The sequence below is a fragment of the Phalacrocorax carbo genome, chromosome 2, assembly GCF_963921805.1.
Source record: "Phalacrocorax carbo chromosome 2, bPhaCar2.1, whole genome shotgun sequence".
Classification (NCBI taxonomy): Eukaryota; Metazoa; Chordata; class Aves; order Suliformes; family Phalacrocoracidae; genus Phalacrocorax; species Phalacrocorax carbo.
The window spans coordinates 52,202,943-52,275,031 of NC_087514.1; the positions used below are offsets into that span (position 1 = coordinate 52,202,943).

The 72,089-nt window shown below is 43.3% G+C and overlaps 1 long non-coding RNA gene across 1 annotated transcript; it reads right to left on the bottom strand.

The window, feature by feature from the left end:
- Nucleotides 1-42,064: 42,064 nt before the first annotated feature.
- LOC135311929 (uncharacterized) lies at nt 42,065-46,611 on the bottom strand. The gene is made up of 2 exons (XR_010371478.1): nt 46,563-46,611; nt 42,065-45,065 (listed from the first exon to the last, which is right to left on the bottom strand). It is a non-coding gene; the product is annotated as an uncharacterized LOC135311929 (long non-coding RNA).
- Nucleotides 46,612-72,089: the final 25,478 nt, after the last annotated feature.

Below are 72,089 nucleotides of genomic sequence, written 5' to 3' on the forward strand. Positions count from 1 at the left end.
GCCACGCTTGTCCAAGCAGCACTGGAAGGGTTAACCTGAGATGTCAAAGGAGCTATATTTTTAAGAAAAAGGAATTAATTTTTATACTAGTCTTGGGGGACTTTTTTTGTGCTGCTAATGGAGTATCAGCATTGCCTTTTGGTATGCTTTATTCACAAGCTGGTCTGGAGACAATTTTTTTCTTCAAAGTATTTTTTTGTAAATGAATTGTTTGTAGTTCAGATGAAGTTGTTCCTCCTCCAGGCTATACATCAGTGCCTCACTATGCACCAGTTACTCCCTTAATTTACAAGCTGTGGTAGTCATTGTGTGTTACTATGTTTTTAATTTATTTATCTGGGAAAGATCCACTCAGAGTCAGTGTCTTTCCTCCCTCGCTTCTCACTAAGATCCTGCTTTTTGTACAGATTACAACAGGAGTATAAAGCAGTCAAAGTGAGATGCCCATTTTTTCAAAGCACTTGTCTTCCACTGTAAATTTGCCTAGAAAAGGGACCGAAGGAGTCACGTGAAACGCCGTGCCACTGAGCACACTTTTGCAGTTAGCACTTTTGCAGGAGCATTCTGCATTTAGCTTCATGTTGGCTGATCTGAGTTAACCCTGTGGGTTCTACATAGTTTGATAGTCTCCATCTAACTGGTTTTGAATGTGTCTTCCCTCCATTGACACTGATCATATAGAAGTATTTTAACATCATATTTAATACCGCTTTTCACAGCCGTGTTATAAAATGGGCATAGTTTCTTATGAAGACCTACTACTGTCTGTTCTAAGACCAAAACCAGGTTTCAAACAGCTTTGTGAAATCTGCTGTGCTAGTTGTTAGTGCTAACCCAAACTCTGACTTCTTCTAAACCTTCCAGTGCTGATTAATTCTGGCAGATTTTTTTTCAAAGAAAGCAGCATTTCTGTGTGGAGGGGGTGACCCATGCCGGGACTCCTCATTCTCATTCCAGGAACAAAATATGCCCTTTGATGTGCACTTACTCAGCAGCGCACAAGGTAAAGCTGACCGACCTCTTGTTTTGTGCATAGGTAATTTATGCACTGCCTCTGGGAGCACGCAAATGACAGGACTTACATGTGCGAACCCTATTTGTGCATGAAATCAAGTGCAAATTTAGAGCAGATGGGGTTTTGACTCATAAGTGATAGAATTTATGGCCAAGATTAAAAAAAAAAAAGCCTGACATTAGTTTCCCAAATATATTCTTAGGTACCCAAGGACCTGATTTACAAAAGTGAGGACCAACCTACAGCTCCCCTGAAATTAAACAGGATATACATGGGGTGTGTGTATATATATATATATATATGTATATGCTGGATATATACAGGCCATATATGCAGTGCTTAATAATTTGTGAGAAGCAGGCTGGTTGTTTGGATGCCAGTTATGTGCCTAACTCAGTGGCTTACTTTAAAAAAGATGACTAAGCTGCCTCTTAATACAAGCCATTTGGTTTGATTATCTTATCAGTGAGCTGATGCTGCTTATATGAGAGGAGGGATCAACTGTGGAGAGAGGTGGGCATGGACACTTACCCAAAGGGAACGGTGGGGAGCCCTGAGTGGCAAAGCATGGAGACAGCTGGATGAAGGGACTGCCACAAGCATCATTCTCCACCTAAAATGGCTGTTGTACACATCGAGTCAGGCTTTGAGGTTCAGGGCTGCCCATTTCCACTGTAATTTTAGCCTGTACAGAGGCACAGATCCTCTCTTCTTTTGAGACTTGTCTCTGCTGGACTCCTCTTGGCTGAGTGCTCATTGGCATCAGTGCAATCATCTTCCCAGCCACAAAATTCTGGACTATTTATACGTGTGTGTGTATTTATAACTGAACCCTCCCTACTTCCAAAATCAGAGAAGATCTGATCAGTCTTAGAAGTTATGACTGCCCCCAGTCTACATCAGTTCTTGTGTTGTACTCCCTTGTCAAGCCCTTGGCCAACCCTTGGCATGTGCCACTGCCGATGGTGGAGTGCAATCACTAACACAGCATAGCAGTATTGGTAAGAGACATTAACTGTCCTTAACTGGTGCAGCTCCCCAGCAAAGGCTCTTCAGGGCTGCATGTTGGTTATTTTTTTTTTAAATTTCCTTTTACTTCTGTCGTGACTACCTCTGTAAGCTTTGAACACAAGTATTGCTATATTATAAGCAACGTAAGTTGTACTCCCAAAGCCAGTGTTTAGAGAGCATAGGAGTTTTAACTTCTCTACTCTTCCGCTTTATCTTCTGGTTCCTTCCTCTCTCTCTCTCTCCCATCTGTTCATAACTGGGTAAGGTGCTCTGGTCTGCCTTTCCTTGGTCGGCTCTTGCATTGTTAACTGTCCTCTAGGACCTGCTCACAAGCAGCGATGCAGCTGGCTGGGAGGGCTTTGTGAATCCCATTCCTCCTAAGACAACTTCATGGCATACTGGGATGTCTGTCCACTGAGGAAACCATGTCATGGTTATTGATGATTCTTTATTATAAAAACTCCATCGTAAGGGCAGAAGAAAGATCTACTGGAACAAGGCAGTCCCGCTTGTGTTGCTGACTCAAGAACATTTGGTATGCATAAACTTAAATTGGTACATAATAAAGTCTTCATAACCGAACGCTGTGTCAACAAATATGTTTGGTATCCCTAAAGGCCAGTTTTTTCTTTGAGCTCCAATCCATCAGTCTTTTTGTTTGACTGTGGCCTCTCTCTATCAGCAAGTAAGAAGATTTAATGTTATTTTGAAACTAAACCTCACATCTTAAAAACAAGCAGGCTTCTTTTTTCAGAACATGACTCCCTGTTGGGGTAAGCACTCATGGATGTGAGTAAAGGGTTCAGAGCGTTATAGATACTGTACAAATGCTAAGGGAAAAGCAGGGTAGTACCTTTTCTTTTTAGTCCATGTTTTTGTAAGTTCAGCTACCTAAGGCTGTTGGAAAATCCCAGCCTGAAGGATTCACAGACATGAAACTCAATACCTAACTAGCCAAAGTGCGATCATGTTATCTCTGCTGCTCCCTCCCTTTGCGTGAAACACCAATTTGTTATATCTTGCGTTAAATTACAGCAAGAGCTTTGGGCCAAGGCTGTGTCCTACTATGCACTGCTCTAGAATTTTTTTTTTGCTTTAACAAAAGCACTACAGGCACTTGTAGCACTGCTAAGAGTATTTTGGAAAGAGACCAGTCTCCAGAAAGGATGCCCTTGCCATAACTGACATGTGGTTCGCACCTTTCTCCTGAGCGCTTGGTTGACTCAGGGTTATAAATGATACAATTCATGGATGTGGCTGCTAAAGATGCTTTGCATTCTCCTCTGTAGCTGCCAGCAGTTCCCCACTATAGGGAGAGCACATTCATGGTGAGGTGGGACGCTGCACTCACCATAAGCCTGTCAGTGTTTAAGAGACATTTGGACGTTGCCCTTAATAACATGCTTTAACTTGGTCAGCCCTGAATTGGTCAGGCAGTTGGACTAGATGATAGTTGTAGGTCCCTTCCAACTGAAATAGTCTGTTCTACTCTATACATGTGCAGGGAAAGCACAGCCTGCCTGCCTGGTGGGTGGCCTTGGCAGGAATACCTTAGTGTGACCAGCCCCTGGTGGGAGTGGGAAGGGAAAGGCGGTGATGGGATCCCCTCCTCCTTTGCTGGCTAAATAGGAGGATACCCTCCTTGCTGGGACATTTGGTGGAGTAGACCTGGGGCTTCAGCGAGGGCAAACCATGAGGCCTCCTGCTGTGTCTCGTCTCCTGCAGCATGGCCACTGCTCACAACTCCCTACATCTGTCCCTGGTTGTGGGGAGCCAGAGGGTCTTTGGTGCCGGTGTGATTGACACCCAGCGCAGTGCTGTCAGGGCAGAAACAGATAAGGGTGAAATTCCATGTGGTCAAGCTCCAGGTACTGCTCTGGGACCACAGTACTCTCTGTGGCTTGGGTACTGCCATCTGCATAAACCATTCAGGCTCTTCTTTTCCAAACTATGAAAAAAAATTGCTACCTGAATCCCAAGACCTGTCACTTGGCGATGGCTGCTCTGGAAACCATCTGGGGAGAGGAGTCTAGTGTTATGCAGTGCAGTGAGGGCAGAGGAACTGGGGCTGACACCTGCCACTGTAGGCTAGCGAGGATTGAGTCTGAAGGGAAAAAATTAGGCCAAAATTGCTGACCACAACCTGATTTCAGTTGGTGTGCTATGTTGTCTCAAGGCTTCTACAAACAGAGGGAAAAAGAGATGAAATGGCTTCTTGTCCCCCTCCTCTTTCTTCCAGATAACCACCCCCAACAGCGCTCAGAGATTCACAAATCATAAGCCAAAATCAGTGGTGTAAAAACATCCTGAAACTTAAACAAAAGGTCTAGCTTTTCTTTGCCATCTGGCATGTGAGCAACTTTATAGTTAATGTTTTGTTGCTGCTTTTCACAATTGCAAATGACAGAGTTATTTTTTGGTTTCTTCATAAATCTGAGGTCCTCAGGTAGCCAAATCAAGTGACTCCAAGAGCTGAAGCTTTAAGGAAAGCACCAAAAATTAAGGAAGCTTGTGATAAAATTGTGAGACCTGGAAGTCTCACAGAGTCTCAGCCAAGGAGAGAGTTTGACTTAAAAACTGAATAAATGACAAAGGCCTACATTACCTAAGGCATATGAAGAAGTGCAATAAAATTGTGAGCCATTTCTGTTCTTTTGTTAGTGACAGAGTCCCATAGCAATTTCCGGGACTGTAAAAACATCCTAATAAATTTCCAGTGTTTCCTCAAGTTGAATGAATTGCAGAAATGGTGCTGGTCTTGAATAGGTTTAACATTCACATCAACTGCTCAATAGAAAAGTCAGCTGAATCATGGTACAGCTAGAAACGGGTTGTAAATCACAGTTACAGGCCATACAGTATGGAGGGCTATTTAACAATATCACCAGCACTAGGTTTCCTTCAAGGTGGAAGCAAAGCCTTCGTCCACAATCGAAAATGAATTGGTAAACCAAAGGAAAGACTGCACCCTCTCACTAGACTCGTAGTTTGAGTGAGAGTTTAGGAAAGCTTTGGTGGGACAAGGAATAACTGTAGGGATCCAGCAAGTGTTTCTGTTGCCCCCTGACAAATCCAGAAGCAAAACTGCAGTGTGCAATGCCATGCGCAGGAAGCACAACTGCCCAGGGATCTGCTCTTCTTCAGGACTGGGGGTTCACCTCAACCTCCCATTGTCCAGTTCCTTGCTGGAAGGAACTGAGCTTGAAAATACTACCTTGCTGCCTTAAATGCTTGAATATACTTGCCTTAACTGTTGTGATATAATCCAGGGCTCCGTGGGACTACAGCAAGGAGAAACAAACTGGAGCAAGAATTTATTTAACTGTAATCAGTAAGATTATACTGGTATCACTGGGCTTCTCAAGAGGTCTCATTTAGATTGCAATATTTGACACCAACCTTGTAGATGCCTCAGCAGAGTTGTCCTTTTTGTACAGATGGTAACAAGAAGATAAATGCTTTTTGGCAAGAATGTCACATCTTTTCAGTGTTTCCTTTCAAATGCTGTAATGACACAGGGTGGACCTTGGGAGAAGTGGTAGGTTGAGCCTTTTGCTGTTTCAGCTAAAACGGGACAATTGTGGGACATGAGATTCCTGAGGGCGATGGGAATTGGTGGAGGAAGTCCTTCGCCGGGTAAGAGGCAGCCCTTTCCTCCGAGGCCAAAGTGGGAGCATGAGCTACAAGGCAGGAAGCAACACCAGTGGTCGCCTGCTTTCCTGAGAGACCTGTCAGGCCCAGGTCAAGGCAGGGGGACCCAGAGGAGGAAACGCGGATGGATGGCTGCAGGGGGGATCCAGCAGGAAAAGGCGGGAGGAGGGGATCACAGGTAGGAATCGCAGCTCATACAGACGGCGCGGACCCAGAGGATGGATGCACAGGCAAGGAGCAGAGGGCTTTGGCATGGCTGAGGCTTTGCAGCAAAAGGAATGTAACTTGTGGTGGGACCTCCTGCCTGACAGAGGGGGAAGGCTGCGAGAGCAGCAGTGAGCATGAAGCTTGCTAAAACTGCACTCATCCGGAAGGGCTTTCAAAGAACCAGGAAAAAAAAGCAGGTGGCCAAGGTATTTCATGGGGCGAACATGTGCCAATGCAGCCTCCCCTCTTAATTTGCCCATCTCCTGTGCACTCCCCACTAGGTGCCAGTATAGGAGCACATCACTCCACGTACGCACTGAGGAGGGAGAAAGCAGGCAGCCCATTTAAGACTTTGCAAATATATCTGTGTATATATATATGTACAGTGTTCTCAGTTTACACTTAATTCTGAATAGACAATATGTGATAGTCATGGGGTCACCAGTAGTGTCTCAGGGCATACCCCTAGGCAATATCGCTATTAAATTGTTAGGTGCAGCAGGACTCAGGGCACCAGGCTGCCGTAGCCTTCGGGTGGTCCCCACTGTCCCTGGGCACTGTGAGCCCCAAACGGCCTGGCATGGGCAGAGCCTGCCTGCTCCTGTCCAGCTGGAAAGCAACCGCATTGCCTGCTGGTACTTGCTGCTGAAGAATATTTAATTGACCAATCATGGATTTCATCAGAAAACAACAAACAGCTTTGGGATCTTTTTCTAAAATCCACCTGGCAACAGGGAATGGGTAAAATCCTACTAAGTATAAGTAATTTATAAATTTCTTCTGCATGTCACTGTAAGTGCATTTGAAGTATAAAGCAGGATGACGCTCAGGATGGAGGATGCCTGTGGGTACCTGACCAAGCCTCAGAACTGAGCTGCAGGGGCACAAAACACCCAAATTTCAGGTACTTTTCAAGTCTTTCTGGAAGAAAACTGCCACTGCATATCCTGCACAACACGTCTGCATGTACTCTGCACTGCAGATTTAGATATAAAATAAAGGGAATGAACAGGGAATAAAATAATAAGCAGGACAATACTCTGTCACAGGCCACCATGGGAACAAACAGTTTGACGAAGTTCTGATGGCTGTCAAGTCTTAAATCTTTCTGAAAAGAGGTTAAGTCTCTTGCCTTGGTTTCTCTGTTACCTGTGCCAAAATAAACAGAATGTGCTCAACTGAAGAAAACAAATACTTGAAAATAACGAAAAATCAATAGTACCCTTGTTATTCAGTAGCAGGTATACAGATCTAATCTGACAGACTGTATTGAAAGTGTAAACTGAATGCTCGCACACATGTATTAGTAATGTCAAGATGAAATGTTAGCTTAAATCTTATCAATTCAATTTATAGGACAGGGAGGAATTATTGAAGTATATTTTACCTGCAAACCCCCAACTTTGGAAAGGGTACTGAGTGTATACACTCTCAATACAGTGTGTATTTGTGTGTATTTTAAAACATTTGGATTTCAGGTAACCTTCTTCATTACCATGAAGGCTTTAGTATTGCTTCAACCTGTCAGCCTTTCTAATCAGAAAGAAGTACTAACAACAAACCTATCTGCATGGAGAAACTCACAGGAGTCTTTCATTCTTTGCCTGATATCATTATTCCCATGGGCAGAGGACAAAGAAATATACAGCTAAGGAGCAATTTCACATAAAAAATACATCCCTTTGTCCAAAAGCCCTGCAATGTGTCATGCTGTTATGGAGCACATACAGGAACTGCCTCTGCCCTTTTGTACAGAGTTGGCCTTTAGGCTCCATGCAGTCTGCAGCCACTGGCCCTGCTCATCTGAGGGAACTATGAACTTAAAGAGATTCCCAGCTTTCGTTTTCCAAATGTGTGTATTTCTAGCCATTTTTCCACAGCAAATGGAAATATATTAGGGAAGGTAATTTTTTTCTTTTGCTAGAATTAAAAAAAAAAAAAAAAGACAAAAATGCAGTCCTCCGTGGCTGTACCATGGGCAAGGAAGGACATAGTGATAGAGGGATGGAGAGAATTCTTGGTCCGGTAGGTCTGATCTGCCCTCTAGCAGCCCAGGAGACCTCCAGCAGTGGTCAGTACAAGCAGCTTTGGGGGAAAGTACAAGATGAACACATTTTTGCTGCTCCACCATTTAAACTGAGGAAATGGCTTGCAGGACTGCAAATATTAGAGGAGGAATCTGTCCTATTATTTTTGGAGCAGCATCCTCTCTGAATTTTGTAAGTCATCAGAACAGAATGAATCCTATGATGAGTATTTTCAGCAATAAAAAAAAATAAGTCACCAGGAGATTTTGGGGGAGTCACAAGAAAGGACAGGACCTTATTTTTGAGAGGGTAGACTGTGTCCTGCACTCTCTTCTGGTAGCTGGTCATGGCAGAGGCTGGTTGTCACCTGGAAAGAAGTTGTGCAGTATGGTGTGCCAATGGAAAGAAAGTTAGAGAGACTTGAATGTGTCATCTTCATTTCCAAGATGCTCCTCCAGGATGTCCAAAATTACTTAATGGAGCAGATGTCTTTGCTGTGAGACATAGAGCTCATGAGGGTCTGGCTGCAGCTCAGGGTGGTGTTGGTGAGGGGGCGGAGCTCTCCCAGGGACTCTGCTGTGTAGAGAACATGGGAATGGCTGCACCATCCCTTGGCATTGTGCAGGACAGCTCTTCTCCTGTGCCTCTTGGGGAATGGCAGCTTGGGCCTGTTGATGCTCCGGTCATCCTAAAGCCAGCACTGGCAAAACTTCAGAGAGCCCTGGCTTACCTGGGAAGGTGCAGATGACAGGCATGCACTTTGCTTAACTGCAAGTACTTAATTTGGGTGGCTCATTTAGGAGGATTGTTGTCCCTGATTAAGGAGGGCTTTTCTCCAAAGGTTACCTATATCATCATGCTGGGGATTTAAGTTATATGGACGCTCCCTCTCTTGAGTACTCGGGGAGCGTAAGCAGTGTCACCATCACAGTTGTTTCTTTGTCTAGATATCCACCAAAGTTGAGGCTCACAGGGTGTGCTTCCCACTTAATAAACAGTGCAGGAAAGTTTCTGAACTTTTTGTAACCAGGCTTACCTGATTTGGAGCCCTTTGTCTTTGTTTCAGTGAGGCTTAGCAAACTACTATTCTTACTTATAGCAATTATTTACCAATGGAGAACTGTTTTGAGTGCCAGGGAGTCATCCTGTTTGCAAGGAGGATGACCAGGTTATTGGAGGCTATTGGCTTTCCAGCCTCAGTGGAAACAAAATGTGCTGTGGGTACAGCTTAGCTTAAGGTACCTATAACAAGCTGTTGATGCATGGAAGCACCTGAGAGAGATGTGAATACTAACACTACCATACCCATTGCTGTTTATAACAAGCAGCACTGCCTTTGCCACTTTTTCCATCTCCTTTGGTGTTTCTTGCCTTCCTTGGGAATGTGCTCTGCTCTTTGTGGCTGACTTGATTCTGTGCTCCTGTGGTGGGCCAGGCACAGGCTCTCCCTCTAATCCACTCTTGGGAAATGGCATTACTCTTTGTGTGTGTGTGTGAGTGTATGCGTGTGAACACCCTACCCTGGAATTTTCATAGAATAGAAAACTGGCTAAATCAATTACAGCAACACAAACTGCAATTGGTTTTGCATGAATCTATTTGCAAGATAAGAATTATCTTCACTCCTCCCCCGTGAACAATAACTGACAACATTACACCCCTTCTCAAATGCTTTTTGATAGGTTAATAGGCCCATTTTGAGAGCATATAATTGCAGCAGTTTTGGTTCAAGAGCTGATGTGATGGATTACGTCCCTCTTGATGCTTGGGGTTGGGATACAATACAGAGAGACTGCCTGGACCCTCTGGTGCCAGAGGGCTTAACATGGTATTGACAGGGCTGTGCATATTAAATCCAGATCAACCTTCTGAATGAATGCAGGCATATCTGAACTTACAAGGCTGGAAATCTCCTTCTACAGTCTTAAAGGAGTTATTTTTAGTAAAGGTGGTTGAAAAAAATAAAGAAAAACGCTCATACCCCTAACTTACTGCTGAGATATGAGCTGAAGGAAACTATCCTGTCAGATGTTTCATATATGTTACAAGAACAGAAAAACAGGAAAGTTCAGCAGGGCATTATTTTATTTTCCTTTTAAAAAAAATTCTTTTAAATTTATGGGATCTGACAAAGCAGTCTAGAGTGTGCCAAGTCCAAAAGAGTCTAGAGGTATCCCTCAACATCGGGTGATAACTGCTGATTAGTTTGGCAGAAATGGTTTCCCGATGCTCTGCAAATGAAAATTAACAAACTCTGTGACTGCCTTGAAAAAAAAATAATGCAGCAGCATTTCTCTCCTCAGAGGTCCACGCCGGGCAGTGCCGCTCTCCCAGGCTCAGCCTGGGTAACTCTGCACATGCTGACTCTTCCCTTTGGAATGAGCCAGGGTCTTCCCAGAGCCAGGTACGAAGCCATGTAAGGTGGGGTGGGCTCTGCTTTCTCCTTCTTGCATGGCTGCCAATTTCCAGACAAATTAACTTTTTTTTCTTTCCATTAGCTGTAAACTGCCATTTTAAAATGCACTGTAAAGTTAAAAGCAATTGAAAGCACATGAATGAGAGAGTACCTAAGACAGTCTTTCATCTTGCAAGCCCGCAAGGCACTGAGCACGTTTGTCATTTAGAGACCTGATACCACAACCTACTGCTCCTGGTACAAAGCTCCCCAAATCTGTCGGCAAATTTTTCATTCCTGCCTGACCCCTTCCTACATGGCCCTTCACAAACACACCAGAAAGCTTCATACAAGTCCAACTTATGTTAACGGAATTGTTTTGAAGGTTTTCCAATAGGTGTTGAGTGATATTTTCCCATTTAATTATTCACCGGGCAATTTCATTTGTTTGCCTTTTTGTAATGAAGAGATTCCTACTGGAACTGAGTTAATTTTCTAATTATAGCCTTCCCCATTGAAAAAAAAGTCTTGATTCAGAAAGCCTGAAGTATTTTGCAGACATGTGTCCATTTCAATTACCTTTCTGCCAAGAGTACAGCTCATGTCTTCCTTAGGTACCTCTCCTAGGAGGTGACAGAAACAGGTTCAAGACCTCAAGAAACCTGGTGCAGGTAAGGTTTTTGGAATATGGTTCCCTCTCACATCCCAGTCCGGTTCCCTTGACTCTTGGCAGTTTCGGGTAGGTGACTGTCTCTTGGCACATCTTCAAGGCCCTCCTTTTATTCCATGACAGAAGCCCATATTTCAGAACTTCAGAATTATTCATAAAACTAAATCAATGTTTTTCAGTTATGCCTAATATATATCATTAATAAGTATCGAGATAGAAAATGTGCTGGGGCCTTGCAGTGTGCTGGCCCAAACCATGATGCTATTCATGACTTTTTTTTTTTTGTATCAAATATACAAACGTGTTTTAGGAGAAAAGAAAGGTCCATTTCAAGAAGAGGAAAACACTGAGACCAGTTATTTCTGGGCTACAAAACCAAAATTGTCAACAATTCCCCAGAAAATTTATTTTCAGAAGCTGTGAATCAGTTTTCCAGTAGAGACAGATAAAATAGTACAAGACAATCCCCTCCCCCCAGGAATTTCCTTTAATGTGGGTTGTTTGAATCCCAGTTTGCATAGTGGGACTTTCCAGCTTACAAAATCCTGGAGAGTACATACCAGAGGGACCCATGCCACTTCTTGCTCTCTAGTATTCATGTGAATAGTCAAAACCAGGATATTCTGAAACTTATTATGAAAAGTTTTGTTTCAGTTCTGTACAGTCCTTTCCATCCAGACCTTCTGGTGTTAACACAGGTGTTACACTTCTCTGTAACCAGTTCTGCTGCTGCTTGTGATCTCCAAAGTCACACTTGAAGAAATTAATCATACCGCAGGTGCCAGCTGTGTCAACTAGGATGGCACAAAGGTTTGTTTGACTATTTGTACTGACATTAAAGGATGCAAGTCTTCTTTAAAGGACATGGGAAATGTTCCTCTGCAATGGGGAGTCCTTGATCTTGCTTGGATGCAATAAGCTAGTCTTACCTGCTGTTTGGTTTGAAGAAATAAAACAGTCTTTTATACCTACAGCCAATAATAGGCAATAATGGCTTCTACTGTGGCTTAATGGTTCGGATCTGCAAGATATATATGCTTGTGTCTGATGTACTAAAACAACACTCTGCTTAATAACTATGTCCCTGAATGACTCTGCACCTTGTGGGGTGGGACATATGAAGCTATTCTCATGGGTGAAGCACTGTATGGCATACATCTAATTAAAAATAAACTTTCCATGTCAAAGTGGGAGCAGTCAAGAGAATCTGCTACTAATTGTTACTTTGCCATACTCTGTGCTATTCCCCCCTCCAGGATCATGCAGTAGCTCTACTGTGTGCTGCTGGAAACTAAGGTTGTCACCCAAAAGCTTGGCTGATGGTACATTGCTTCTTTTTTGCAGAGTTGTGAAGCTTGAAAGGACTTCAAACGCTCCACTGCTGACAGGCATTGTCTAACTTGAGAGATCTCTAATGACTGAGACTTTACAGACTCTCCCAGCAGCCTCTTCTGCTGTCATTTTCCTACCTCATGTCTGTTTTTAACCTTATTGGTTACAGATTACACCCATTGTTTGTATATAACAAAGTAATTCAGTATTCCCTTCTTCTTTGCAGATTCTTTTTTTGTGTATGTGTTTGAAGATTGCTGCTCTTTTTTCCCTGGTCCCTGAGCTTCTTTCCCCACTTCAGTTCACACAGTTTTCCTTCGCTGATCCATGTTTTCACGATCTCTGACCATTCTTGGTGCTGCACTCTCCAGAGTTGTTCCATATTTTTCTTCTCGAAAGTGTAATGCCTGAAACTGAACATACAACTACTGGCAAGCCCTTCCTATGTCTTTTAGGCTACAACTCTCTTTATATATCACAGAGAGATACTTGGACTTTTTTGTGATAGCCTGCCCCTTAGTCTTCCAAGTTTGTTAGGTGGCCAGGGTAATTTTTTTAAACATACAGCATTTATTTCCTAGCTTGGTTTTTACTAAATACCTAGCATCCAGTTTCAGTTCTGGTAACCATAAGCTGTCAGGACGTGCTTGCTAGCTCTTTGATTCTGTGTCTAAAGAAAGCAGGGGTGATAAAGGGCCATTGCTCTGGAGATTTTAGTATTTGTTGAGTTAAACATTGCTGAGTAGTCTAGCATCCCCACCTTCATCATGAATGAATCCGGAAGGAATGAGTTTGAAGTCTTGCTCTGGTTGACTATAAACCTTTATTACACGTGGGACGTTCCTTGTGGAGAGGGGGAGGCAGTTGCCTCCTAGATGAAATAAGCAGTATTCATCAGCTTACTCACTGCCCCACCGAGCAGGGCGTGATGGGAGTAATTCAGGGTGCCTGGCACCTGCTGGAGCAGGGAGTCTGGCTGGCAACCATAAAGCCACAATCAACCTTCATGACTGCCCTCAGTGCAGACTGTAAATAAGAAAGGCATTTATTTTATTTTTTTTCTATGGGGATAGGAACAGTGGTGAGAGTAAACAGAAGGAATTAAAACCACCTTGCTCCAAACAGGTGGTGACATGCCCTCGGCTGTCACTGCTGCTGGTCTGTTTCTGAGCTTTTCATAACAATTTGTACTCAAGGAAAGTTGGCTTATGTCTTCTCCCCTGACTTTGTCCTTAGTACAAGAAGGAATGAGCATATAAGCAAATCTTTACAGAAAAAAAAATAAACACAGAAAACTGCAGAGACTGAGGATAACCACTTAAATGCTGCTAGCTGTGTAAGACCACCTCTTGCCCCCTCCTCCACCCTCCATTTTAGCTCCCTTTCATGGCTATATCAAGGGATACAACCATGCATCTCATTAACTTTATTGAAATTTTACTTTACCTTTAACTTCATTTTTATGACATGTTCTTGTAACTGGTGCTTTGTTCCCAATTCAACCCATTTACCAGGATCTGTGATTTCTTTTTTTTTTTCAGCCACAAGGGACATGTACTTGACTTATGGTCAAATAATCCTCAGTCAGGTAGTTACTGACTATAAAGGATATCATAAAATGTTCACCAAAGAGGTCAACCATGCCATCACCAATGACATCATCGCAGTTGGAGGTTCCTGGTCCTTACAGAAATTACTGGAGTCACACAGCTGCAAGACAGAGGGCAATATGGGCTACAATTGCGTCACTAGAACCTAGGGCCTTTTCTTGTGAGAGATTTGGTCACCCGGCCACACTGAGCTGAATCCCCTCATCTTTTCTGAACTTGGAAAGTAGGTTGAGTGGTCCGTTTCAGTCCTTGCATGAATGGTGATTAGAAATCCCAGCTGCTGTAGATGCAAGCTAAGGACTCAAGGTCACCAACTCTGGAAATGCTGGACCACCGAAACCCAGGGTTTGGGTTTCTTCTGACCAGTAGGCTCAGACACCATCAGCTCTATGGACAAGTACTGAAGGTTTCAAACTGGTTGTGTGCTTTATTTTTCAAAGCTTATATTCTGTAACAATTCCAACACTGAGTTTCGTTCATTGGCATTGGATGGACAAAGGAGGAGAGCTTTTACCTCTGAGGCCGTTAATTTTATATTTTTATATGCTATACATTGTTCCTCAGTGGGCAGTCACAGAACTGTAAGTTGTCACATACAACTGTCCAGGTCCTAACAGGAATATCTGACAGCTAAATGACATGTGAGATCAGGATGACAGTGCCCGAGGGCAGAAAATTAAGTCTTCCATTAACTTGAGTTGCTTTCCCTTGATTAGTTTTTGAAAAGCTGTGATTTGTATCCCTCTGCTTACTTGCCTGGGTGTGACCAGACCTGCACTGCAGACTCAGCTCTTCTGGCTAAATGCTTCTTCTCCTACAGTGTTTGGAGTTTGTACTCCAGAATGCAGTAAAAGGCATGATTCATGTTACAGTTTTTAAAAAAAACAACAAACCAAACAACAAGGAAATGTATATAAAATGTGACTGTTTCTAATGGGGGAATTCACGTTTACAAGTACTTTTATGGAGAAGTGTTTATCCTCCCATAAAAGAGAGGTGCTAGACGGGTGTACAATGAACTCTCAATTATCCACGAGCAGTTTATCCGGGTTGTGGATTAACTGTGCCACAGAGGCCCTGACACTTTGCTGGCACTGTGCAGGGGGGTCCATCTGTACTCATGCTCTCAAGCTCAGTGTTCCAGGATTGAGTCCAAAGCTTTAGCGAACTCTGTGTGGCAACATCTAAGTATGCCTCAGCTCCAGAAAAATTTATCCTTGTGGTTGCAGTGTTGCAAACATACCTTGGGTTGCACATTAGCTAATACACCCTCTTGGAGCAGAGTGCAGAAATACCTAGAGATTGTGCAAACAGCAGGTTGCATCTGGCAAAGCCAGGCCTGAATTAGAGCTAATAAGGTCTGGCTAAACTTAAGTTGACTCTATCTGGAGTCAATCACAAAGTTGACCAGTCTTCACTTTCAATATATGTAATGTGTTAAAAGATATACAGACTGTGTCTAAGCTGTGTTCTTTGCGCTTCCAGCTCTGGATGCCTCCCAGAGTTTGTCCCAAGCACCTATTGAGTTGGGACCTGGAAATGTAGCAGTCACTTTCTCCCTCTTTTCTCTTCCTCTGTGCAGGAGAATGGCCCTGCTCCCCAGGTGAGGTCCAGTAACAACTCAAAATGCTAGTGTTGCTTTACCTGTGACACCACAGCAATTAGAGCTATGCTAGATACATGGTGCATTTGAAGAGTGCTTGTCACACATACATAGTTTTCTGGAAATGACCATCTAGCAGAAGTGTCATCCATTCTGCCAGCACAAACCATCATATACCACCATGAAGTCCATGCCACTGGGGAAGTCCATGATTGTGGGAGGATTTGACCCAGCAGTTTGCTAAAGCTAAAAATATGTGTGTTTATCTAACTGTCTTAACTTAGCACTTTTCTACCTTTTCTGCTTAAATTCCCCATCTTTATATGGTAATGAAGGAAGTGAATATGTCGTAAAAACATCAGAGGGGAAAAAGCCATAGATGAGTCACTGAAAATATTGATAAGATCACTGATATGGACCTGATCCATAACTTCCAGCCTTCCTGTTTTTCTATACCCACTCCTCTTGCAGCTTCTCATGCCTAGCTATGCCCCTCCTCGGTGTTTAGAGGGGGACCAGAGGGATTTCTTCACCTCCCTGTAGCGAGAACATATGCCAGAGTCACAGAGTCCCTTCCTTGCCATGCCAGGATGTCACAAAGTCTTTAGCACCTACAACAACCCCTGACAATCCTCAGAGCTACTTATAGCAGCAACCAAAATGTCTTATCACACCCCTGTCTTGGTGACAAATTAAAACTGCAATTTGATTATTAACATCTTTCCAAATAAAGGGCTGGATCTCGCTTCCCTAGCCACCGATTGCAAAACTGGACTTGACTTCAGTGGAAGCAAATCTGGCCTCAGGGTATATTTAGAGAAAGTAAGTAGCAGCTATTTTCCCAGTGTTTATTTTACATTTCAGGTTGAGGCATTTGCAAGTGTGGTTTCTGCTGGACTTTGTATAGCTGGGGTTGTGACTAACAATAATAACAGGCAAAGCTGTGACTTTGCCCCAGCCCCGGAACAAGAGGCCGCCCTGTCCCCAGAGTCATGCAGAAGGCACACGGTGACTCACGCCCTCGTAATCCCTCTGCTGGGTTTCCCCTTGCTCCACAGGAACAGAACTTTTTTCCCCCTTCTATACTTGGTGCTTCACATGGCCCCAGCCACGCGGGTCCCGCAGCCATGAAGCATGCTGAAAGTGCGACTGCACTAAAACCCATAGGTCAGAGGATTTAGCACCCAAGGGAAAGTAAGCACAGGTATTTAGCAGGAAACTAGGACCCATTTTATTCTACCTGGAGCTCAAGCCAAACATGGTTTGTGGTTGGAGGCAGAATGTTACATTAAGGACACCATCCTGCCACAACCCCAGACGCAGCTACCCACAAAATACATAGCCTGAGCAATGACTTCAAGGTGTGCCATGGTCTCCATGCACTCCCTTAGTTTCCATGTGACAGTGCAAGAACTGTACGTTGGTCAACTGACTACACAAGGTGTCGCTGGGCCTTTCTGCTGTGGCAGACTCACACATCAGAATTATTTGTTCATTAATTAAGCCACCTCCTTCCTTGCAGAAGTACCATCCTCAGGTGATGCTGTCCAATGGATGCTAGCACATGCATGCGTTGGCTTCTTGTGAGATTATGGCTCTGGAACATTCATGCAGAGGCAATTTGGAGGGTGTCTGTGTGACTAGTGATGGTGAGAGGCTTGGAAAACTGGATATTTTGAAAGCTTCTGTCAAGGCAGCCTGGCTGTGTCTTTCCTCTGTGTCATGTTCTGAGCACCTGAACTTAGTTATGGTTGTCTGGACAACAGATAAAATGGAGTTTCCTGGACGTTGCTTTCTTCTAAGCAAGGAGATGGTCGTGGAGCTTCCCCTTCTTTCATACCTTCCACTGCTCATCAGCTCCACTTTTGCCTTCAGTGGATTCATATTCAGGGAACTGTCTTTGCCAGTGATGTGATTCCTTCCAAAGCTCAAGGACTTCTATGTGAATGGATAGCTTGATTTGGGGGCACCTGTTTTTTGCTTACATTGAAGTTCCATGTTTTCTCACCAAAATGTACATGGGCCCATCAAGTGACACAGTCTCAAAGGGCCAGCCGCATACAGGTCTTTCACCAGACAAACCTGTGCTTCAAGATGGCAGAGCACTTCAAGGATATCAGCTTCTCTTCACGACTGAAGACCAAGCAAGGCTGGAGCCAAATCAAATCAAGGAAGATGTAGCTTTTTGGAAAATGTTCGGCTGTGGTCCCCTAAGACAAAAATTTTGACTGTTTTGACCATTTTGATTTAGGTTCTTAGAATTCTTACTTATGCCAAGCTCTTACCATCACATAACTCAGAAATGATGCCTCTACTGTTGCTGGTCATCTAGGAAACATAACCTGTCTGACAGAGGATACCTCTACTGTGCAATCACAGAGTGACTGCTGTGGCATGCACATACCTGAGATAGCTACGTAGCCCTGAAACTGCAGTGCATTTTGACACCTGCATGCAAGAAACAGAAGTAGCCCTTATGTGGCTAGCAACCCCCTCACTAGTCCCCGGATCCATGCAAGCAAGACTAGCTCAGGCAGCCCTACTCTTTACCTCACTGACTAGGTATGTTCATGGTTCATGTGGCCTGTGCTACTACTCAGCAGTGGATACCCAGTGATTATGGTTTCAGTATGAAAGGTTCACCGGCTAGCAGAGGACATGGTCATCTTTCCTCAGCCATGCCACCAATGTACAAATGCACATTCCCTGTCCTTCATACCTTTTGATGGCTTCTCACACAGCTTCAACTCAGTCTCTGAAACAAAGCTTGCTGACTCTGCTCTTAGAGCAAGGGGATACTTTAATCTTCTCTCCAAAAAAGGTAAAAATGCACACATTAGGGAAATAGCTATAACCTAAATCCCTAGGACTAACTAATTCAGTGTAGTCCTTAAACACTGCGTATGTGGGAACTGACTGGGGGACTGGTCTTGTGCCGGCACCCTGAGTAGGTGTAGGCTTTTTTTCCATTGAAAAACATTGACTTTTTAGCCTGTCAGAACTGGGATTAGATTGCAAGTAAAAAAATACCCAACGTTTGTGGTTAACTCTGATGGCAAGCCAATGGTGCTACATACTTAAATCAATTTTGGAAAAAAAAAAAAAAATTCCCAGATTTTGGGAACTGGAAAATTTCCAGGAAATTGGAACAAAATAAATGTCCCCCAAGTCCACAAATTCAAAGTGACTTTGTGTGAGACCATTTCACTGTCCAGGCATTCTTGGCTGCCCATTTTGTGCTCAGACCGCATCTTCCCCTGATGCAAGAACCACCCTGTGGTCCCCATTGCCCGGTGGGACCTGGGGGAATGGCTCTGGTGGGGGCAGCTGATGGAGGGGCTGCAGCTCTACAGCAGCGCCAGCGCTGTGAGAGCCGCCCCAGCTCTGCTGCTGAGGGCAGTGTTGGCTCATGGCGCATGTTATCTTCTTTCGGAGCTCCTTCTCCCAGTACATAAACAAATTTGTTTTTGTTTAAAGACTTTCCCACACGAGTGTCTGCCAAGTTCAGAGGACTGCTCTTTGAGATTGATCTTGAATTTTTTGGAATGGGAGATGAGATTATATAATAAATTCAGTTAGTCTCAGTGAGGCAGTTGGGAGATGCTGTTTCAGACTGCAACGTAACAGCCAAAGGGATTAAGAAAAAGAAAAGAATCCACAGAGTGTAAGTGGGGAATGAATTCAATTTTCAATTTAGTAAGTCTAATTTGGAAACAGATTCACAGAGGAATCATCTACACACCAGCGGATGGATGAAGCCTTCTCAAAACAGTAAACCTGAATAGATCAACGTATCTTACCATCATACCTTTTTCAAATACAACATCTTGTTGTGTATCTATGATACAGTGGTTTTCACATAGCAGTCGACTGGTGATTTAGAGAATTATCGCTGGTCTTATTGCTGCGACAATTTTGAAATTCCTGTTGTTTGCCAAGTAGCTAGGCATCCTGATACCTATCCAGCTCAGATCTTGCTCTTCTAAATAATTAAACACCCTAAATGCAACGGTTAGAAATAGAAATGCAAGAGAAAGATTCCTTTGTCCTGTTGAAAATTTTCTATTTCCACACAGTGCAGGACTTTTTCAATTTTAGCTCAGTAATGCAAATTTTTCAGAGAAATTGAAGTTTAAAAGCACTGTGCAGACCAGGAGCTGGCCTGGCACTAGGACCGCACCGAGGCCAGCAGGGTTGGCCTCCCACCATGGGTTCTTTCGGCAGTTTCGGTGGAATTGATGCAGTCTGCCGAACTAGCGTGTTTTTCTCATGGAAATGTTGCTGGCAGTGAGTCTGAAACAGAAGGGAGAGCAGTCAGAGCGGCATTCCTGAGAGAGAGGGAACGGCTCTTGTACTCGCCATCTCTAACCCTACTGAGTAATGTCTCTGATGGCCAATGAGGGTCCGTATTGCTGTGCCGTGGGAGAAATTACAACAAAATGTACAGACAATACCAAAACTGCAGCTTCTCTTGGGCATCCTCCTGTCTCCTTCATGCTGCCTTACTGTTTCTCCTATAACATTTTTGTCCTCTCATCTGTAACCACACAGAGAATTAGTACAGCAGCAGCAGAGGTGGGAAGGGGTTTTGATCTTAGGAAGTAGTCCTCTATAAACAAATATAATAAAAAATATAATAATCATTACGGTACCATCTAAGAGGCCCACAGGAAAATAAATTCATCTTATGTTTTGAGAATGTAACAAATTGTGTTTGTGTACTGAACAGGGAACTACTTCAGTTTTACAGTTGTCTCATAGTGATTTCTTAAAATAGCACTTGATTCTGACTACAGAAACTGTAGAGACTCTTGGGAGATAAATGATCTTTCAAAAACAATTTATGGACCATATAACAAGTGGTCTTTGTCAAAAGTGAAGCTCAATTTTTTAAAGAGATAATGTCAAGTTTTCTCCTCTTCCTTACACAACTGAGCTTGTTTTCATTTATGTAAGGTCTTTAATTCTTACTGCTGGTACAGGCTAGAAAGTGTTCAGACCATGTTTCTTTAATTGTTTAAATTTTTCTCCATTAGATTATAAATTTTCCATATAAACCTAAAAAACCCCAGTAGTATTCTGAAAGATAAAAATGAAGACATATTCATTATATGAAACTCCCATTTACTATGGTTTCCCTTAGTGGGAGAAGTGGTTTGATGTGAATATGACAGTGACACCTGCCCCTTTTAACTACAAAAGAAAAGAGACATTTGTTGTGAAAGGTGGATGGAAAGGTGTTTGGTCTTTTCTGGTGATGAGATGACCGGAGAGGCAGAAAACAGGGAGGAAGGACGAGATAATCCACCTCAGAAGAAGATGCCAACATCCATGCTGTCACTGTACTAAATTGTGTCTCCTCAGACCTTCTTATCCCCAGGGTCATGCTGGGTCCCACCTCTTCCATGGTTAAATATCCCAACTTCAGAGCATGCCAGCTGCCTTCAGCTCTGATACCTCAGCAATTGATAAATCATAAATAAACTATGTTCTCCTTCATGCACTGCAGTCCTGTCCATAGGCCAGGAGTTTTCAGGTGCTCCACCTGCCCCTCCTGACCCACTGCTGGGCTCCCACTGAGGCAATGGGGTTTGCCGCCTAGGCTGGGTGCATGGCAGAGCCTGTCATACCCTGCAGATGCTGCTGCAGGATGGGTCCAAGGCCTCAGGCTCCTGCTGATCGTCACCCCCCTGCATGCGGGCCACACGCCACTGGGCCCAGACACTGCATTCCTCAGGTAGGGACACCTTCTTCTCACATGTGATAAGTGAGCAAAAAAGGCTACTGGGAAACCTCAGAGGATTTATACACTTACATTCTTCAGGATGTGGGGTTGATTACTCAGGAGGTGGTTTTTACTTTCTTCTGAGTCAGTGCTGAACAAATAAGTGGTCCAGCACATCATTAGGAGGGACTGTGGTGCTCTGGTGCTGCCTTTTGTATGAGCCTTGAATTGGAGGTCCTGACCGCGTTTTCTCAGGCAAAACCAGTCTGGTCCTGAGAAACTTGCCAAGCAGCAAATGCAGCCAGACATGCTTATCTTCCACAGATTCACTTGGTTATGTTAGCCATACCTTCTTGTCTTCAACTGCTCTGGCTTGGTGTCACCAAGCATTTTAAATAGCAGGGACAAAGTTCATTTGGGAGGAGGCTGCCCCTGTGCTATATAGTCCACAGCTACCTCTTATGGATGTTTTCAAGATGACTTAAATCAGTCAGCTTCTGCAAGATGCTTAGGTGAGGGTTCATATGAGATGGATGCAATGTGAAAACTAGGATTAGTGTCGGGGAGAATGGGTGTGTGCCCTTCTATAAAAAACTGGGGACCAACTTCTGCTCTGTCACTTCACAGAGGTGGGGAAAAACGCTTTCTCCATTTATTAGGTATGATTTATACCTCATGGCCAAGGCAGGTAGCCCTGCAATTACTTCCTTTTGTAACGAGACACTTCTGCTTCCTTTAGATGCATCAATTTATCTGGAGACTACTAACAAATACGTAGAAAATCTGAAAAACAAGACAGACGATGAATTCCTTTCCACTTTTGCCCTTTTTTGTGTGGTTAGAGAAAATATTTTAGAGCATCTGTTTCCCAAACTGCAAGCCAATCTGCTCCAGTTGTAAAAACTTACTGTGTTATGCATCATCCTCTGGAATCAGAGCTAATGAAACTTGACACAATAATACAATCAAATACAGCCCCAATGAATAAAACTATTGCTGTTCTCAGAATGGTTACTCCAAGAAAAAAAAGCCTAAAAGTTCATGCCCCATTTTTCTTCTGGACATTATACAACAGGAATGTTCATAAGATGCTTTTAAAGATCTGCTTCCTGAGCAGCACTCCTACTGCAGAGACCCGCAGACAGGATCAGATGATACTGCAGTGTTATGAAAAAGGACTTCCAGATGAATTTACATCCTCACGCTTTTAACTGTCCCCAGAATTTATTAGTTAACAGATCATCACTTCCTGCTGTCGCTTCTGGAAGTCTCAGTCTTTTGATTATGCCATCATGTTCCTAAAATGCATAAGAAAATGAAGGCTCTGCATGCCTGCTTGGTTTGATGAGCACAACAGTCCTGAAGTGATCCAACCCAAACCATCTGTCATTATTGGCATGCTCATAGCGAAACAGACTTGTTGTTCAATTAAATGTTATCTGTACTAGATGTCGGGACACCAGGTCTACCTCTGAGAGCTTAGCAATGTATCTCAGAAGTGACATGATGGAAGACAATGGGGCTGATCTTCCTGCTCTGCTAATGTCCTGGTCTTCAGGGTCCACTGAATTACATGGAGTTACTTCTGATTTGCATGAATGAAAAATAAGGGATGCATCTTTGCTTTGACTTGAGGCTATTGGTTAAGCAAAATTGGAATGACACACTAGCAATGGTTCCACAGCTGGGTATCTCACACTAGAATTTAGTTCTGAGAAACACAGGTTTAGGTAGCAGCAAGTGTTCATTGATTAAAATATTGATTGATTGAAAAATTTATTTGAGAGCAACGCTGCTGAGAAGGACTTGGGGTACTCGTGGATGAAAAACTGGACATGAGCCAGTAATGTGCATGCACAGCCCAGAAAGCCAACTATATCCTGGACTGCATAACAAGAAGCATGGCCAGCAGGGTGAGGGAGGTGATTCTGCCCCTCTACTCTGCCCTGGTGAGATCCCACCTGGAGTGCTGTGTCCAGCTCTGGAGCCCTCTGCACGGGAAAGACATGGACCTGTTGGAGTGGATCCAGAGGAGGGCCACCACAATGACCAGAGGAATGGGACGCCTCTCCTATGAGGAAAAGCTGAGAAAGTTGGGCTTGTTCAGCCTGAAGAAGAGAAGGCACCAGGGAGACCTGATTGTGGCCTTTCAATACTTAAAGGGGGCTTATAAGAAATCTAGAGAAGCACTTTTTACAAGAGCCTGTAGTGACAGAACAAGGGGAAATGGTTTTAAACTGAAAGATGGTAGGTTTAGATTGGATATAAGGAAGACATTTTCTATCATGAGGGTGGTGAGACACTGGAAGAGATTGCCCAGAGAAGTTCTGGATGCCCCATCACTGGATGTGGTCAAAGTCAGGTCAGATGGGGCTTCAAGAAACCTGGTCTAGTGAAAGATGTCCATGCCCATGGCAGACGGGACGGACTAGATGACCTTTAAGGTCCCGCCAAACCCAAATTTTTTTGTGATTCTGTGACTCTGAGTATCTTGCTTCCTAAGATCTGTCATGCTCACTTGTTGGAGATGCAGTCTGTGGCCCTACGGGCAAAGAAGTGGGTGTTAAAGGTTTCTGAGGAGCTCCCCAGATGTCTCCTTGTGTCCTTGAAATATTGAGAAGAATCAAGGTTGAAAAGAAAATGTTGTTTCTCTTGAAGAGTTCTAAAGTGCTTGTGAATTGCCAAAAAAAAGAAAGAAAATGTTGCCAATGCAATAAATGTCTAATATGTTGTGACCTGGCCAGAGCTCTTGCATCACAGTCCCTGTCACAGCATATAAATCTGCAGTTCCTCCTAAAAACCTACTACTGCTGCAGCATCATTGACCAGATTTCTCCTTGGCATGAGGCTTAATATAAACAGTTACTAAGGGAACCTGAAGATAGAGTGAAAGGCAGGGAAGTTTTCTTCTTTTGTTTGAATCAGTATGATTGTATTTTGATTGTTGGAGTCTATAAGCATTTTGGATTAGGAGTAGAAAACACAATTTTGTGTGTCAGGATGTATTCCTTGTTCGTACAGTGATACCCCGATATTTTCAGTATTGTTTACTAGACTTTTTCATACGCGGTTTAACTTTTTATCTGCTTTTCTATCCAGTTCCCGCTGAATGGAAGTTTTTCGCATGCTGTTGCCCCTCCTCCACTCCACCCCACCCCTCCAGTTCATGAGCAAGTTTACTGAAGTCCCCAGCAGCTCATGTTTATTTTCTTATCTTAAGTTAGAGTGCGAAATTAAAACACTTGATTTGTCCTTGGCAAGTTAAAATGTATATTATTTATACAGCACCATAGGGGTCTGTAGCTCTTTGTGAACAAAAAGAAACTCAAATACCATGCCATGGGGCAATGTACTGCCAAGGACCAGATCTTACAGACACTAAGGCTGGGCACGATGGAGCGCACAGAGGCATAGCTTGCTTAGCTTCACTGGATGCTTTGTGGCCATATGGTCTGCTCCTCATACCTGGTCTGTCTAACCAGGACATTTCACTGGAAAGGTATCAGTACCATTGTGCTACTTGGGCTTGGCCCCTGGGGAGACTTTGCAGACTTCCTTGGTGCTGGGTGTATTTCTGGCATCAGGTCACACAAATGTCACCAGCCAAGTTTTATGACACCTCATTTGGGAGGTTATAGTGTCATTGACCTCCAGGTGGAAAATCTGCCTTTATTCACCCTTGCAGGTTGGTTTTTACAATCCCCGCAGAACTCCAGGTAACTCTACCAGTACTTGTAGCTAAGGTAAATAGCATGGGAGTAGTTCACCACACTAATGATTCAACGTGATTATCATAAAGCTGCAATATGTTATTTAAAATGCTGTCACATATTTTTAAACATTTCCATATAGCTTAGTTGTTAGTTAAAAGCTAAATCAATTTTTAAAATTCTTTATGTATACAACTATGATTAGTTTTAACCTTAAGTTCAGGCTAAAAGCACACATTCAACAGGCTTCTGTAGTCTCTCCTAGTCTGTTAACAGAGCAAAAAAATTTCTTGTCACTGCTGAATTTGAGGTGGGAATGGGCATAATAAATTCTGTAAGTTTTAAGAAACTCAGAGAATTAGTAAGTGAAAATAGAACATTGCACCATTTCTTTAAGCACAACTCTTAGGGTACGTACACATATACTCGTGAACGTCTCAATACAAAGTATTTCTCATAAAAATAATGGGTACGCAGTGTCTTGTCAAGTGTTGTCCCTTTATCAATGCCTGAAGTTTCCTGAAAAATCAGCACTGTTTCCAAAGAATCAAGTCTAAATCAAGGCAGAGCAATTTTGTGAAGATGATGTGTAAAGTCAGGCATTTTAGAGCTGAAGCCCTACCATGAATGAAAGTCTTCCCCATTTTTTCTCCTTTGCTATGGTACCAGATAAGAGTTATATTTATGAACGAGTAATTTGCCATTGATTGTTGTAACTTAACCTTTAGTTTTATTCCATAAACTTTAGCACATCCAAAATCAGATTGTTTCAGTTTTAAGCCTGTCGTAAAAATATTAAGGCTGTTTTGCAGGGAGATGTGGAAGAAGTACTCAGTCTCTTAAATGTCTCTCCATTCCCCCCAAACATAAAAAGGGGTGAGTGGGAAACGCTTACCTAATATACAAAAGTAATATCTAATAGCTGGAAAAGGTCTGAAGGTCCTTTCGACTGCACATTACAGAAATGGTTATCTCTGGGAGCACATTCCTCATCTTTTCCATATGTTCAAAATAAACTGTCTTCCATGATTCTGAAGCTCCTTTGGCAGGAGAGGAAAAGTTTTGAAATATTGTGTTTCACAATTTTCCAGACCAAATGCTAACTTATCTGAATGATACATTACTGTATTATGCAGTACCTAAGCTCACCCGTTCTCTGGAAGTCAATAATAATTTTCATTTTTCATTACATTATAGTCAGAGAGGTATCTCACAGAGTTATTGTAAGCATTATCAGTGCAAACAGTGATACAGAACCAAGGACCTCTGTGATTATAGCACAGTTTTCACTTTTATGGAATATCTTAATGCAGTCTTAGTGCCTCATTGAAAGCAGCCCTGCAGATGACAAATTATTCCCCTCTCACCTGTTTAGTGAGTAACAGCTATTTGAAACATTTTCATATTACAATGGCAGAGGAGTCATTGGCCACAAAATAAAATTGGTTATTTTAATCAAAGCTTTAATTTATATATTATTTGAAAAAAAGTGAGACAATTGCTAGCATTTGTTGTTGGCAACACACAGAAGCTTTTGACCTACCAAGATGTGTGATTTTAGCTCTGAGTAAATCTTGGGAAATCACATAATCTAATTTTCACCATTTCTTTGTACACACTTCTTACAGTATGTACACGAATCCTCATGAATCTCTGTTCACAATGAATCACTGTTCACAATCAATTCACCTCCCTAAGTGAGCACTCGTAGCATTTTGGTACAAATTTGTCCTTAGCAGCCATCTTGTTGTTTTCTGTGATTTCATGTGTTTTAACAATGAAGAACATTTAAAGAGCTTCGTTCTTAGAAACTGTGTTAAATCTTTTTCATGATTCACCCTCTTTGCACGCTGTCTTATCGTGAGCAATTCAGAAACTTTTGCATAAGTGACCATGAGCTGTCTGACACTTACTGCTTTCTTTACTGCTCCAAACCAGAGCATTTCTACACTTATTTGGGAAAGCTGACAACCCCTTCTTTTTTCCTTACCGCCCTCCCTCCACAGACACTCCTCCTCTTGAGGGAGGAGTTTTATTGATGTTTTAATGGAACAATGTCAGCTTAGTTGTTGCCACAGTCTTGATCCATGGAGGGGTGTAACTTGAGCAAATACAAGTATGTAAGTAAAACTTGAACTAGCCTTTAAATCACAATGATTTTGTCAGCTCTGAAAACCTTGTGTACTAGGCTGACTGATCTCACAGTCTGCACACAGTACAGACAGTGTTTGGTCCGTGACATATATACAAGACAAAATCACTATATGCACCAAAATTTTTTCCTATTTAGATTCACAGTAGCAGCAGCTCTTTTGGTAGTTAGATGACTTTGGAAATAATTTTCACGCACCTTCTTGCTTTTCATTAACAATGGAATTTATTGTTGTGCCAGTTTTTGAAACAAAATTTAGGACCTTTTGTTGCTGAAGTATTGCATAAGTGTAATATATTATTGTTTAAGATCAGGAATGCAAGACTTCATGTGAAAAAGAAGGTGTGAAAAAGTCTGAGGAGGTTCCCACAATGGGATCTTAATTTATGAAGGAGTCATCAGAGGACCTGTCTCTAAGTGAGGTGGAAGAGGTTATGGGCTCCATATGCGCAGTGAACAATGCTAAGCCATCAGGACTGGATGGTATTTACCCAACGGCTGTAGATGAATCCAAGGATGAAATAATTGAACTGTGATGTTTAAACTCACACTTAAAACTAGCATGGTAACTGAAGACCGGTAGTTGGCAAACTAACACCAATTTTTTATTGTGTTAACTAAAAAGATTTTTGTTCAAGGGGATTTTGGGGGACCTACAGGCCAGTGATCCTGACATCTATCCTTGGGCAAAGCAGTAGAAACAATAACGAGGAACATGATTAATAAACATGGATAAATATTCTGTACTGTGGAAAAGTCAACATGATGTTTTTAAAGGGAGGTCTAACATTAAAATTCTATTAAAATCTTATTTATTGAATCGTATTTCTCTGAGGTAGTCAGCCAATATGTAGGCATATTCCATTGATTCAACCTACTGAATTCTTAAAAGTCTTTCCACAAGACCACAAAAGCCACTCTTACAGAAGCTGAAAAACCATGGGATAGAAAGTCCTTGTATTTAGAAATAATTGCTTAGAAGATGGGAAGCAGAGAGTAAAAAACATCGTCTGTTTTCATGGTGGATTGTCATCAGTGGAGTCCCAGAAGGTCCAGAAGGTCTGTGCTAATACCCTTGATCAAAATATTCATATGAGAGATAGTACTACTGGAGAAAAAGGCAAGAAGTAGTTCAGGGAAGAAAACCCCTCGAAGGGAACTAAAGCAGAAGAGCATGGCAGTAACTGTATTTCTACACGATATACCCATCTGGGTCTCAGTTATGACGTATACTGGTTTTTATACCATACTGGACTTTAATGTTGTGCTAGTTCTAGTTTCTCTCCTTTCTTTTTTAATTTTTCATTTTTATTCCTCTACTCAAACCAGACACTGTGAACTCTCTGGGGCCAAGATTTTATGCTATGCAGTTTAAACAGTGCCTAGCACAGAGTGTCCCTGACCCCATCACCAGGCTGTGCTTTTGCAAATAAAAACCAATAGGAGAGGGTAGTTGGAGATGCAACCCTGAAACCAGGCCTTGGTGCTCAGAAAAGATGCTTCTTTGGTATTTGTTTCTGTTTTTGTTATTATTCATTTAAGTAAACAAAAGCATTAGTTCACCTCATTAAAATCAAAGAGAAAAATCTGAGAAATGTAGTTCAGCAGCCAAAGTCTCAAAATCCACCTTGAAATCTTATTGGCTATCTTCTCGAGGGAGGTGTAAATCTTCCTTTTGTTGGCTTTTATTTCTGAATTTGGCTCTGCTCCTGGAAACCTTCCCTGAGAGGCCTCCACTTGCTATAAATGTTGCAAAAGAAGCCTTGCTATTTGCAATGCCGTTCTAATTATTTTTATATTAATTTTTTTTTTTTTTGATGGGCCAAGAGTTGCCTTGTGGCCATCTCGAGAGAGCCTTGGTTCTGTATTTCTAATTCATCATTTGGAGTAGTTCTGGACATCAAGCTCTCACTGCCAATCAAAACAACTGCGTATGTCAGTGTCGGGCCTTCAGTCTGTCCGTGTCCCTGCAAACTGAACTGAAGATTTCCATCTGATGGTTGTGATGCAACGCAGCAGATTCCATGCTGGGAAGTCAACGTGAAAAAGAGACTGAAAAAAACAAAAGAGAAATGGAGATGAAGGGAGGCTTGGCCATAGGAAACCAGGAAGAGCGGTTCTAACTGATCTTTTCCTTGTGCTCTTCTTCTAGGATCCTGCTCTAAGAGGGTTCTGTACCCTAATTTCGGAAGAAGGCACAGATGTCAACTGCACTCTTTTCCAAACAACAGTGGAAGGATTCTGGAGAAAATGTAGTGACTTTTTAATGGGTGTCTAGCTTTGCTTGGATAAGTGGATGGCCCGGGGGTGCTTTTGAGGAAGAAATGCTGTCAGGAAAATGCACCAAGGGCTCAGTGTCTCACAGTGGATCAGGTCGTTTTGCAGTAACAAGGCAGGAATTTCAAGCTAGACAGCTAGAAAAAGTCATCCAGAAAAAAAAAAAAAAAAAAAAAAAAAAAAAGAAAAGAAACCTTGCGGAGCACAAATACAATTTTTTGTTGTGCTCTGAGCACAATCCAGCTTGCAGGCACCACAGAGGTGCTCAAAGCAAGGAGGCTGATAAATGAATGAATTTCAGGGGGCAGGAAATGCTGATGCCAGCTTTACTGGGTGCAGCTATAAGACTCTGCTGTAACCTTTGAGTTCTGACTGCAAAGAAATGTTGTGCAGCCCTGTGCGACACTATAACAAGGCTTACCAGTTGGGGACAAAGAGGAGGGAAGGGAAGAGAAAGGGGGCAAATAACATCATGACTTACTTTGGGTTTAGTTCAACATTTATCTTTAAATATTTTTTTTTCCCTCTGAATTAGTTTCAATAAAACGTGTATCGCTCGTGGAGCTCCTTCAATAAAAAAGTCACTGTTTGTTATACGATAACACTGAACAGACTCCAGGCACTCCATTTTCTTATCTTAGATATACAGCGGAGCATAACTCAAGCAAAGGGGAGAAGTTAATGCATCTGTAACACTAGGTAACAGAAGCAACAGTAGCATGTTAGTGTAGTAATAACTCTCACATGTGGAATAACTGAAGATGGGTTTTATTGAATTCAGTTTATTTAACCAGGATAAACCCTTGAGATATGGATCTCATTTACAAGACGATGTTGGCAAGAAGGCAGATTATTACAAGCACATGTGGAAGATAAGTATAAAACAAAAAGTGAAAGACCTGTTTATATTTTTAATTAGAATCCTTTTATCACCAAAAATGTTAAGTGAAAAGGAAGGCATTAGATATAACTAATACTTGCTGATATTAATAGCAATGGTCCTTCCTACTTATACAGCACATTTCTTTCCTGGGTATCTTAATGGTGAACAAAATACAGGCAAAATATCCTCCTTGGTGTGCATCAGGCCTGACTAGGCCCATTTTGTTCAGGGACTTTTCACAGGTCCCCATGAAATGGCCCACAAGGACACAGTAATTGTGTCAGAAGAGGGAAACGCAGTGGTGCAGAGCCACGTGGCATGGAGAGGGCTAGGGTGGAGAGACCCACGATTGAACACGCTACTGAAATGCGGTCATACCTAGGTAACGCTGACACGTTAGGGCAAAAGCCAAGGAGAACACAATGTACGGCTGAAATTTCAGGAGAATTAAAGTAGGCGGAGTATAAGTATTCGAAGTGGAATTTGACCAGGATTAACCCCTTTAATCTTGCTAAAAATACTACATGATATTTCACTAGCACAGGCATTCAAGACTCGCCTTTTGCCTTTCACACAAAAGGCATTAAAACTTATGTTTATATGAATGCATTTTTTGAAATAGTTACCTTTTAAGTGACCTCTAAACAGATACCGACCACATTAAAGTTATATGTGGTATGCTGGTACTCGAGGCTGCGAGGTGATGGAGTGCTTTTCTTTTCACAAGGCAATTTTGCTTGATAATCAAATGTCTCTGGTAGGTAAATAAAAAACCTCTTTCCTCTATTAGAGAGTTATTATGTTGTGTTTACAATGTATTCTTTTGGTCTGTAGTTAACATACTTTAAATACTCTTAAAGGTAAACGGCTGCCTTCCAACCAATGACATTTTTGGGCTATCAAGTTGCATATTTTGCTCAGAAGTGTGGTGCTGAGTCTGCTTCTCTGCTTTCCCTCTGCACTGCAGGTTCCCCCCTCCCTGTGCAGAGAGCTCCAAGCAGCAAAGTCCGACGTCTTTTTCATCTCTAGGACAGAAAGACCAGGCTTGTCCAGCCATGCTGGGGTATGGCAACTGCTGGGATAAATATAACAGGACATGACACTATTACAAAAGAATGTGGGCCAATGAAAAAAAAATTGTTTTCTGTATGGGAGCCTCCAAGATTTGCTGATGAATATTCACCTAAGCAGTAGGATGCTCAGCTGGGGCCTCTGTAGCAAAACTGTGCCTCTTAGTTTTAGTAGGATGTCCACAATGGAAACTACCTGTTGGGTTACCACTGCAAAAGCATTTACAGGCTACAAGGGGTTTATGGGCCATACTTTGATAATCGATGTTACGCATGCTGCAGCAGCAGTAGAAGTTCAGCCCCGCTACCTGTCTGTTGGGATTTGCCCCTGGTTTTCTGTCGGTGGCCCAGCTACATAAAGAAGGACATCTAGGTGGCCTCTCCCTACCTGCCATGCACCAATAAGCAAGACCCTCCCATTTGCAGGGGATATTTAACTGTGGGTGGGTGGCAAACATCAAGGGCATGCTGGTTGCCTCTGCAGGTGTCCCCCATAGCGTCCTTTTTATTTTATTTTTTTGGGTGCTTGAACCCCTGAGGGGCCAAGTATCACGTCTTGCCGGTGGCAGAGTGGCTACAAAGGGGTCCCCAGGGCCCCCATTCCTCAGCTCTTAGAAATTCTCTTGCCATTTAACTTGTACAGTGGGCTCCCTCCCAGTCACTACCTGCAGCCATTTGGTGGCAGAGTAAAACATTGCCCGGGGGTATCTGCTTGAAATAATTTGCTTTGGCTGTATTTGCACCTTTGTGTATTTGTTTCCCATTTGAGCAGTGACATTTATTGGCACAAATGTACTATGGAAAGCCAATTTGGGGAGAAACGTCAATATTTGCTCTGAAGAACAACCAGACCCCAATTCAAAAACATACTTACTAACTTTAAGTACATGGACGTGTCTCATTGACTTTGTTGAATGAAACCTGATGCTGGGAACAGAAGCAATGCCATGAGCTTTCACTGACCAGTTAAGACAAATTGGTCATTGCCCAGCCTGAGTTAAGATTGGTCAGGATCTCTCCTCACTGTACTGAATTTGGAAAGATAAAACACATGCAGGGGATTTGCACACATTTGGGGAAAACATAGCTCCATCATGGCTGCCCAGAAAAAGAAGACTGCAGCTTGGTTGGTATGAGTAATTGTTGCAGCATCAAGTCTCTACAAAGGCTGCAGTGAAAAGAGAGTCCGAAAAGAACATGGCTGTTGAAAATACACTAAAAATAATGCCAAGAAGTTATGCTTGGGGGGGATCATATCCCCTACTAGGTCTTCAGAGGTCTTCAGAGGTGTGTGAGTAAAACAGACTAGGACTGTGAGGACAAAACCATGGCTTTTATATAACCTGTAGTTTTCTAAACATATCCACTTCAGTGAATTTTGGCTGCAGAAATGATGGGGGCCTTGCAGTCCTTGCTATAAGTAGATAATGATTTTTTTTCTGATACTTACTATGTGAACTATAACATCTGTGGGGAAATATGCTTGCTTGAGGCTCCTGTCCTATAAGAACAGGTCCAAGGAAATAGCATGAGGATCAAGGCTGAAGTCATCATGTCGAATTAAGCCACAACAATAAAGAGTTAATATAGAAGCACCAAAAGTTCCTATATTAAAGTTGACTAATGTTTCCCATTATAAAAAAATTCCAATAATTTTTCTTTTGCAGGCCTTTAACATAGCTTGCAGCAAGCAAATTATGAAATTTGGCAAGGGTCAGATTTGCAGTTAGGAAGGAGCTGCTTGCGGCATCTGAAAAAAAAAATTGTTCAGAGTTGCCTGGACTCAGTAATGTAAAAAACAATGCCCCGTCCTTTACATTTTATTATAACCTGTAGAACTTGTCTGAAGTTTCTGAGCATGCGATGCCAGCTGAGCACACCCCAGTCCCTTCAAGGGCTCTGCCCAAGGGAATGGGCTGCCCAGGTCTCTTTACTACAGACAAATCCTGGAGAAATGGGGTAGGGAGACTGATATGTCTGCCCTCAGAAACCCCTGTGACATTTCCTAAGTGTGATGAACCAAGGCTTATATGGTATTTTAAGTTATTAGCGGAGACTGAGAAGTTCCTGATCCAACCCACTGGCATCCCTTGCTGAATTCAGCCTCAGCTGCAGACTGTCCCTGAACTCTGCCTCCGGCAAGGTTTTACAGCCATGTTGCTGGAAGCAGGTGCTGCATCTCGAAAGAGTGTGTTATATGGCTGCGACGACTTCACATCCTAGTTAGGTTGCAAGAAGCCCCACTCCTGCAGAGGCTGCTCCAAAGAGGACAGCCTGCCCAAACTCAGTTTGCCTCTTGTTTAGGACACAGCTGAATTATATCCTCCATCTTGATTTTCAGGTGAAATGTGACTTCCTTGCTGTTTCGTGAAATACGGTATCCCCCCTCTCTTCTTCTCCCTGTACTCCTGAGCACGTAGAATTGAATATCATGTAGTTCAAATTTACCCCTATGGCCAAGTTCAACAAATTAACAGCCAGAAATTTTAATCAGATATTTAATCTTTCAACCATGTAAGTGAGATTTTGTGTTTACAGTGGCAGTAGGCCAGCTTAACCTCAGAGAAGAAAGATTGTTAGTAGTGTCCTTGAAGCCGGGGAGCCAGAGAGCAGTGACTCCACTGAACAGGTCTGTCTGACCTGCTGCTCAAAGGCAACTGTAATCACTACATCAGTATCTACATCTTTGTATGCTGTTTAAGCACTGGAAAGCCAAGGAAGATATTATCAACTTTGGAATATTGCTAGTAACTGCTCCATGCATTCAAAATTATTTATCATAGTAAAGAAAAGAACAAAGCTTTGGTGAGGAGGCCACTGTGGATGAACTCGTAACACACTTGGCTCCTGAATTTGCCAAATCCTGGAGCAATGGGCAGCATCTTCCCAGATCAGACAAATGCCAGTAGTGAAGTTAATGAATCTTCCTGTTTCAGTAGTGGCTTGCGCAGATGCATGCCTAAGTGTAGGCACATGCTCATGATTCATTCACCATGCCCTGTTTGTAAGGATCTCACCTGCTGCCCGAAGCAGTACATGAACAAGTTGGCTCCCATAGTGTTATCGCTGGAAACCATGTTGCAAAGTACAATATGTGAAGCACTTTTCAGTCATACTTGGTGATCACCTTTATGACTGGAAGCTAGAGGCCCAGTATTTTGACAGCAATTTTGCTGTCTATAGTCACTGAAGGTTTATATTAAAAATGTTCTTATCTATGGCCAAGAGCTGAATACTTTAGAAGTCTGGGAGCATTTGGTTGTCATCAGGGTCTAGGTGGGGTGGCATAGTATCATTTTCTGGTTTGTCCTAAGTACAAACCTGAGCTCTCTGGAGCTCCTAAGCAATCTCAGATTAGGATAGGAATCTTGACTTCACTGTTCAGACTTCTCACATAGAAATATGAAACCTGTTGGGGAAAAAAAGCCTATTTCCTCAGTGCAGATGTGTTTACAATCAGTGATTCATGACAGCCCATCAGTATTCCCAGTGGTGAAATAGCAGTTTGGGAGGCATTATAGTTCTGCACAGGGAGTCTAAAAATTATTTAGCTTGGCTATTTGGTGGGCATTTTTCTGGTAGCCATATGAGAAGTGGATGCTAGGAAATATGCTTGAACTGTTTATTCTTCATTAGAGCCTGGAGAGGATATACTACTGTGCACCTGGGTCAGATTTTCGGTACCTTGTGAACTCTCTGACTCTTTGATGGAGATGCAGACAAATTCTGCCTGAGACAGGGCTACTTTTTAGGAAGGATGTGTATATAGTTCCTGTCTTACAGATTGACACAACCTTTGTGATTTCTAAGTAAAACATACCACTTTATGGTCTTCCAAAATGTAAATGCTTCCTATGTCTTTGATTGCTACACTTTAATTGCAGTTGTTGTTCACATGCCTTGTTTAATATGATTAATGTCATAACAAGTCTGTGGACATTCCTCAGTTCTTTACCTTGACAGTGGAACAACACTGGTGACAAAGTGCAGGTTAGGGCATAATGGATCTCTCTCTTTTTAAAGAATTACCTAAGAGTGCTTACAAAGATTTCAGCCTTGGCATTCACTTATTGGATAATTTTATGCATCTTTATTTCCAACAGAGTATTTAAATTTCATTCTAGAACTGTGAGAAATGTTGCTTCTGAATTAAGCTGTGTTAGCACATCTGCTCTATTAAAAATTAGCCTTCCAATGGGAAGAAAGAAGTATAGAGTATATATTGACTGTGGGCATACTGTAGATCAGAATAGATGTCCTTTTGCTCAGGCCAGTGCCTGACGGGAAGACAAAATATGGCCTGTACATTTATATGTAGCTGGGATAATAATTAGCATAAGAGATGGTGCAATTTGGATTGAGTCCAGGACACAGAACTGAAGCCACTTTAGTGGTATTGATGGATGATCTCTCCTTGTCAATAAATAGAGAACAGCCATCCATTTTCATCCTCCTGGATCTTTCTTCAACATTTTACACTCTTGACCTGAAGATACTCCTATTTCACTTGAGAGTGTTAACAGGGGGCTAGGGTAATGTACTAAATGGGCAGGTCCTTCTTGGAGGCATGCCAGTGACTACTAGAGGTAGAAAGCTATGTTTCTGCTGTTGGACCTCGCGTTTATCAAGTCTCCCAAGGATCAGTTCTCTCTTCTCTGCTATTCAGTATCTTCCTGCCAGTGTGATGACGTACACTCTTGGCAGATAGTTCTGATCAACTTTCTTGCTGTACAGTCCTACTGCTTGGCTAATGTGATCCAGGTGACTTTATCTGGATGAGAGCAATACATAGACCAAGGTGATTTGCTGAAAGATAAAGCCAGTGATGATCCAGGAGACACTGACAGAAGAAAGGATTTTTGAAAAGTTGGCATCAGATGTGCTCCCCTTGGTGGGAGGCATGCACCAGAGTTGGTCAGTCACTCCCAAGGATTAAGGGTGCTCTTGTGTTCCTTGCTGTTTGCAGAACCACAGGGACCACTGAACTGAAAGGTATCAGCTTCACAATTTGCCTTCAAGCAAGGAACACCCAAATTATTCTTGACCATCAGCAGCCCACAGTAATTTTAGCAATCTGTGCCAGCATTTAATTGCCCTTGCCACTAGAAAATTTTTATTTTATGTTTGAAAAAAATATCCCACACTACAATTTCAGCTCACATTTTCTTGTTCTATCTGCAATGGACAAAAAGAACTTTTTACTCTTTTCTCTGCAGCTGCATTTTATATTTTTGAAATATCCCCTCTGGACTAAACAACCCTGTTTTTTTCATTCTTTGTCTGTAAGTCCTGTTGTCTAAACCTCTGGTTATTCTTGACTTCTCTCAGTTAGTCCAAGTCTTTTATGAAATGTCCATTCAATATGGACACAATTCAGTGGCAGATGCCTTCTAGGTGCTGACCAGAGTGGAAGGATTTCTCTGAGTACTAAATAAAATGTTGCCTTTTAAAAATCCTCATAATTTAGGGGATTTTTTTTTTGCATTAGTATCATAAAATTGAGTTACCCTCAATATGTGGTCCTCCACATTCCCTAGTTCATTTTTGGAAGTACAGTTGCTTATTCACTTCTTCTCCCCTCTTGCATTTTGACAACCGAGGATGTCTTTTTAGCTGTAGTGCTTTACTCTAGTCCTTATAGATAATATTATTTTTAATACTGTTTCTTCAATGTGTAAAGATCTTTTGAATTTTAATCTAGAGTCCCAAAGTGTTTCCAGCCTCTTCCAAGAAGTGAGACATCCCTTCTGACATTTTCCAGGTTTTTAATAAAAATTGTCACCCAAAACGGACCCTTGTGGAACAGCAGTCAAAGAAACTTTCCAGTCTGGCAATGACCTATTTCTGGCTACTTTCTGAGTAGAGTTTTCCAAGTGGCTGAGCACCTGCCTTACAATATTTTTGACTAGCTCATGCTTTCTTATAATTTCCTTAGGAAACTGTCGTACAAGACAGTGTCAAAACCTTTGCTAGCATCCAGATATGTGACACCGACTCACAAAGACCCATATCCTGCTAGAGAGGAAAATTAAGTTGGGCTTAACAGAGCTGGTGTTTGTTTGACAAAGCCATGTTCCTCTGCAGATATTATCTCCCAAGTAGTTTCATCGTCAGCTGGTGGTCTGACTATAATATTTTGTTCTATTATTTTTCTGGAAATAAAAATCAAGGAGACAGCCTATGGTTCATGGGCTTCTCCTTATAAAAAAAAAGTACTGTATTTGCTCTTTTCTGGTAGTGTACAAGTTCTTCCATCTATCAGGATATTTCAGATCACTGAGATTGACTCTACATTTGTTGGAGTGAATTTCAACAGGTGAAACCCATTTGACAATATCTAACTGCATAGCAGGTAACAATCTGCCATTTTCTACTTTACCCCTGACTAATGGGGTACTAAAAACTTTTGACCAATGAGTTTTTTGCCAGCAGCATTAACTGCATTTGACATTTGATCACAGTTGATCCTTTTCGTGAAGACTGAAATAAAAAACCAGTTTGGATCAAAACACATGCAGAAGAATGTCTCATTTTTATTTTATATCTCTTGGAAGTTGTGCTCTGCCTTAACTTTTCTGATTCTCTCTATGGCAAGTGATACTCCTTATAGTTATCCTCAGTAATGTGCTGTGTTTTTCACTTTCTTTTTTATTCTTGGAATTAGGGTTATTAAAGAGGTTTAGCAAGAGTAATGCCCACATCTGTCTGGAGCTGGTCAAGATATTTTCTCCCACTCTGACAGTCAGTGGTCTGGCTACAGTTATTCATGCCTGTGCCATTTCCTGGCCAGGCTGCAGCAATGTAATACATAGAAAGCCTTCAGAGAATCAACGTGTGCAGAAAGTTGTCCTGTGTTTTCTCAATGGCTGAGGCTATTGAGATTTGTCATATTTGTCCTCTACTGCTTTGAATGACCTCCCATCAGGATTTGAGTCAAGTTTATCGTCTTGTTAACTATCTCCATGGTCTCCTGGCCTGGGTGGAGAACCTAAAAAGCTTGCATTTTAAGCTCTGGGATGAAAGCTGTGGTCAAAGGCCCTCTACTCTAACAAGACCCTTGATAAGAAAGGGAAAACTGTCTGCACAGAAAGTATGGTCTTTTCAGGCCTTGACCCGTGGCAGGGAATGAAATGACCTCTCCAAGAGCTGAGCTTACTGCTCTCCACAGCTGGCACCGGTGAGACCTTTTGTACTGCGTCTGTGTTTGTATCTAATTCTAGATTACCTTCCCCTGTACACTTTCTGCTGCTGGAAGAGGGACACATTTCTTAATGCATCACTGCAAGAAGCTCATATACTCCCATGACAAATGTAATTTTGGAATGCATACAAAATCAAATAGGATAAACAAACCAAAACCCAAGCATTTTAGCATTAAAATGACTTTCTTTTGTTATATATGGCAATTGTCACATTGTGGATAATTTGGAGAAAGTGGAAAAATTCTCCATTTATTAGTTTGATCTTGATACTTTGCCACAAGACTGCTGGGAATTCGGGCGTTTTGTTCTGGGAACAGGAATGGTGGGCGGGCGTGGGAGGATATTATGAGGAATTGAGGACCTAATGGATGAAAAGACAGAGATTAAGATTAGAGGTTTATGAGACATGATGATTCTCAGACACATTTCAATTTCTCTTTTTTCTTTTTGTCATTATCAAAATGGCAAGAACACCAAGAGCTTCATTATGTGGCTGTCAAAATCCCCAATTCCCTGTAAAAGGGCTTGTGCAGAGGGCTACTGTGGACCCTTAATGGCTTCTGTGCTTGCACAGGTCCAGCTGCCCTAGAATATAGCATCATTGCCAGGCCTGAATGTATGTTAGCAGATACAAAGCCCAGCCACAAGCCTGGCCACCCAGCTCCATGTGGGTGACAGCCCTGAGGACCACCATCACCTTGGGAAGTGCACTGAACTCAAAGTGTCAGACCAAGACAAACTGCACGCTACATTGTCTAGATCTTGCACAGTGTCCACCAAGCTGACGCTTCCATCTGAAGACCTCCCCAGAAAAAAGAGAGGACAAATTGTACTGAGGACAAGAAAACATCATAGGGAATTTTTCCCTAGCACAATGCCTGTCCTTTGATTCAGTTGCTCTGTGACCAGTAACATCTCCCTTGTTTTCATTGCTGACAGATAAAAGAGCAGCAGCTCTAAAGATTTTCAAGGCATTTTTTTGAGAATAAGCCGGACATAGGACCCAAGTAATCATCCTTAGAGGTTTACGTCATCGTCTGGTGTTTTGCCCATCAAAATAGAGTCTGCTTCAAAGAAATGACATAGCCCCCTCGATGGCAAAGTGCACGCACTGGGAGAGAGCGCTTGGATTTCTGACTGCTTCACAGCACAAGTCCTTGCCTCAGAGAAATTCAAGTTACCAGAAGCCCTTCAATTATTTTTTGTTTCGTTTCCCCAATGCCCACCAGATTAGAACACATCTTGGCCATGTCACTAGAAGAAAGAGAGAGAGAAAAGAAAACAACAAAAACCCAGCTGCCAGTGTTTCAGCTACAAGTGTGATTGGAAGGGTTTGTGAAACTTGCCATAAAAGTACTTCAGACAGAAATGTTCTTTTCTTTGTATGATTTTTGGAAAGTATCAAATTTCAGCTGGTACTGTGCACAAAATCAACAGGTCTATGCAAATACATCTGTGTAAGATTGACAGGTGGGGAAAGCTGACAATCCCCTGTCAGAGCCAGAGAGATCTCTGCTGCATGTATGCCAGTGGAAGAACTCCTGCTCTTGCTGGACAAAGATAAGGGTCTTTTATAGTAAAATGGAAATAAGGAATCAAAGGGTGAGAATCAGTCTTCTGGTATCTCATCCTGTGTGTGACTTGATCAAGGACTATTCATGACTCCCAGGATCATAGACAGGATGGGAAGGGAACGTGTGGGTTGCTCAGTTTATCCCTTTGCAGATGCCTGTAAGCATAAGGAGATAAAATTTCATGGACATTCAAGATTTTACAGAAAATGGTTCTAGGTACCATGATACTTCTAACCTCAAATTGTGACATTCTCTTAAACACCATGAGATTTTTAAGGATCGTTAGAATGGGCCTGTTCCCCTACATCCTGATATAGTGCCCCACAGGCACATATTTTCAGGATTCCCATTGCAAACATGAAGATGGAAAAGTTGAGATTGTCATACAATCACATGATCCTGGGAGGCACGGCTGCAAGAACTAAAAACAGAGTCTCACAGAAGTTTTGATTTAGCTGGAAGAATAGACAGGTTTGGCAACGTACCTTTTCAGTAGCATTTATAATTACAAATAAACTCCATCTTCAACGTACAGATATCTAGGTATACACATTTCTATATTTTAACTATGCCACTGGCCCTAGTTGCTATTCTTCTGAAGCTCATTGTAAAACCTGAATACATGGAAACAGCTATGTAAAACAAGCAAGGTTGTTAGCTCTTTTCTGCTGCTGTTTCTTAAGGATAATTATTCGCATCAAGTGGTTGTAAAGTTATGTCCTATGCGTAACATTGTGCCTATGACTTGGCAGTGATTTCTGGCTTAAGAAAGACTGGCAGAAGGGCTGCGTGATGTTCAATGAAAAAACAAAGAGCTATTCTGAAATCTTTTCTGGAGTTTCAGGAAAGGAGCACCCCAGTGACGCTTGTTCGAACTCAGCTGTACGTGATTAAATTTGTTCTTTGATGCATTCTAGTGGCTTCCAGAGAGAAACACGTATCCGTGTCTGCTTGGGCTTTGAGCTGATCATTTCCTTCTATTTTTGTTCTGGCTCTGGGTGTCCATTGCCCTCCACCCCCTGTTCCTGCCCATGTGTAAAACTCATAAAGCCGGATTTAAACACAGTACTGTACGGGAGCAAATGATGACTTGGAAGTGCTTGAAGGAAGGGATGTGCTTCATGACTCAAGTGTTTGTGTTGTCCTCAGCAGAAAACACGGACAGTGAGAGTCCTTACATGGAAGAAAGTTGTCAGATTTTCCACAGAAAATCCCAATCTCTTGTTTTATCACCTTTAGAACAAAATACAGAAAAGCCTCGGGAGGTTTCACCCCGGTGTGTTGACTGATTCATATTTTAAAAAGAAAGTCTGTAAGCAAAGGCTGAATTTGTAAGAGGTTAGTGATTTTTAAGTCACAATGGGGCAAACAGCAGTCTGCACCACAATGGACTTCACAAATATGACATCAAGCCTTAGGATAGTCCCGAAACATGAAGCAGTTCTGGAGAACAGCAGTCTTCCTGTTATGATCCAGCCTTTTTTTAACCACATGGGAATTCCATGAAGTTACAGAAAAAAACCACATGAGGGATATCCTTGGAAAGTGTTTGTTCTCCTGTGCAGGTACCTATCTGAAAGCTGAGTGCCTAGGACAGGTGCTACTATACACTGCAGATGAAAATACAGCACTTAAAGGAAGACCTTTGTGAAGAAGTACAGTCGATTAGAGATTCAGGGCTATGCAAATCACATAGGTTTCTAATTCTGATTTCTTCACACTTACACCTAGGAAAATCAGAGATGGATGGATTCCATCCTAATTTATTAATCTCTATTATGGTTTTTATTACCAATGTGAAAGCTGAGGGGCGATGCAGCTTTTCTGGGAATATCCAAAGGGATTCTTCCTTGTCTATGCAAATGACTAAGTTACTTGTTCAGCAAGACTGAGACCAAATCATCATGGGAGGTGGAAGAAAAATATTGCCAGCAGAGAAAAGGCAGTAGATGGAGAAATGGAAACACGAGAAACTTTTATTTGACATTTAATGAAGCATCTACCAGTGAATGTTTTGATTTTTTATTTGTATAACCAATGTGGGACCTAAATTGGGAGCAAAATGGAGCTACTTTACAGTACAGAGGTGAGGAGAGAAAGGGGTGCCTGCCTAGTCGTTATGGAGCTGGCCTGAAGGAGCAAAACCAGGGTCCAGTGCTTGATACAAGAAATACTCAACATAAAAATGCCAGAGTCAAGGTTCTAAATACTGTTATCCTGCTGTTTTCACTGCCAGCATGCTTTCCAAAAGAGGACTATCTTCAGGAAATGGCTTTCATCTTCCAGATGAACGTAGGATCTTCCCTCCAACCACGGCTTAAAGTCTCTATGTCCTTAACATGTAGAGCTTAAGTCAAAGTCCTTTCCTGGGCATTTTTTCTGAACTAGCTAAGGTAGCTCCACAACTGAGGTGCTTTGCTCTCTACACACTTCATATGGATGCTGTAGGCACCTAACTTTGGGCTACACTTCCTCCTGGGCACCATGATGCCTGAAAAGTCAGTGGACCTTAGCCACCAGCTAAGCCACCAACAACCTTGTTGGTGTCTGCCAACAAGGGTGGAGTCTCTTTTAAAAAGAAATTGGTATTTGCAGACAGAGCGTGCAAAAGAGCTTAAAAATATGGCCCTGAAATTCCTTGGTGCAAAAAGACTGTCTTCACCTGCAGACAGCCATAGACATTAGCTCTGAAATGAAAACTCCATGTTCTTCTTACATGTGAAATCTGCTGCCATCCTGTTACCTGGAAGCCACTGCTGGGGCCCAGGTGTGGCTGTAAGGATGACAACTCCCCAGTGGTATGTCCTGAGGCCAACACATTGGCCCTGAACACCAGGGAAAGATGTGTCAATGTGTTTTCTAAATTTTCTATTAACAACTGCAATTGTTAATAGATGCTACAATACCCCTTGCTACAGAGCCCATATGCTGCTTTGGCAGGCAGCTTAGGCCACCAAAAAGTAAACATGCAAGAATAGACCAGCAAGGCATTTTCCTTTCCCACATTCAAATAGGTGCAGTCACCCATATTATCTGCAAGGTAACCACACAATGTGACAGCACTGGATTGCTCAGTCTGCTTGTGACGGCTATAGAAACAGCCTGTGCAAGCTCTCTGTGGAGACAAACACTCGAGGTGTCACAGAACTGCTGCTGCAGGCAGCAGGCTGTGGTTAGAGCAGATGGCTCTGCTGCTGCTCTCTTGTCTTGCCAAAGGACACAAATTTCCCATGCACCCTGCTCCTATCTGCATCTTCTGTCAAACCCAGTGGAAGGCATGGAGTCTTGAATTAAAGACCTGTGGCAAGGGTGGAAACAGAGAGTTCGACATTAACTTGCAAGCCCTGCACCATGCTCGGAGCAGGTGTGTGCTGCCCTCTCTTCCCCAGTCTTCGCTCCATGGCATTTGACTCTTCAGTAGGAAGCACAGGTCTTGTATTTCACAGTAACTGCTGTGAGTCCTGCCCCTTGCTTTGGGGTTGTTCATCTTGTCACAGCTTCAGGCTGAAAAAGGGTGATGTGAAGCTTTGGGGGAGAACAAGAGCAGGGATATGCCGCCTGTAACTACAACCCTGATTCTTTTTTTATTATTATTTTGAGTAGCTTAATTCTCACTAAGAATTTTGGGAGCATAACAAAAGTACCCGTAGCTTTCTTCACAGTCAGTATCATAAATACTAGCTACACCGAGCATTACTAGGCTGAGATATACATGTAAAGCATATGGGGGGATCAAGTCAATAGCTACTAAGAAGACACAGTTTTCAATCCTTGTGAAGAAGAAAGGTAATTTGAGGTTGTTAACATTCCTGTGACAGTTTGAGACTTTGTTGGTAGCTTTCTGATACAACAGCGGCAATTTGCAGGTACCAAAGCAAGACATCTCGTGGCAGTCATTCAGGAATGTGTGAACGAACATTTTCTGATATTGTTATGAATATCACCTCTTTTTTCCCCTCTTTCCTGGTAGCTATTAGGTTGGCAGATCAACTCTTTCTGGGTGACCTGGTGTGGGTTCAGGCTGCTGGACCATGTAGTCTTTGCTACTGCTGCTTTCTGCTTTCAACATTTTTTGTGGGCTTTGTAATGGTAATGGGCAAACTTGCCTAACCCTAGTCAAAGGCAAGTAGGGCATAGTAGGGAATTTGAAAACTATAGTGGGCAGAGTTTGCTTCATCTATTCTGATTTCCAGTAAGGACTCAGTGATTCACAAGGGGATAGTAACATAAAAAGTGAATCTGAATGCAATGGCCCCCGAAATTTCAAATCAGGGAGACCCCCTTAGAGCTGCTGGCTCATTAAATGTGTTCAGTTGTGCGCGTGGGGATGATAAAGAAATTCATTACCTGGATGCGAGGGGAATACCCTGCTTTATGGGAAAAAGTGTTGCCCAGAGGAAGACTCAGATGGTGCCTCCATACCTGTCTGCCACCACCGGTGGATACTTGTCTCCTCGGGCTAAGAGTGAATTTGTCATTAATAACAGTGTACCTGTATGTTAACAATCCTCCAGACCAATGCATAAGAATAGTCTCCCCAGTCAGGACACCAAAATTTGCAGCCCACTGGGAAGTATCTGTCTCCTGCATGAGAAGGCTGCTTCCTTCCACAGGGGGCAGGGGAGGAGGGATGGGAAAAGAGCCCCAAGGGAGCTGCAAATAATAAATAACCATTTGAGCTGTTGCAGCAACAGCAGAATAAAAACAGTGAGGAGAGTCAGGGTGGGGGGCTTACAACGGCCACCTGGCTCCCTCCTCCCCAGGGCATGTGGGGCTGCAGGGGACATGGGGTCCATGGGGTCTGCGGGGGCGCAGGAGATGCCGGCGGGGCTGGGCGAGCGGCCACCAGCTCCACAGTGCTGCTTGTTGTTGTTGGTCCGGCGCAGGAACTTGGCAGGGGCGCGCAGCCGGTCCCCGCTCCGGGTCCCACAGGCAGGAAAAGTCTCCCAGCCTGCGGAGGAGACAGCCTGGCTGAAAGAGCCCCGCCAGCTCTGCTGCAGATAAGTTAATGTACACAAAAGGGACGTAAATTACCACGACCCTCAGCAGCAGGACATTGGCCAGGGCCTGTCAGGAGGAGGACAAGCATCGGCAGGCTCCGCGCCTTGCTGACATTTACCTCCAGATAGAGCCGCCACTGCCCGGCGAGGAAGGACCTGGTGGAGCCAGGGCTTCCTTGAAAACAGCTGCCTGTCCCTGACACCTACAAACTAATGTGGTTTTAATCAGGGGAATTAATGGAGGGCGGTGCATTGTTTTCCCAAACGATTTGCATGGGGACGGCATCCTTTTTCCCCCTCTCCTCCCACCACCTCCTCTGTGGCTCCACTGCCATTTCCCTTATGTTTCTTTATCTGCACCAAATTTTTTCCTGCACCCCACTCCGGGGAGCCAGACGTGCCTTCATCTCCATCCCCCGAGCCCTGACGACATTCACCTCCCTGTTTACACACTGACATCACGCTGCAGCCTCCCTTCAGCCCAGAAATAACCCCCGGGAATAAAGCAAACAGGAAAAGTCCTGTGACGCAGTCACTGCCGTTGCCTCCTTTGCAGCTACAGCCACATCACCCCATTCAGGGGCTGTGCCCGCCCAGAGGGATGCACGGGCGGTGGGATCCTGAAGGATCCTCTCCAGCTCTGTGCTGCTGGTGCTGTGCAGGTTGTGACACGAAGTTGCACGGAACGCCCGGCTCACAGGCTCCGTTTGGCAGATGGATGGAGCCGAGATGGGATGACTGCATCCAGATAACGGAAGGAGTCAGTGGGAAAGCCAAGACTGAAGACCAAGTCTTCCAGGCTTATACTTCAGCCAATACACCATGTTTCCCCATATAAATATGCTTCCTTCTCTCTTTCTCCCTCTCTGTGTTTCATTTCCTTCATGGAGAGGCGCAGTTAAGCTTAAAGCCAGGTATACTGAACGGAGTGGGAACAACAATGGGAAAATGTCTGTGAGGTCACCCTCAGTTGTTCCAAATAGCGTCTTGTAATCCACACACAGCCCATTAATTTCAGCAGGACTCCTTGTGTGGTAAGCTCCTACCCAAGATGTGTGTGGGAGGCACATTTGGTCCCATGGAGTTTTCATTATTATTGTAAGCTTCAGTGTTAGAAGGCTCCGGGGGACATCACTTTGCTTTCCCTCTAAGGGAAAAGCCAGACTTGGTCAGGCTAACTTCTGTGTCTTAACATTCTGCTAGCCCTTACTTTTACGAGCTCTGCTCTCTTGCATTTGTTATATACTCTGTCTGAATACCTGGCAGCAGACAACTGCCATGGCTGTGCTCTCTAGAATTATGCTGGATCGTTTAGGTTGCATAAGTGTCCCTAAATGCATAGGTTATTTTCTCTGGCTTTGGAAAGGCATTTGCAATTCAGCAAGGAACAGGTAATTTTATGGAGGCCAGAGAGCAGCTGCTGTGCCCAGAAGGGGCCTTTTACTTACCAGTTTTCCCCTGGAGATGCTGGATACAATGTGATGCTCTGGGCCCAGAGCATCATTTATGCACTTGTCTCCGTAGCCATGTCTGGATATAGAGTAGGAGAGGACAAGCACAGAGGGATCTTGCACAAAGCCTGTATAACCTATGTTAGAGGAAACAAGTATGTACAAAGGTCACACAAAACCATGTTTATTCTAATAATTAGATTTTCTCTAAAAATGTATTTACTGGGGCCAGGGTTTCCCGTGGCTTCCCACAAATACCACCATTCCCATTCACTTTCTGAAGGGCAAAGACTGAGTGTGATCATGGCTTTCCTGTCTGTAAGGCTGCATCCAGAGGGGCAACCTGGGAACGTTGCTGGTATATCCATTTCCCCAGAGCCAGAGAAGGTGCTGTCTCTCCCACTCTTCCACCCCAGCCTTGCTAACACCACACAACCTCCCAATGACACAGCGTGGGACACAGACTCTCCAAGCTAAGGCAATACTCTTTGTTGTGGCCCTCTGGCATTACCTTTTCCCTAATGGCAAGGTGCAGTAGGAGAGCTGCAGCCCTCTGCATGCCTTCTTCTCCCTTCCCAAAAGAACTATGAAGAGAGTTAGAGAATAAAAGTTGTCTGAGGAACACTAATGGCAGACAAAATATATGGACAGTGGAACTCAGATTGCTAGCACTTTACTATATGACTAGCTTTCAGATACTCTGGGATGAAAGAAGGAGTGTAAGTAGCATTGTTAGTAAAAGATGCAGGTGATGTGCTTACCATTCTGAGTCAAAATACCCTGTAAACTGGTAACTTACTGCCTTGTGTGTCTTCATGGCTTAAAAAAAGTTCTGCCTTTTACGTAGGGGACTGGTCAGAGGACTGATTGCCTTTCTTGTAAGTGCAATGGCCTGGGACCCAAAAGATGCTATCTCCTGAAGAAGAAGAGTCTCCAGTAACAAAGTGGATATATACTTCCTTTTTTTGTTTGTTTGTTTGTTTTTTATTCTGCATTGTATGTAAGAGGAAAACTAGCAACAAGACAAAGTAGGTTGACAACGAAGAATATGTTTAACAGAGAACAATGACCTCTTTTCCCTTCTACCTTACCCATGCTGGGCAAGGGATAGAAATATCCTTGGTCTTGGTGGAATTATTCCAGCACCCCATGTTGTAATGGCTTTTCTAGGGACACACGGTCAGACCATGGGATTGATAGATGACCTTTTCCTTCAGGGCTTTCATGTTGTTGTAGGGTAGAAGTATGACCAATGTATAAGAGTTTGGCTGTGGCAACACCTGTTCTGCTCAGGAAAGGACGAGGGTAGGACCCCATGGGAGTCCAGGAGTGCAACATGGCCAGATGGCCAAATCGTCTCCTGCCCCCAGGAACTGTTCAACATCCATCCCTGCAAAAGAGATGGGGTTGGGGTCTGTTTTCTGATGAGTTCCTTTAGCTCCTAGAGGACAGATGAATACATACTGCTCCATTGCAAGACAAAGAAAGGAGTAATAGCAGCAGCCATTCGCTGTGCGTGTGTGCTGAGGACAGGGTTCTCCAGTGCCTCCTTCTCTCCATCTGAAGATGTGGCTTCCCCAGACAGCTGGTGTGTGTGTGCTGCGGCACTGGCAGGCTCCACAGGCTGACGTATGTTTTCATCTCTTCCTGCACAGAATGCCCGCCGTGTTTTCTTCCAAAATACATTCACGTTCCTGGCACTGGAAACCTTTATCTTTATGTGTTGTTTTGAGCACTCCCACTGCTTCCTGACTTAAAGCAGTTATAGCATAGACAGAGATTTACTGACATCAGATAGTGGTTTTCTTAAAGCTGCTTTAAGCCAGATTGTTCTTTTGGTGGACAGGACACAACTGGGCTTCATTTGAATGGAAAATAAAGATCAGTTTCCCCAAAGTCAACATGTTTGGCGCGGGAAACAAATTATGAATGAATATATCTTGAATGCTGAGGGGCTAATGGGAAGGACTGGAGTAATTTTGGTTTGAGCAAATGCTGGTTTTGGTTCCAGAGGGACTGAAATCTGCTTCTAATTCAGATGCAGCCAAAATGTTGTGAAAATGCCTAGTTTCATAGCAGGTGCCAGGGACTTCAAACCAGGACCAGAATCACCCAAAGCAGATGCAGAAAGAGCTCCAAATGGTGCTTTCTCAGTCCATCTGTAATGTCAGAAGCAAGAAGGAGGACAGATGGTACAGAAGAGGTTTCCTTCTGGACCCAGGTCCTACAGCTGCTTCACTCTTCACATGCTCCCAGAGTCAGCGGCTGGCCGCAGCAGAGGACCCCCCACCCAGGCTGCCACCCAGCAGGACTCCTGCAGGCTGGAGAATCCAGCCTCACATTTTTTTGTGATCTGTTGCTGTGTTCACACCTCTCCAGTGCATTTCATTTCAAAACTATGGTCTTCCTCTGTTTCAAATGGAACTTCTGTAGTGAGTCACCTCTAAAATACCCAGTGGTATGTAAACATACCCGAGCTCTCCTGAAAGGAAGAATCCCAGTTTTTAATTCTGCAACAGACACCCTGACAAGATGATGGCCCATCTGTACACCTAAACGTCCAGTCATACTGCTTCACAATGCGCAGGCCAGGGTTTGCCTTTTTACTAATGTAAATGAAGATTATGACACACAGGTACTGAGGGATTTGGGGAGGTATCTCTGATTCAGGAAAAAAAAGGTTGCTTGACTGGCCTCTGGCTTCCTTCTGGGATGCTTCCCCTTTCCCCCAGCCTCATGCTTTGAATAAGCATCCAGAGGCTTGGAAGCTTATCCAGACTTATCCAAATCTCTTTGAAGGGATGGATTAAGGCAGGAACCCTGGGACCCAGGCCAAGAAACCTCAACAGCGCAGCAAGTCAGTGAGAAACCAAGAGTCTGTCCAGGGGAGCTGGCTAAGGAAAAATGAAGAAGTCCATCCCAGGAAGGCGACAGGAAGGGATCGTCTTTCTGGGGAAGGAGGGCTCTGTGGGGAGTTGAGCAAGGGGGATGAAAGAGGGGGGAGGGCACGGGCCAGACTGGGAGGGCTGGGAGAAGGCACACTGTGGTAGGCTCAGGCCAAGCCTGCCTTATGAGTCTGTGACCCTGGCTGCAAAATTTTCTATGAAGAAATTATGATGGGAGGCTTCTGGTACTCTCTGGCACTGGCTGCATCAGCAACACCAGTGGAGCAGTCTGTTATCCCAGCACAGATTACCTTGTGGGAGACAAATAAGGGGAAAAGTGAAGAAATCGTATGAAATAATAAGTGATCCTGAGGAAGAAGACCAGGAGGTTTCTATTCACCTTGTTCCATGGCAAAGGACAAGAGGACATTTAATAAAATATTGAAATACGGCAAAATAAGAACTGATGAAAGGAAATCCCTGTTCATACAGCATTGTCTAACCTGGTATCATTCTTTGGTAGGAGACATCACTTAGTCTACAAGTCTTTAAAGACTGAACAACAAGCGAGATATACAGACAAGTAGCAGGGTTTTATCAGTCCGTGATATTAAAGATCAGTAAAGGTGTTGGGATTGTCTGCTGCTTTCTATAGTTTTGCTGCTTTTTTTTTCTCTGTAGTTCAAAATGTTGCCACTAGAGCAATGTTTACACTGGGAATGGCAGATTGAACAATGCTGAGACATGGCGGGGGGCGTCAGCCATTCAGAAAGGGCAGAGGGGAGGCAGGAGTAGAGGGTCACCTCCACTGTCTTGCGGTCCAGCAGCCCTGTGCCCCTGGTCCTCTCTCCTGCTGTGGGCTGAGAGGGAGCCTCGACCACCCAGAATGACTCCTGGAGCAGGAGTTACCCTTTTCCAGCCACTGAGTGTTGTTGTCGATGTTTGTTTGGCTTTGGTTTTATCTTAGCTGTTCAATTCATCTTTGCTTTTGGTGGTTTATTTTTGCTACCCAAATTAACCAAACAACAGGCAATTCAGCTGCTTTATTGAATAAAATATACACGTCCCGTGTTCTGGGCTTCCAAAAATGGGTGGGAGCAGAAGTAACATCGATTTACAGATTTTTTTTTTAACAATTGATGTTGTGCTGAGGTTGGAGACTGCCTTAAAGCAGAAAAGCTGAAGCAACTTCAGAACAGAGTTGGAGCTCAACAAACATGCCTCCACATAAAAAAAAAAGAGATAAATTGATACACAGGCAAAATGAAGACTCAGCTTTGAATGCAGAGACTATTTTTCATTTTTCACTCCTTTCTTAACTGATATGAAGACTTTTTAAACAGCAAAGGTGCACAACACCCTCCCCCCCCAACCCAGCTGACTCACACTGTAGATTAAATTTCAAATTCATGGGGACAGTGATTATGCCCGAGTGAAGCTTGGGAGTCATGGAGGAAAAAGATATCGCTAAAATCAGTGTTTCAAACCCATAGAGTGTTCTTGAAGCTTGGACAATCCTTCACACTGTTCCCCAGTTCAGATATTTTTTTTCTTTCTTCACTCCCCACATGCAACAAGGAGTAAAAGATGGAGCACAGACCTGAGCCCCTGTCTCAGAGCATGGTGGTGGTGGGTCTTCTCTCAGGTGTGCTTCTTGGGAGGCAAGAAAACCCAGAAACTGTTAACAAAAAGATAATCAGGCAACAGCTTGCACCCAGCTCAAAGACCCAGCTGATTTGTAGTAGGCAGAGAGGAGTCCATCATGTGGTGGTACAAGCGTTTACTGCACCTACCAAATATCAAGAACAGCAGCACAACAGTAATATGGGGGGAGGGAGGGTGGTAAGAGGGGAAATGACAAGTTACTTTCAAATATGAAGGAAAAAAACATTCAAAATGTTTGTCTTAGAACTATTTTTCTGGTTAATGTTTAACCTTTCACTTTTCCAAAGCAATGTTCTTGTTATCAGCTCCATTGCTGAAGGTCACATATAGAATAAAAGTCATATCTTTAACGTGAATAAATAACACAAGCAGAAATTAATTGAGTGCAAATGACTCATACGACATTTAAGGTTTTCTTTACCTACCAATGTAAGCAAATGGTGTAAGCATGTCCTTTTTGTCCCATGAGCTGAAAAGAAAGCAAGTGAGCCAGAAATGACCTATTGTGCCGCAAATGCACTCGAGCTCCATTAGAAAGGCTCTAGTCCTCAAATCTAGCTATTCTAGGAAGCAAACAACTGTAGAATAAGGGGGTATCTGCACCCTGGCAGGGGACACTCTCAGGGGTTGGGGAAGGCTCCCTGCTAACAAGAAGGACTGGGAAAGACTTTGAGTTGCACTGCACCGTATTGAATGACAGCCATGATTTTGACTGATGTTAGGAGCTCTCTGATAAGAACCCAGGGGATAAAAACAAATGCTTTTGAGGAATTTGTGACCAATAAATCAATCATTTCATTAAAGCAAACAAATGCAATGCATATGGTTTACTTCCTGTGTTTGGGGGTCTCAACAGCTTTAGATACATGGGCGTTCATCCACTAAGGACATTTGTTCATGTGAAGGGAAAGTTAACTGGAATCAGCAAAGACTGCCATTCAGATTTTCTTTATGGCAGATTCCTAACTGTGTTTATTTATGATTTAAAGTAGCTGCACTATTGCATAAGGGAGAAAGAGGTATAGAAAAGCAGCAAATTCTGCTACATAAGGATTTGCAACAAAGACACCTGGCTCATTGATGTGGTTCATAAATACACATTTGTATCGCACAGTCTAAAAATATCAAATATTGCGCAACATTTCTTTCATTGCAAAGATACTAATTTTTCATCCAAGATCCAGACACTAGGAAGAAAAGGCCCTGCTTTATAATGCCAAAGGTGTAATTCTCCTGTTTGTATCAATTATTTGTACATTCCAGGGGACAAAAATTGAGCAAGTCTTCTGTTGCTGAGCAGACAGTTGTTTTCTGTAGAAGGCATAGTAGCAGTGACTGCTTGTTTTGCAGATTTAAATCTGAACCATTTCTAAGATTACTGCTGAGAAAATTTTTAAGACAATTGTCAATAATTAGATAGGATTTATTTATCCAGGTCCTTTGGTGCTCTTTATTGTGCCCTACTCAGCTGATAAAACCAGGCAGTTTTGAGGAAAAAAGAAAGCAGAAAGCAGTATTGTCCAAACAATCTGCTTTCTAGATAGTTTATAAACTACTGCCTTCATGATTAAGTTTTGATGGTCTTACCCTCTGCTTTTTACTTATGGTGGCTTGCAGGGGATCTATGGCTGATACAGCTTTCACCTGAATTGGATGAAAAACCTTGTGTGTTGGGGGTCCCAGCTCATAGACAGCCATCAGAAGGAAATGTCAGTGGAGAGAAGGTAGGTCATTCTGGGCACTGCTCTCATTTTAGGGCCCGCTGTTTTAGCACCTGGGAAATAGAAGCGTAAGTCGCTTTGCTGCTGGGGCGAAGACTGCTCTCACCGCATATTGCAGTTATGGCCCAGTCTGCACACCTCTCAAAGGGTACAAGCGGCTGAGCTTTGAGAGTTTCTAAAGGCCTGTCTAAGGGGCTTGGAAATAAAGTGTCAGAGCATTCAAATGGCCCACGTGCATCTTAACAGCAATTATAATTTTTCTAAAGGAGTCTCATTTGCTTGACCTTTCGCTCTGTGGGCTGCAAAGTTAAGTCAAATTAAAATCTAGCTTTGATGTTGAAGAGTCACGGTATACTCCTGAAAATGAAAGCAGCTGTCACAAACAGCTTTTTTTTTTTTGGGGGGGGGGGGGGGAAATAAACACTGGCAAATAGACAAATTAGTTGCTCCATTTCTCCTAATCTGGGTCGTTTAATTTTTAAGCTGGTAATAGCAGTACTGGTGCAAAGTCTCAGAAATATAAACTCCAAAGAAACAAGAGCTCTTTCTTCAATGATAGCTCTCACCATGTCACAGCCAACATTTGGAACCCTGCAACAAGCTTGTAGGTTGGAGGAGTGGAGGCATGGGCTTCTTTGCATTTCTGAGACCACTACCAAGCCTGTGATGATGCATACCATAGAGAGCCACCCTCACCAGCATAGCAGTATTTCTCTTTCTGAATAGGATATTCAGTATCTTTTTGCCTAACCCAGCTCTCAGACAAGTTTTATTTCCTCCCTCTTCCAAGAAGTTTGACTCTATTTTCTAGACCAGGATCTAGAAACACAACTTCTTCTGGCATAGCCTCTGATTTCTGAAGAGAAAGGGGCTGTTCAGAGCTGATGCTGTGGTCCAAGTCAGTGTCTATCACATTTCCCTGCTCTATTTTCACTTTTCTCATGTAACATCACATCATCTCACTTAATACATTTGTTTCTGATTACAGGCTGTGTATAATGGCCCAGCACAATGCCTTACAGTATGCTATGGCTTCATGCCATGGGAAAACATATTCATAATTTTTATGACCCCAGTGCAGCAATGATGCATTTTTTAAAAAACAGAAGAACATAAAAAGGAATTATTTTGTAGTAGAATTAAGCATCATTACTCACAGCAGACATACACATTGGAACTCATTAAGCCTTTGCTTTGTTATTCTTGGTATTTCAGAACATGTACTGTAAGTGTCTTTTGGTTCTTTCCAATTCTGCTATATAAAATCACTTAAAATTAGGCAGGACTAGGCCATAAAGCTCTTGATCTCAGATGTTGGGGCCAGATTTTTCCCTCCCTGTCAATCTGGAGTGAATCAGCAAGGAAGGGATTTTATTTTTGTTTTCAGCTTTAGGTGGTCCAAAAAAATGCTGAAGGAATGATAAGAAAGGTGGCAGGGAACAGCAGAATGGGTGGGTTACAGCAAATGAGTACACTCAGCCTACAGTTCCCTTTCGCAATTTCATACTATTAGAAAAAATAAAAATTAAAACTGAGAAGAGTTTGGGTGGACAGATGGATGGGGTGGGGAAGAAAATGTCAAAGCAAGCCCCTGGCTATTTCTCATTTCAGTTCACTCAGTGGCAATGTGTCAAAAACAGGGAGAAGAAAAGGGAACATTGAAATTTGAGGGAGGGGGAGGATGTGTGTGAAAAACTCCATAAAATGTGGTTCCATTTTAAACTCTTCTGTGCAGAAACAACTGCAACATTTTCATGGGTTCTTCCCCTTATTTTTTAATCCTTTCTGTAGGACAGTGCTCTCAGAGGAAACAGGCTGAGACCAAAACAGGGCAAACACCTCTCAGAGTTATGCTACCCAAGGTCTAACTCCAGAAAACCTGCTGGCAATGAGACAGGGGCATCAACCTCAGCCTTGGTGCAACTCAGCTGACATCACCGGGGCTGTGCTATGGCAGAAGTTATTCCCCCGAGAGGAAGTTCTCTATTTTAAGATTAAAAGGATGCAGAAGCAAAACGGAAAGCAGAATCCACTGAATGGCTCCATTCACGAGGATGGAAAGTTTTGGTAGGGTGGACTGAACCCTGAACTGTCACTGCTGCTTTTTTCTCCTTGTCCTCTGTCTTGGAGAGGTTTTGGAAGAAGAGGTCATTCCACACACACAACTAATTCCCCACTCAACATACCAGTGGTATTACCCGCCTCTGGCCTCCCACATGCTGTCATACCCTTATCAGGACACTCACACACATGCTAGCGCCAGGACCCTTTGGTAGCTTCATAAAAAAGCAAAGCCAGTCTTATGAGTCAGGACCTGGTAACGCTAAGTGCTGGAGAAAATGTGCACAGACAGATAAGCGCAAGGCTAAGGATAGTGCCTGCCTTCTGGGACTGCCTCTGCTTTAATGTCATCCAGAAGACAAGCTGAGAACATGAAGATCTCTGTGGACTACTTTTACTGGGCTGGAAGTCTCTAGGGCTTTATAGGATGACTGGGATGGAAGCTTTGAACCCAATCTGTCCAGCATATCTCCCACATATTTCTTAAAACACCTCCATGTTAAGAGTTTCAAATCTCTTTGCATATGAGTTGACTTTTGGTTGCCCAAAAAGCTATTCAGTGAAAGCCACGTTTCCTGTGTTGTAAGGGGAAATCAAATGTGCTCAACCACATTTTTGCTCCATCAGCCTTCTCTTGAGTTTCACCTTACCATTTCCACTGCTTCATACATATGACTCAGATGTTCAAGCACTCAACTTTTTCACGTATCCCAGACCCAATCTGCTCTGTGTGTAGGTGTTTTCAGGTAAAAACTGCAAATGCAAATTTTAAAGCCAACTGGAAATTTAGCCTAGGAAAAGGGATTCCATCCTAACCGAGCTGGCTTAACCAGGATAAGAAGGAATGTTTCTTCTGCATTCTGTCTGACAGAACAGTTTTTCCTGAGAATGGAAGTCCTCTACAGAGGTTCACACAGTAAATGTAGTTCAGGCAGACAAATAATATTCTGATACAATCATTGCCTCTTGTGGGCTAAAAAATGAAAATACTGGATAAGATCCCACCTTCTGGCTTTGTGCTTGTCAAGAATAGCATCTATTAGTCTTTAAAAGAAATAATAATAATACATAGTAGCCAAGCAGAGCTATGTGAACTGGCATCTAATCAATGTTTCATGGAGAGTTTTTTTTCCACTTCATTTTTTTTTTAAATTCTCAGAACTGTCATTAGCAAACAAGATTTTACTGTTCCAAGCTTTCCTTGCCTTCTCATGCAGGGATGCTCCAGTCCTCTGGATGGATTTGCTTTCTTCCTTTTAGGATGACGATCTGCATCCTACCGAAGACAGATTCCCAGAGCGGCAGCATGCAAGAACTGGGAAGCCTTCTTCCCACCCCTAGAAATCTGGGACAGTCAGAGGTCCTCTGATTTTTTTATCTTTAAGATAATCTCTGTGCATCCTCGAACTGCTCTTACAAATGTGAGACCAACTCCATCTTTAGCAGCACCAACAGATACTACACCTCCATTGCCTTACAGCCTGTGCAGTCATTTTACAACACTGTCAGGTGTTTTACAACTATTTTTCCCTGTTTGCAGCAGTGTAAACTACCACATGAAGTGATGAGCAATCTCTGACTTCTGTGATTTTCAGTAATGGCATGAAGACTTTTAGACTATTCCCAAACTTTATGATTTGAGTCTTGGAAAATCATGTCCCCAGGTTCATTTATTTTAAGCCCAAATTTTGGGTATGAGGCACTCCTGCATGGCACACCTAGAACGGTGTTTAATTAATTTGCCTTTTTCATTTAACTAGTGTAACATGACAGCAAAGATTCTGATGGATTGTTGCAGGGAGACACCAGCCATATACACAGCACTGCTGTCATGGGCTGGCCCTAATAATTCCCTGGTCAACTATACTGTACTGTGGGAGCAGGTATGGCTGGTACCTGACTCTGCTCTCTGGGTCCCCTGGCATTTCTTATGCAGCAACAGAAGGTTTGCTACGAGTGCTGCGTCTCGCACCAGGGCTGGACCAATATCCTTCCAAACCAACATACCTGCAGCCGAACCTGAAGTCCTACTGTAACTTGGAAAGAACCTTAGGGCTGGAGTTGTATTATCATGTGTGAACTGGCAGTGTCACTGTCTATGCATAATTCCTAAAAGAAGCAGAAATCAGTTGTTTCCTGGGTAAGAGCCAGGTTTCTAACTGTTTTTGTTTGTGTGTGCCTAATTCCCTTGTTGTTGCTGATGGTCATTTTTAGTTTCTTGATAGATAATACTTCACCTCGGCTCCAAGAAAAAGTAAGTTCCTTCAAGAGCCTGGAATGCCACCTATTCCTATGGCACAGCATATATTCCAAAGAAAACATTACATTATAGCCACAAGAATCTATTTTGTCTGTCCAGAAGCAGCTGGGGTATCTATTTCCCCTTCCATATGATCTGGGGGCATCTGCTGGATTGTTGGAAATGAAAGCACAGAAGACTACAGCAGAGAAGGAGACTGCCCCTTCAAATCTTCACATGCATTGGCACTGAAAAAGAGTAGGATGATTCATTTGTGTGCCTACATATATGTATAATATATGTATATATAAGTGTTCTATATATGTGTTATATATTTATATATAACACACATATATAGTCATGTTAATGTGTGTATGTGCATGTGTGAGAAGGAAGAGGAAAAAATAGAGGGGCTCCAGTGTTTGTCCTCTATTAACCAAGTCATTTTTCAGACAAGAAAAAATGCTGTGACCAGACCAAGCCAAGGCTCCTGCTCAATGAGTTAATGCAAAGCCAGAAAATTATGGCAGTAACTGCTGTCTGAGCATGACCAGACTTTGAACCGCTTAATGTGTGTGCATTGCTGTAGACCCTATTTCCAAATAAGCTGCATTTATAGTTGTGACTATTCTGTGGGGAAGGGTGCTTCTTGAAGTCCTGAGCCATCAAGTTACTTTTTTTTTCCCTAAGACAGTGGTGAGTATCTGGAAGATAAAACCAGCAACCTAAAAACACCTTCATATTTTTTCAGTGCAGAAAACTCACGTCATCGGAATGTAGTTCACATTATGGTGAAGCTTAATAAGCGAAAGAAACCAGGAAGAAGATGGTAAAATATTACATTTAATCAATTATTTTAAAGGGTTAGACCACAAATGAGTAAATCCTAAGCAGAGAGTCCTTTCATTAGTTTCTTGGAGGCAGCAGTTACTTCTGGAGACAGCAGACTGAGGTGATTCTGAATCCTTGCATGTCCAGTGGCTGAATCCATATCTGGTCTCAGTGCAAGAAGACCCTTTGCTAATAATATGCAGGTAATCCACAGTGGGTGACTGAAGTCTTGTACATCTGTCTCTCCCATCACACTCCCCAAAATCTCCTGTATTTCCTTCAGCAGCGGCAGATGTGGCATGGCTTTTTTCCTGCTCTGTGATCCCTGAGCTAGATCTTATGTTGAGGTTGTGCCTGGTGTGTCCTCCCCAAAGTGCCATCCAAAGGGTCTTTCCCCATTCTCAGAGAAGGATGGTTAGATGGCTCAGACCTGGATGCAGCATACTTATATGGCCTAGCTGTGTCCTTCCCCACTAGCATGACTTGTTGCATGGGGTCCTCCATAGTAGGAAACCAGGGAATAGAAGTAATTCATGGTGGGGAAGCAAAGACACATTTTTTTCACTGATGTGCCTCCATACCTCTCTTAGACTTTTCCCAAGCTGTTTCCCAGCTTCTTTGTTAACAATTAATCTTTCATCTTCAACACTTGTCAAAGAACTTACTTTCATTTGATGCATCATATCTAACACCTACATGACTCCTTGGTTTTGATCTTTAATAATCTTCAATCCACATACCAAAAATATAATTTGTAATGCTTTTGATATCCTTCTCCTAGTCCTTCACCTTTTCACCTGGCTGTTTATCTTCTCTATCAGCTGGTTAGTACTGGTGGTATTGTTTGTTAGTTAGCTGCCCAAGTTAAACACTGTAACCTTTATATATTTAAGGGCTTTAAAAATTTGCCAGCAGACTGGTCAGAAAATAACTACCATGTCCTGTGTTGACTATTAAATACTTAAATATATTATCCCAACAAGGAAGATTGAGATGGAAAATCCATCAGAGGACTTCTGAAGGAGTTGTCATGTCATGCCATGTCAAACGCCTTGCTCAGATTCTTGGGTAGAAAAGAGATAGACAGTGCTTTTGAGAGCAGATCTCTGGGTTATAGGATTGAAGATATCACTCAAGCATTGAACAGATCCCTGGAAGAAAACAGGAACATCGGGCACCAAAGTGACAACTGCAGGGACTGAAATCTCCATACACAATTCTCAGGCATTTGTGTTTTGCCAATGGAAAACAGAAACTGTTTCCTGACACGCTTTGACAAATACATTTTCCTGTTAGCCTAAAACCAACTTTACTTCATAGCAGTTTCAGTGGAAAAATCTCTACAAGCCCTACAAAAAGGTGATGTTTCTCTCCAAAATGTTTTTAAGAAAGCAGATATGTATAAGCCTAAGTATGAAGTATAATATAAAGCAATAAATGGCCTGTAAGAGGTCCTTGATTTTTGGTTGAGTTTGCAGACATGAAGTGTATGCAGTAGAGTTTGGAAAGGATGAAGGAAAGGCAGAAAAGAGAGGCACAGATTTGGAAGTATTTTTTTAAAACACTGGGTCAAACTGAGAACATGGAGATCTCAAGGCCAAATTCTTGATTGATGTAAAAGCAGTGTAAGCCACATGTCATGCTCAAGTAGATCAGAGAGTTGGCCTGACTCTGCTTTCCTTGCACTGATATGAAACAGGAATAACTGCACTGAAGCCAGTAAATAGGTTTTAGAATAGTGTCAGAGCCGTGCCTGCAGATTTAAGATTTTTTAAGGGATAATGGGTCTTGGAGCAATTTTGGCTCTAGTAGCTGTGGAGTGTGTGGAGTGTGGAGTGTGATGGTAGCCTACGTATCAAAAGGACAAAACCAAGGGTGTATCAAGAAAGCAATTAACAGCAGGGAATAAAATAAAGTAATGGGAGGACTGGCTTCATTCTGTACTCTCCTTTTGTCCATGCTCTAGATAAATTCCACTTGCTTTTCCTTTCCAGTGAGACTGCTGTGTTAATGTACGTAACATCAGCAGCGGTACATGAACTTGTAACATCAGTAGTGGCGTAAGCACTGTTTGGTTTGGCCCAAATTACAGGACATTGAAAAGCAAAGTGAAAAGGAAGGACTGCTCTTTTTTTTTAATGAAGTATTAATTGCTTTCCCCCCAGTATGTTCTAGAGAGTCTTTCTTGCAAAGTCCAGGATTAAATTTCATGTTCACAGTTGTCTTAAACCAAGATACTACCCTTCGACTTTTTTTTTTTTTATATTCTTGCTGGACATATCAAAGCATTTCAATCAGGCCAAGTCACTGAACAGAGCAGTGCCAAAGTAAACAGAAAAGTTTAAATTACTACAGCAAAGGGACTAAAGTTTCAGCCAGGACCCGACTTATGGGGATTTCCAAGCTATTCTATAGGGCTCCAGTATATAAATTTTCTAGATTTGACTTACCCATCAATTTTGATTATCCTGCTGATTTATTTCTGATTACCAAGGTCATCTCCACATTTAAAATGCAATTTATCTTGTCATAAATGTTACTGATGGTGGGTTTCAGAGACTCAGGCCAGCCTCCAACTCTCACCATTTCGGAGCTGCTGGCAGGGAGCCTGCCAGCCCCTACCACACCAGGCAAATCCCCGGGGGTCCACCGGACCCACAGGCGCACGCACAAGCCCTGCTCTCTCGACCTGCCCTGAAGGCTTGTGGCTGCTAGAAATCAGCAGTGAGGGCCAGCTGCAGCCCCCAGTTTGTACCACGTAACTCCCCCAAATGAGCCCGGGGGTGACAGCAAAGCTGAATCCATCCCAGGGGATGGATTCTCCCATCCCAATTGAATGGGCACATCTGGAGCTGTGCACATTATTCCCTCCTGACTGGTCAAGAGGTTTGGTTTTGCACCAAAACATTCATTACATGATGTACAATAGACAAGGTTTAGCTTATTTGTTGCCTCACACTTTGGGCAACAGGCTCTTTATCTGAATGTGTTAATTACCCGAGCTAATAAATATTTTAAACATAAAGTAGTACCTCCTTTGGATTTTTTGAAAACAACCGAAAAATAAACACAGTTTCCTATTGTTGGTTTGGAGATATATTAGGGCCCCATCTTTATTTTTAACCCTGACTTTTTCCCCTTATGCAGCGATGGAAAAAAAATAGGAGCCAACAAGAAAGCACAGGCAACAGCAAGGAAACCTCTACTTTTTGGAACTGTGTATCTAACTTTTCTCTAGGTGGAAGATCGTAAACAAACAAACAAACAAGCCAGGCCAAAGCTGAAAAAATGAGCCTTTACTTGTTTAAAAAAGTCTGAAACAAGCAAAGAAAAAAGATCATATGGGCATTTCAAAATCAAAGTGTTTTCTAGAAAATGTCAATAAGAAAGATTTAAAACCTTGGGGACATAAGGGTTTAGGAAGAAGATGTTCCCAGAATCAGAAGAAAAGTCTGGTTTTGGAGGTGTTTACTGCCTGCATGTGAGCAACCAGATTTTTGCCAGCACATGGAGGCCATGGAGACCCTTCCTCTGCCAACTGAACTAACACAACATCTCCAATTCATACCTGTACCTGCAGGTACAGGTACAGAAGTAGAGCTGTGCTCTCCACAAAACCCAGACACTCATCAAAGAGTTGAGGTCATTGCCATGGGACAGAAGAGAGACGCCCGAAATGGGCAAACCAGGACGTTGTCACCTGTGGTGACAGGGAAAGCTACTGTATAAAAAGTCTGCCCAAGCCTATGAGACATGTTAGCAACAAGCTGGTATGCAGGTGGCCATGAACAAGAGCAGGTGCTTGCTGAGTAAGAGGTGGTTATTGGCCACATCCTGAGGAACAACTGTCCTGGTAGAAGAGCATCAAACAGGAGCCATAGTCACTTACACATGATGTGGTCCTTATCTCTTGCACTGGGAGTGCAGCAGAGCCAGCAAACCCTGATCCCAATGCTACCCTCCATGGGCAAATGAAGGGGGACTTTGTGTCCCTTTCTCACTTCTCAGGAGTAACATCCAGAGAAAAGCTAAACCCCTGCTTGGCTGCAGAGACGGCTCATGACATGCTTGAAAACACCCTTAAGAAATGCAGGGTAAGGAATGGCTACAATAAGGGTCATTTCTTCTGGTAGTTGGTTATGGGCCCATTTGCCCAGCTGCAGCCCAATTTGTGGGTTTGCAAGATCATCGTAGGGCTGGCTCTTTACTCTGCCTGATTAAAAAGGATTTTCACCACTTTTAGGAAGAAGACTTGGACTTTAAAACTATTTGAATAGATAATACTTTAAAATAGCTGTTTTTTCTTGATCGGGCATGTATTCCTTCCTTCCCTGATTTCTGTTATTTGAATGCCTGTGGAATAGTGAGAGGAGGTTACTGGCAAACACACCCCAGTAAAGGGTTAAGGGAACTGGTCCTGCAGTTTTCACAATTTCCCACTTTGTCTACAGAGAGGAGGGACTGATCTCTGAGCTCAGCTTCCTCCCCAGGATTTCCAATAGCCTCTCAGGACCTTCACCCCCACAACTGCTAAGGATTTCAACACCTTTTCCTATTGTACAAGTCCCATTTTCCTTCCCTGAAGGAAAGTCCTATTTTCTAGTCCGTGAATGCTTTTGGTCCTTGTGCAGTATCATGAAATAGCCCATCTTCAGGTCACAAGACACAAAGAACATGGAGGCTGATGGGGAGCTGAAATTATAAACTTGACTTTATTTCATTGAGAAATTAAGGTGAAATGCCCGTAGCAATACAAGGTAATACTTCTTCATGCCTCCATTTACAGTGCCAAAGACTGAGAGAGAACAAGTGAGTAAGCGAGACGGAGATCAACGAATACAATATACAGAAGCCTAAATTGAAACATCATTTTTCACAGGAAGAAGGCTTTGGCAGGGCTCATGCTGTTTCTGATGTAGTGTCTCCAGTCAGCCCCAGGAAAAGTTGGCTGCAGTTTCTCAGAACCTGCCTTTTGAGACTCGGTGACTGCTTTTCTTCCCACAGATCTGATTAAGCTAATTGCACATTTTCTTTAATTAGAAGAATGGAGGTCATTTGTCTGCAAATGGCCTGAAAAAAATGGATGTTGTTTTAATGTGGCCTTTTTTTTTTTTTTTAATCCTTGCTTTTACCAAGGTGTTTGGCTTCTTTTCACTCTGCTGCTTTCAGCTACCCCATTTTGCAAGGGCTAGGCATGCTGGACCTGGCATCCCGACAAATTCTTAGGGAGCTTATGAGACTGTTTTATGGGATCCAGTCACGGGGATTTATACTGTGAGGAAAAGCTAGAGCTCAAGAGATCCTCCTCCAGCCATGGTCTGAACTGAAGCGTAAATGAACTGAGACTCTGGGTATTTGTGGGTTTTTTTTAATTCTCCTCTAAAACAGGCCTGCAGAACAAAGCACATGGTGTCACGTCAGAGAGGGCCTGTAGGATAAACATTGAAGTGGTGGGGACCCACATTAGGGGTGCCCTCCAACTGCAGGGACTTTGAGGTGAAATGTGAACAATGGAGGGTATCTTACTACCACAATTTGGCATGGAAAAATCTCCCTGAAACAAGGTAGATGACAGCACCTTTAAACTCTTAAAAATGCCTCATGCCAAAGGTATAATTGTTATGCTCTCAGATCTGCCTTAAAGACCAGCTGCTCAACCCAGATGTTTTGCAGAGTCGGTGGATGTGGCAATTGCAGAGGTATGTGTGAGCCAGCACTGGGGATACAGAAAAAGAAAGCATGTTTCAGTGATTCCCCAACTTCTGCATTGCCAAAATATCAGTCTCAAAAGGCTGTTAAGAGCAGACCCTCCATCACATTATCCCTATTTGTTCTGTAAGCCAATAAAAAGGACAGACTGGACATTCAGGGCAAAAAGTCCCTTTTATCACTAAAGTCAGTGAAAAATGCTCAAAAAGACAAGGAATTAATGGGGGGGGGGGGGGGGGGAGATGGGTGAGGAGAAAGGAAGCTGCTAGGGCTGTGGTTTAGGGGATTTCCTTGAGCAGTGGACGACAAATCTGGATCTCTGCAACATCTGGTATGTAATCCACTTACTGCAAGCTGCAGTGACTTTGAAGACCTGAACACAGGAGAGCAATTAGTACCACCACGTGCTGGTACCACCATGGCACTATATCTGCTGCTAATGAACACCACAGGGTACTTAGTTCATGTTCAAACCACTGTCCTGGGTTCATTTGCTTTCCATCCCAGTAAGGAGTCAATGTGGCAAAAAACAAGTGCAACAAAGTCTTTCCTTTTCAGCTTGGAAGGCAGCGATGACCGTTTTGTTAGTTGTTCCTCCCTCCCTGCCAGGAGATGGGCTGTTCAGGGTTATTGCTGGCAATTGCCCAGCAAGTGGCTGAGGTGAAGACCCCACCAGGCTCAGGGACATTAAAAGAGAAGAGATGAGGAAGCTGATCTGGATTGTCACAGCAGCAGCAGCACGCCTGGCTGCCCTCACCTTCCCACTCACTGGCAGGGACCCCTGGGCCTCTGTACAGTTGTCCCCCCTTTCCTCTTGGGCTTGCTCTTATGCTATGCTCCTGCCCCCATTTCTGTACGTGTGCCTTCAGCAAGCACCAAAGATGTTGGTTTTTTAATACCCCAAAATGGTGTCAAACAGCTAAAGAAATGGCCTCTATCATACAGGCTTTGCCAAAATGTAAAGCAGTGACATCTGTCAGCAGTCTGTGACCACTGTTGCATCTGGCTGCCTCCCAGTGTGAAGGGAACAGCTGGCTGGGAGCAAGCAGCCGTGCTCAGCTGGGCCTGGGAAGCCCTAGCATTGGCCACTGGGATTAACCCACAGGGACTCTTCTCCTCTTGGAGAGGACTTGTTTGGCTGTGTGTGTATGTGATGTAAGGGGTTATGGTACAGACAAGGACACATCCTGGCTATGTCTACCTTGGGCATTGTCAGAGGATGCTCCCACATGGCTAGAGCATCACTCACCACTTTTGTACCATCCACTGCCTAGCCAAACTCTCTGTGCCCTTGGTGCCTCATGTCAGCTGTTAGGTTGAATGAAATATACTGCAAGCTTGTCTCTACAATCGTGTTTTTGTACATACCTGTCCTGGGTGCAGGTGGCGGGGAAATCACCCATCCCTGTTCATGATGCCCCTTGTCTCCTTTTTCCCTCTTTGTGCTCACCTGCAGAGACATGTCATGTGCTTTTCTGACCAACCCGTGGAAAGTAGCTCAGCAATAATAAATTAAAACCTCCATCCTCAATGGGAAGGCAAATTCAGGATCCTGCAGCAGATGAATTTTCCAAGCAGGGCAAGTTTTTGCAAGCAGGCAGGGAGGTGAAACTGCTGGCATTTGTGCCTTTGGGCTCAGGGTGTGTGATAGGCACCAAGCCCTCCAGACACATCCCATTGGGAAGGCAGACATGGCAGCAGAGGCTGGTGGGGGGTCTCCGCCAGGCAGGGAAGAGGTTAACCACAGAGCCAGGCAGAAGAGGCCACTGGGCAAAAGATGCTGCTGTCTCATGTCTGGATGTTTTAGCATAGAGCTGTTGTGAAGCCTCGCAGAGCTGAGGGGTCCCTCAGTGGTTCTTATGGCTTTAAAGTGCCCGGGATGATTTAGTGGAGGGGAGGGATTCCTGATCAGAGAAGTGCCTTTTACTCTTTTTTTTTTTTCCTTTTTTTTTTTTTTTTAAACATGTTGCTGATCAAAGCGGTGCCAGGGAGGCTAGGAAGAGCAGGATCCTAATGGATCAGCTGTGTAAAACATGTCAGCAGACAAGCCCCAGTTCTCAATGTGTCTCTCAGGGAACAGCTCACAGATTAGAAAGAAAACACACACATGCATACACACACACATACACACACACAAACCCTCCTGCTGACCTTGTGTCAAGGAGTTAAGTGTTATTTGGAAGTGATCGCAATCAGCTTTTTTTCCCCCTTTTTTTTTTCCTCATAAAACTCCAAAAATATGTTTCCCAAATATCCAACAATAATTCAAGAAGCGATGGAAAGATTTAAACAACTTAGACAATTACTTATTTGAGGCAAACTAAAAACATTTGGTAGAAAAGGGCAGCGGACTCTATTGTTATCCAAATGAATCATACCCCCCACTTACAGCAGGCTTCTCTCCCCACTACTCTTACAGCCATGACATATCTGGATGTACATGACCCTGTCACTGTTTCATTTTGGACAACTTTTGGCAAGGTGTGGAAAAAAAAATTTCATATTTTCTTTAATAGGCAACCCATTAAAAAGGCAACCTCTTGTTTTAGAGGAGGAAAAGAAAACAGGAAAATTATATTAACCGGAGACAGAAAGAATTACTTTTTAATGAGTGGGGCAGTACAAAAAGCAGCAATTAAATATATATACATGAAAGGTGGTTTTACATAAATGTTGATAAAAATGGTGTAAGAACGCCCCGATGGTTCTTGCTAATCCCTTGTTTAAAATAGGCTGCAGAGCTCTCAGGAATTGTCATTGTTGCATCAAAAAATTAGCCTCTAATTCTGTAAGACTTTCCCTTGTAGCCTGAATAGAAAGGACATGTGTGTTACCTAGGTGGGCAGGGAGAACCAGAAATGGCCACTGTGCTCTGAACATCACTTCTGTTGGTTTGGCCTGTTGCACTCACCCCATTGTTAATTATAAGTCCAAACCAGGCTGAATGCAGTAGGGTTGTGAACAGTGCAGCAGGACAACCTGCATAAGGAGTAAGCCCGGGAGGATGGACAGTTTCAGATCACCTTCAGCAACACAGGTGTTTTACTTGTGCTCGCAGGTCCTCCTTTCCAGTGCCTAAGTGATGTTGTGGCAATGAAAAGCAAAGTCTCCTCCTCAGCCACTGCAAAGGTATGAAACCAAAAGCTCTTTTTCTGCTTCAGGAGATCATGTCACACACCACAACAAGGCAGGGACAAGAAAGTGAATAGAATAGTTCAGTTGGGAAGGACCTGCAACCATCATCTAGTCCAACTGCCTGACCACTTCAGGGCTGACCAAAAATTAAAGCATATCATTAAGGGCACTGTGTTTTCAGAGAGAAAGCATTGTACAAATGAGAGTCTAACCACACCACCTTCTCCCTTCCTCCTTTGTGGGAGATTTATCCCACAGACCAACACCACAAAATTTACCACCTTTAGAGACAGGAACCCTCCCAGGGCATTTCAGCTGCTTTAAATCCCCTTAAACACGTGCCTGTTGTATCATCCTGACCGTAACTAGAGCTGTAGAACAAAGCTAAGGTTTTCTGCCAGCCAGCAAATGCGAAGAGGTAGTTATTTGATAAAGTAGCTGAAAACCCGAGGTTACATAAACAAAGAAAGAGTTCACTTCACACAAACATCAGCATTTCCACTAGAATAAATCTGTAATGCTTGCTTTCATCTCAGGCTGATAGAAAAAAAAAACCCAAACCAAAACAGCCTGTAGAAATATACACTGATATGTAATTATTTGCTTCATATTTTGTACACATTAAGTATAGCAAGATTTCTTATGAGGTGTATATTGATTTATGGTTACGTCTTTCGGTGTATCTTGAATCTGCATACAATTTATAGGTTTCTTTTTTTACAGCTTTCCTGTAATTTAGTATATTTTGATGAGTTATGAACCCATTTTTATCTGAGGAATGTTCTCCAAGGAGCACAGAAGGCAAATCTCCTCTGCCGGGCTGGGCTGGGAACCACAGCTGGGGACAGCCGCACCAGGTGGCCGTGTGGCACACACCAGATCTTGGGGATGGAGGGGACAGACACAGAGACTGCTCGGGTGCCAGGCTGTCCTGGGCTTTCTCTCCAGGGTGTGTTACTTCACAGTGGCTGCAGGTTTGGAGCCATGATCCCACAACCCCATGGTGCCCTGCAGCGAAACACCACTCCGTCCTGCTTTCAGGGATGGGGGGACAGTGAAGGTGAGTGGCCGCTTCGCTATGGTCACTCCTCCCTGCAGGTGTGCTTCAGTCACCCACTGCAAAGATGAAGTGGTGTCAGAGGATTTTCTGCCTTAGAGTGGGGCTATGGTGCATCAAGGAAAGCCTGAAGGAGAGGAGAGGTGGGAGGGCAGAGCTCTGCAGAGGAGAAATATCTCCACTGGAGCTTCATTTTTCAGCAGTGAGGCCTCAGCTTCAATATGAGGGTCTGCATCCCTGAGCAAATGCCAGAGATGGTGATGGCCAACACTTCTCTGTGTGCTGGTGTCTCTCTGGGGGACAGCTCTGGCCCCTCCATGGGGAGGGACAGCAAAGCAGTGGGGAGCCAGTCACCAGGCACCTGGGTCACCCTCCAAGAGGGATTTGGGCAGACAAGTTGGCCAAGTCCTGGAAAGCTTGAGCAGCAGTGTCGGGGAGAGGAGGCAGCTTGGTGAACAGGCTCATGCTTTGGTTTTTTTGTTTTTTCTTTTGGGAAGTGTGATCTTTTGGAAAGTTTGAATGCAGAGCCTGAAGTTCAAGGCAGTGTTCTATCAGATCTCTTCTGGCTCTGCCTCTCTACTCCATGGTTGGTTATTTGGGCCTCCTGCTGAAGAGAAGATGAAATCCTATAAAAATGTGGGTTTTTTCCAACAGAAGAGATTTTCCTCTCATTTGGATAATCTTCTTTTGGTGTGACAATTGACACTGTAAGCTAGGCATGAAAAACATTGTACTCTAACAATAACTGGAGACCAATTCACCACCAACAACCCTCTATTTAAAACACAGCTTTATCACCATAGCAAAAATATTGACTATAAGTGATCACCATGAACAAATAAGGAGAAGACAGATGCTCCCCATTTCATCTCTCTTCAGTCCTGTTTACACTTTAATCATTTTGCCACTTGATCTTCAACCTCTGAATAACAATGCTAACCTCAGTATTTCCTACTTAGCTAAAAATAAAGCTACACATCTTTCTAGTGCATATGACATTAATGATCACTTTATGCATTCAGATAAAGCACTTGCTTGCTCAAAGCATGTTTGCCAAAAATCTTTTCCATTTATTAAGAGGTTGGCTGGATCCATTGCTCCAAAATAAGGAGACCTTTGAAGGACCTGATGGCCCTTCTTCCAAGTAGGAGCTAGCAATGGGCAAGTCCCTGAAGGTCTGCGAGTTTGGTTTGGTGAAGGTGATGACAGGAAAGTTTGGATGAGGAACTAGGTTTCATTTTGGCCTCTGGAGATGGCACAATTATCTTGGGAGGCTAGGCTTCGTGATGAAGATGCTGCTTCTGGCAGGGGCTGGCAACAGTGTCCTGCCTCTGGGAGCTGGCCTTTCCTATCTGAGGCAACCGCATTGATTGCAGCAGAGGTAGCAGTGATTTACAGCAGCCTGTGTGAGAAGAGAACAAGGATATGCATCTGCAAATAAATGCTAATGAGATGTTAAGATTAAGAAAAGCCAGGAAATTCCAGAAGTTGGGGCGGCTATGGCATCATTAGTTCTTCTGCACTGTGGTGTGTATCCGGCAGGGAGGGGCCCGGGGGGGCTCCCGGCCAGCCTAGTACCACTGTGCAAGAGGCAGGCTGCGTACGTGATCGATTGCTTCCCTGAGAGTGAAGAAATTACCCCTGTGCTGGGCAAAATGACACCTCTGATGGGACGGAGCTGTGCCGGGGAAGCGGAGGTTGTGCATCACCCCAGAGGCAATGCCAGGAAGTCGTATGACTGGTGGTGACAGGGGGATGCGGTAAACAGCAGCCTTTGCCTCATCTTCAAAAGGCCATAATCAAAGTCTTGCTGGTTATGATCCCTGTCATTGCAAAATTGCATCAGCAACAAAATTATCATTGCTGTCAGCATGTGATCCCTTGGGGTGGGGGGTAAGAGGAAGGAGGAATGCCTATCAGCCATCACAGTGATCACAGCAAAGAAAGAAAGTATTGGCTGTGTGCCACGGTGGGCAGGGGTAGACAGGGCACGCTCATTACTCAGATCACTCAGTGCACTCTACTTGGGGCTCAAGGACTCAGCCTGTGGCGATGAGGGATGGAGATGGGTTTTGGCGATGGACTAGGATGAGAGCTGTCTTAATTCCTGGTCCCATGTCACATAACAGCAGGCAGGCCCTGGATGTGCCTGAGTATCAGGGTTTACAGTCTGTCACTTTTTGTGACCTGTGCAAACATGGCAAGCAAGCCTTTTGGTTCAGATCCCACCCAAATGCTGGATGGCAACAGCCTTGGTGAGGAGGCAAACATTCTATCTCAGCCAACGGTCCCCCTGATGGATGGTGAGGCCCATGCAAAGACGCAGCCTCAGGACATAACCTCCTTCTCTTCTGGTTCCACATAGTCTCTTAGGGAAGATATATTGCATCCTACAAGACCTTCCCCTGACTTTCTGTTAACCTGTTACCCAGGCTTGGTTGAAGACCAACTTAGTGTCCAAGAAGAGAAATAGCTCAGCAGCCAGAGGGGTGTCTGTTCTCCTCCTCTGCGAAACACTGCATGGAAATATTTGACTTAACCTGACCCACAAATTGAAAGAGCATCCTGAAAACAAAAGCTGGAACTAAAAATATGCAATCCCAATGACGCACCATTTTTCTCCCTGTTCAGGAGAATTTGTTTGCATCCTGAGCTGTTGCGTTTTCAGTTGGGATAGTTTGTTCATATAGGTAGGGACAGGAATATGGGCATGTAATAAAATTTCACCCCCTTTCTTTTTTTTGTGGATAAACATAAATGGCTGCTGAAGGACATGTGTAAGAATATTTCTATTGGCAGAGATTACTGACACATTGCAGAGCTGGATATTTTACAATGTTTGTTCAACCCAGTTCAGCCCCTGGTGTGAACTGACTTCACTCCACTGACTGGGACAGGACTGCACACCAGCTGGGGAAGTGTTACCTCTACTCAGGTTCAGAGCACCAGGGACAACTCTCAAAAAGAGCATAGAAATACCTGCTCCAAACTGCCAAAAACAATTCTCTGGGATACACGGGCACCGTTCCTTCCTAAAGCACTTGACCCGCAGCACACTGGAGAGTATACTGCCCATGAAAACATCATGGGCATTGGGTGCAAGGGAACAAGGGGCATCTTGAAGGGGTTTTGTTAATAGCTGCACAACTCCTGTATAGCTAAAATGATACTGATGCCTTTTTATTGATATAGGAGTAAGCACAGGACGTGGTTTTAGGATGATCTGGCCTCCCAGTCCAAGTGAATGTTGTGGCAGCACAGGAGAAGGCATAGAGGCAGTGAGAGGCTGAAAGTATGTCAAAATACCATTCAGAGAGTTGTAACAGGATCATAAAAGCTAGCAAGGATGCACAAAGAAACAAGATCCAAACAGAGGCTAATTCAATATTGTAGCAGAAAACTGACAAGGTGTTTCTCTTAAGATATTAAAAACTGAATATTAATTAAAAAGAAATATCTTAATATGATGGTCAAAGGAGATTTAAGCCAGTACAGATTATTTAAGCATTCATTATGAAATGCTGTTAGGAACAGCAAAGTTTATTAGCAGAGGCTGCAGTGAGGAGCTGTAGGGGAGACAAGGCTTACAGACCCCTTTACCCTGACGTTTTGGGCTGGGTAGAAGAACCCATTCTGTACATGAGGGACCAGGGATTGGCACACACTTTCCAACTTCAATATTCAGCTAAGTCTTCTGCAAGGCAGAGGGCTCAGGTACCATGAGCGATGGGTCTAGTAGGACAAGCTGGAGAAAAGGAGAAGGGAACTTTGTGTGCCTGGAAATGCTGAGGAACAAGCCTTCAGACAGACCTTCACCCATCCATCCCCCAACCCCTGCCCCCCTATCTGTCCCTGAATTATTCACATCCAACAATGTGAAAAGGCTCTGTTTGGCTGTGGCTCAGCAGATTACCACTACATTTAATAGCTGTCTTTGGTATGACGCCGTTCGCCTTATCTCTCCTCTCTCCTTTGACTCAGCCTTTGAACACTAATCCACCTTCTAGCGCAGCCTGCACCCCGCTTCTGCTTGATCTTTGTTTGCTATGAATGTGTACGGCTCCAAGGATTTTAGGAGCAGTGTCTTTGCTGCTTGGGCTTGTTGCAGCACTGAAGAGGCATATGGATCTGCTAGCCCCTGTAGCTTACTCCTGGGTTCACCCATGAAATGAGTCAGAGTTTTCCTTCCAAGAGTCAAGTTCTGATCTTAAGCTTTGATTC